General features: G+C 41.6%; 1 protein-coding gene and 1 pseudogene across 1 annotated transcript; one reads left to right on the top strand and one right to left on the bottom strand.

Moving 5' to 3' along the window:
• The window catches only part of LOC132017959 (tubulin alpha-1B chain-like), a 2,535-nt pseudogene extending 1,383 nt beyond the window's left edge, over nt 1-1,152 (top strand).
• A 12,461-nt stretch (nt 1,153-13,613) lies between these two features.
• GCLC (glutamate-cysteine ligase catalytic subunit) lies at nt 13,614-60,399 on the bottom strand. Its single transcript, XM_059400230.1, has 16 exons — nt 59,769-60,399; nt 37,404-37,516; nt 36,382-36,564; nt 33,028-33,141; nt 31,388-31,446; nt 31,145-31,278; nt 27,199-27,273; nt 26,633-26,749; nt 25,447-25,585; nt 24,910-25,022; nt 24,338-24,430; nt 23,943-24,047; nt 17,022-17,103; nt 16,833-16,936; nt 16,636-16,756; nt 13,614-15,206 (listed from the first exon to the last, which is right to left on the bottom strand). Exons 1-16 carry the CDS (start codon nt 59,916-59,918, stop codon nt 14,995-14,997), a joined length of 1,914 nt encoding a protein of 637 aa, XP_059256213.1. The 5' UTR covers nt 59,919-60,399; the 3' UTR covers nt 13,614-14,994.
• Between the last annotated feature and the right edge of the window lie 11,690 nt (nt 60,400-72,089).

Genomic DNA, 72,089 nt, shown 5'->3' with positions numbered 1-72,089 from the left:
GGATCACTGGGGGAGATGACATCTTCAACACCTTCTTCAGTGAGATGGCGCCAGCACGCATGTGTGCAGGGCAGTGTTTGTACACCTGGAACCCACAGTCATTGATGAAGTTCACACTGGCACCTTGTCCATGCTGAGAAGTTCATCACAGGCAAGGAAGATGCTGCTAATATGCCCAAGGAGATCACTGGCCTTGACTTGGACTGAATTCAGAAACTGGCTGACCAATGCACAGTCTTCAGGGCTTCTTGGTTTCCACAGCTTTGGAGGAGGAACTAGTTTTGGGCCCACCTCCCTGCTAATAGAGAGTCTCTCTGTCGATGACGACAAGAAGTCTGAGCTGGAGTTCTCCATTTACTCAGCCCCTGGTTTTTCACAGTGGTGGCTGAGCCCTACAATCCATCCTCATTACCCACACCACCTTGGAACAATCAGATTGTGCCTTCATGGTAGACAATGAGGCCATCTATGACATCTGTCACAGAAACCTCAATATCAAACACCTAACCTACACTAACCTTAACCACCTTATTAGCCAGATTGTGTCCTTGATCACTGCTTCCCTCAGATTTGATGGAGCCCTGAATGTTGATCTGACAGAATTCTAGACCAAGCTGGTGCCCTATCCCTGCATCCACTTCTCTCTGGCCACCTCTGCCCCTGTCATCTCTTCTGAGAAAGCCTACAATGAACAGCTTACTGCAGCAGAGATCACCAACACATGCTTTGAGCCAACCAACCAGATGGTGAAATGTGACCCTCACCATGGTAAATACGTGGCTTGCTATCTGTTGTACTGTGGCAACATGTTCCCAAAGATGTCAATGCTGCCATTGCCACCATCAAGACCAAGCATACCACCCTCTTGGTGGACTTGTGTCCCCCACTGGCTTCAAGGTGGGCATTAATTACCAGCTTCTCACTGCGGTACCGATGGAGACCTGGCCAAACAAAGTACTAAGACCTGGGCTCACCTGGGTCACAAATTTGACCTGATGTAGGCCAAGGGTGCTTTTGTTCACTGTTATGGAGTTGAGGGCATGGAGGAAGGAGAGTTTTCTGAGGTCCATGAGGACATGGCTGCCCTTGAGAAGGGTTGTGAGGACATTGGCGGATTCTGTTAAAGGAGAGGGTAAAGAAGGAGAGGAATAGTAGAGTTAGAAATGTCACAGGGGAGGACACCTGGATGTCTTAGTCAGTTAAGCATCAGCCTTTGGCTCAGGTCATGTTCCTGGCATCCAAGTCAGCTCCTTGCTCAGCAGGGAGCCTGCCTCTCCCTTTGCCCACTGTTCCCCCTGCTTCTGTGTGCATTCGCTCTCCAACAAATACATAAAATCTTAAAAAAAAAAAATTAAAACTTAAAAAAAAAGTCATAGAGGTGCTCTTTTTACCATGAAGCTTATTCTGTGTTAAACCTTGAAAGGTTGTGCTCCAATCAGTTAATTTGTATGTAGCAGCGTATACTCCCATATACAATTACTGACCTGTGCTCAGGGCGCCTGGGGGCTCAGTGGGTTAAGCTTCTGTCTTCGGCTCAGCTCATGATCTCAGGGTCCTGGCATTGAGCACTGCATATGACTCTCTGCTCACTGGGGAGCCTGCTTCCCCGCCCCCCTCTGCCTACTTGTGATCTCTGTGTGTCAAATAAATAAATAAAATCCTCAAAAAATAATAACAATTACCTGTGCTTGAAAACACAATGCTTTGTTACAGACCCAAGCTGTCCATTTCTCTGTTGGGTGTGAATAAGGTATTCCTTGTAGAAAGGGTGGTAAGGAGGAGGTGGGAGAGAGGGCACAGTGAGAGCATAATGGATTCAAAGGTATTAAAAAAATGCTAGTTTTTGCTCAGAAGTTCCTTCTCAATCATTGGTACCCACACCCCCCCCGCCCCCGTTTGAGGTATGACCTACATAAAATGTTTAAAGTAAGCTCATCTTAATTGTACAGCTTAGTCATTTTTGAACATATTTATAACCATGAATCATCTCCCAGATTAAGATGTAGAGTGAGTCTAGCACTGTAGAAGTTTCTTTTATGTCTTTCCAGCTGGGACTAGTCCATTCCCACCTAGAGGCAACCACTGGTGGGGTTGGGTAATTGTCGCTTAGTGCTGTCTGTTCTTGAACTTATAAATTGAATTGCATAGTACATATATATTTTTAAAATCTGGCTTCTCTACTCAACATGACATTTGTGAAATTCATTCATGTTGTAGCAGTTCTTTACAATCCTGGTGTTACAGTACATTGCTCTTCCTTTTTTAAATTGAAGTATAATGGACATGTAACATTTGTTTCATGTGTACTACATAATGATATATATATATATATATATATATATATATATATATATGGCAAAATGATTACCATAAGGAGTCTAGTTAACATCTGTCTCCATACCTAGTTACAAAAGTTTTTTTCTTATAATAAGAACTTTAAAGTTTATTCTCTTAGCAACTTTCGAACATGACATATAGTATTACCAACAGTAACTGTGCTATGTATTACATCTCCATGACCTGCTTATTTTATAACTGGAATTTTGTACCTTTTGACCTTATTCATCCATTTCTCCTCCTACAACTCACCCTGCACTTCCGGCAACCACTAATCTGTTCTCTGTATATGAGTTTGTGGGTATGTGTGTTTTAAGATTTCACTTATAAGTGAGATTATACTGTATTTTGTCTTTCTCGGTTTTACTTCAGTCACTATAATGCCCTCAAGGGCCATCCATGTTGTCACAAATGACAGTATTTCTTTCTTTTTTATGGCTGAATAGTATTCCTTCATGTATATGTACACCATACTTGGTTTATTCATTCATCCACTGATGGACACTGAGGTTGCTCTCCTGTCCTGGCTGTTGTAATAATGCTGCGGTGAACATGGTGGGGAAGGGGTGCAGATAAGTGTTCTAATTTTATTCAGCTCTACACCCATGGAATTTCTGGATTATACGGCAGTACTAGTTCTTATGTTTTGAAGAAGCTCCGTGTACCGTTTTCCATAGTGGCTACACAATTTACACTCCACCAACAGCTCATAAGCAGTCTCTTGTTTCCACATTCTCTCCAATGTTTACTTCTTGCCTTTTTGATCAGAGTCATTCTAACAGGTGTGAAATGCTATCTCACTGTGCGTTTCCCTGACAATGAGTGTTGTTGAATACCTTTTCATGTACCTGCTGTTCATTTGTATATTTCCTTTGGGAAAATGTCTATGCAGACCCTCTGCCCATTTTTAAACCAGACTGCTTTTATTCTATTGAGTTGTATGAGTTCTTCATAGAGTTTGGGTATTAACATTTTATCTGATAGAAGATTTGCAAATATTTTCTCTCATTCAGTAGGTTGCTTTTTCATGTTGTTGATGGTTACTCTCCTGTGCAAAAGGTTTTCAGCTTGACATAGTCCTCGTTGTTTATTTTTGCTTTTTCTGTCTTAGCTTTTGGTGTCGAGTCCAAAGAATCATTGCCAAGATTAATGTCAAGAATCTTACCACCTTTTTTTCTCAGAGTTTTATGGTTTCAAGTTTAACGTTCAAGGCTGTAAGTCATTTTTTAAATTGAAGTAGAGTTAACATACAAATGTTATGTTAGTTTCAAATGTACAGCAGAGTGATTTGATCACTCTCTCTGTTACGCTATGCTGACCTCAAACATAGCTACTGTCTCCACATGATGCTACTACAATATAACTGACTATATTCTCCAAACCTTATATCCCATGATTTATTCATTCTATAACTGGAAGACTGAGCCTCTTGCTTCCCTTCACCCATTTTACCCATCTCCCCATCCCTTCTTCTCTGGAAACTTTTAGTTCCTTCTTTGTATTTATGGTTCTGTTTCTGCTTGTTTGTTGGTTTGATTTTTTTGTTAGGCTCCACATATAAATGAAATTATATGGTATTTGTCTTTTTTTGCTTGATTTATTTCACTTAGAGTAATACCCTCTAGATCCATCCATATTGTTGCAAATGGCAAGATCTCATTCTGAACAATTTGATGTCTGAACAATATTTCTGTGTGTGTGTGTTTCTGTATGAATGGACACATGGGTTACTTCCATATCTTGGCCATTGTAAATAATGCTGCAATAACCATAGAGGTGCATATATCTTCTATCTTTTCAAATTAATGTTTTCATTTTCTCTGAGTAAATACTCAGTAGTGGAATTATTGCATCTTAGGACATTTCTATTTTTAATTTTTTGAGGAGACCCATGCTGTTTTTCACAGTTGCTACACCAATTTACATTCCTACCAACAGTGCGTAAATGGTTCCCTTTTCTACACATTCTCACCAACACTTGTTATTTCTTGTCTTTTTGAGGCGAGCCATTCAAACGGGAGTAAGGTGATGATAGCTCCTTGTGGTGTTGACTTGCATTTGATTTTACTTTAATCATCAGGGAATGATGAGATGTTGAGCCTCTTTCTTGTGTCTGTTGGCCGCCTGTATGTCTTCTTTGGAAAAGTGTCTATTCAGGTCCTCTGCCCATTTTTTAATCAGATTGGTTTTGTTTTTGTTTTTGTTTTGGTGTTGAGTTGTATAAGTTCTTAATATGTTTTAGATATTGACCTCTTGTCAGATACATCATTTGCAAATATCTTCTCCCATTCAGTAGGTTGCCTTTTTGTTTTGTTAATGGTTTCCTTCATTGTGTGAAACTTTTTTATGTTGGTATAGTCCCAACAGTTTATTTTTATTTTTGTTTCCCTTGCTGAAGAGACTTGTCTATGAATATGTTGCCAAGGCTGATGGTAAAGAGATTATTGCTTATGTTTTCTTCTAGGAGTTTTATGGTTTCAAGTCTCACATTTAGTTCTTAATCCATTTTTAGTTGTTTTTGTGTATGGTAAAAGAAAGTGGCCCAGTTTCATTCATTTGCATGTAGGTGTCCAGCTTTCCCTTTCTTTATTGAAGAAATTGGCCTTTTCTCCTTTCTCTCTTGTATATTCTTGCCTCCTTTGTCATAGATTAGCTATAAAAGAATTGATTTATTCCTGGACTTTCCATTCTGCTCCATTGACCTATACTTCTGTATTTGTACCATAATCTTTTGATCACTGGAGCTCTGTAGTATATCTTGAAACCAGGGATTGTGATACCTAAAGCTTATTCTTCTTTATTAAGATTGCTTTGGTTATTTGACATCTTTAGTTATTTGATAAGTATTTTAGTACTTTTGTTCTATTTTTGTGAAAAATGCTATTGGTATTTTGAGAGAGATTGTATTGACTCTATAGATTGCTTTAGGTAGCATGGACATTTAATGATATTGATGAGGGAGCAGGAGGCTGGCTGAGGACAAAGCAGGAGCTGGCGCCTTGCACCCCCTCTTCACCCGCTCCCCTCCAGAAGTGTAGCATCCCTCAGGCAGCCCTGACTGCCATGAACAATAAGCAAATAGTTAACTTGCAGAGCTCACAATCCTGCTAGACAGGAGTCTCCCTTGGCTTACAAATGTTCTAAATCTCAATAACAAAGAGGATTGATAGCAGGATTGTGACACCCCACCAAAAAGTCTCCCAACTATCTTAATGGCTGGTCTAAAGACAACATTGATCCAGCAGCAAGGGCAAGGCCTCCGGCAGGCCTGGAACATCCTGGCACCTTGTAGGCCCTCTTTAGCATATGAAAACTCCACTGAAACCTCCCTTCCCCTCACCTTCCCCCAACAGCAGGGTACATAACCTGCCATCCCTCACAACCCGGGGCAGCAGCTCTTCCTGCCCACGGGTCCTGTCCCCGTGCTTTAATAAACCACCATTTTGCACCAAAGATGTCTCAAGAATTCTTTCTTGGTCATCGGCTCCGGACCTCAGCCCACCAAACCTCACCTAGGTTCTAGAACTTCATCAATATTAATGTTTCCAAGCCATAAGCATGCTCTGTCTTTCCATTTGTTTGTTATCTTCAGTGTCTTTCATCAGTGTTTTGTAGTTCTCAGAGTACAGATTTTTCACCTCCTTGGTTAAGTTTATTCCCAGGTATTTTATTTATTTTGGTGTAACTGTAAATGAAACTGTTTTCTTGATTTCTCTTTCTGCTACTTCATTATTAGTGTATAGAAACAGTCTATTTCTGGGCATTAATTTTGTACCCTGCAACTTTACTGAATTCATTTATCACTTTGAGTAGTTTTTGGGTGGAGTCTTTAGGGTTTTCTATGTATGGTATCTGTCATCTGCAAATAGTGACAGTATTATTTCTTCCTTCCCAGTTTTGATGGTTTTTATTTCTTGTCTGATTGCTGTAGTTAGGACTTCCAGTACTATATTGAATAAAAGTGGTTGTTCCTGATCTTAGAGGAAAAGCTCTCAGTTTCTCCATCATTGAGTATGATGTTAGCTGTGGGTTTTCATATATTGCTTGTATTACATTGAGGTATGTTGCCTCTCAACCTGTTTTGTTAAGAGTTTTCATCATGAACAGATGTTGAATTTTGCCAAATGCTTCTTCAGCATTTGAGATGATCACATGTGTCGTGGCCGGCGCGACAAATCGACCAGGAACGTGAGGGTAAGAGGATGGTGAAAAGAAAGAGACAAAGAGATGGGGGGCAGGAGGAGCACTGAGGAGGATGTCCAACAGTGCCGCTTTTATTCCACATCTACAAACATTTATAAGGCAGATCACAATAGAAGGAGTAATACATCAGCATCTAGTCAGATGACTGCAAGTTCCTATAACAAGTGTACATTAACTACAAGCAAACCTCGTGATGCCAGGTAGTCACGGCTAATGCTATTAGCTACTATTGATGCAAGACAATCAACCAGGGAGTGGGTTATGGGAAGTACAGGAACAACAAGGACCAACTAAGAATTCATGACCCTGATCACATTGTTCCCTTCTGAGCGTGTGGGAAGCCACGTAGGTGAGCGCACGACATATAGCACAGACCCTTTCTCAGTGTTACTCAACTTTCCTGTCCTTAACCCCTTATCAAGGTGTCCGGACTTTAAAGGAGACACAGGTCAGGGCCTGGTTTGATCCACGACTCCAACCGTGCCGTGGCCTCCAACACACATGAATTTTATTCTTCGTTTTGTCAATGTAGTGTATCACTTTAACGGATTTGAAAATACTGAACCATTCTTGCATTCTTGATATAAACCCCACTTGATTGTGCTGAATGATCTTTTTAAGCAGATTGTTGAGTGCAATCTGCTAATATTTTTGTTGAGGGTTTTTGCAACTATATTCATCAGGGATATTGGTCTGTAGTTTTCTTTTTTCTTATAGTGTCTTTGGTGTTTATATCAGGGTAATGCTGGCCTAAAGAATGTATTTAGAGGTTTTCCTTCCTCTTCTTTTTTTTTGAACAGCTTGAGAAGAATAGGTGTTAACTCTTTTTCAAATGTTTGGTAGAATTCACCTATAAAGCCGCCTGGTCCTGGACTTTTGTTTGTTGGGAGTATTTTTATTACCAGCTAAATTTTGTTATTAGTAATTGGTTTGTTTAGATTTTCTATTTTTTCCTGATTCAGTTTTAGAAGATTAAACATTTCTAGGAATTTATCCATTTCTTCTTGGTTGTCCAGTTTGGTGGCATATAATATTTTGAGTATTCTCTTATAATCCTTATATTTCTGTGGTATCAATTGTTATTGCTCTTTAATTCTGTTTTTATTTATATGAATCCTGTTTTTTTCTCAATGAGTCAGCTAAAGATTTATCAATTTTGTTTATCTTTTCAAAGAAGTAGACCTTGGTTTCAGCAGTCTTTTCTATTTCTTTTGAAAGTCTCTATGTCGTTTATTTCCACTCTCTTATTATTTCCTTCCTTCTACTAACATTGGGCTTGTTCTTCTTCTAGTTCCTTTGTGTGTAAGTTTAGACAGTTTGAGATTTTTCTGGTTTCTCAAGGTGTTCCTGTCTCTATAAACTTTCCTCTTAGAACTGCTTTTGCTGGATTCTAAAGATTTTTGGACTCTTGGGTGCTCATTTTCCTTTGTCTCCATGAACTTTTACATTTCCTCATTGATTTCTTGGTTGACTTTTTTATAACATGTTATTTAGCCTCTACATGTTTGTGTTTTTTCTCCAGTTTTTTTCTTCTAATTGGTTTCTAGTTTCATATCCTTGTGCCATGAAAAGATGCTTGATATGATTTTATTCTCCTTAAATATACTTGTTTTGTGACCTGCCATAGGATCTCTCCTGGAGAATATTCCATGTACACTTGAAAAGAATGTATAAGCTATTATTTTTGGATGGAATATTCTGTATATATGTTAAGTCCTTCTGGTCTAATGTGATGTTTAAAAACTTTGTTTCCTTTATTTTCTAGCTGGACGATCTCTTCACTGATATAAGTGGGATGTTAAAGTCCCCTACTATTATTGTACTATTCTCAATTCCTCCCTTTATGTCTGTTAATATTTGGTTTCTGGTTTTAGGTGCTCCCATGTTAGGTGCATAGATATTTATAATTGTTTTATCCTGTTCTCTGACCAATCTCTTTATCATTATATAATGCTCTTTTTTTGTATCTTGCTATAATTACTAGTTTTAAAGTCTATTGCTTCTGTTTTTTCTTTTTTTCTCTTGCATTTGTGTGGAATATCTTTTCCATCCCTTCACTTTCAGTTGCATTTGTCTTTAGGTCTTGAGGCAGCATATAAGTGAGACCTATTTTTTTATATATTTATTCATACCATGTTTTTTGATTGGAGCATTTAGGGCATTTAAAGTAATTACTGATAGGTGCGTATTTATTGCCATTTTGTTCATTGTTTCTGGTTATTTTTGGAGTTCTTCTCTGTTCCTTCCTACTTCTTTCACTCTCTTTCCTTGTGATTGAGGAGCTCCTTTAGTGTTATGCTTTTATTCTTTAAAACTTTTTTTTGTCTATTTAGGTTTTTGGTTAGCATGAAGTTCATATAGAACCTCCTAAGAATATAGCAGTCTATGTTGATTGTCACTTAAGTTCAAACACATTTTAAAATCACTAAATTTTTACTCCCTCTCTTCCATGTTTTATGTATGTTGTCTTATTTTAGCGTCTTTTAAAAATTCCCTTAATTTTTAGATATAACCAATGTCAGTACTTTGTCTTTTAACCTTTATACTATGTTTGTAAGTGGTTAGTCTTAGGTGTATGTTTGCTTTTTACTCATGAAATTTTTTCTTTCATAATTTTCTTCTTATCATCTAATCTTTTTTTTTTTTTTCACTTAAAGAATTCCCTTTAATATTTCTTGTAAGGCTTGTTTCCTAGTGATGAAACTTTTAAAACTTTTACTTTTTAATTTCTTTTTTGGGGGGTGGCCTGGGAAACTCTCTACCCTCTCCTTCAATTCTGAAGTGTAACCTTGTCAGGTGGAGTATGCTTGGTTGTAGATTCTTTTCCTTTAGCACTTTAAATATATTGTACTACTCCTTCCTGTACTCCAAAGTTTCTGCTAAAAATTCAGTTGGTAGCTCTACGGCACTCCCTTATACATATAACCAGTTGCTTTTCTCTTGTTGCTTTTTAAATTTTCTCTTTATCCTTAATCACTGACATCTTAATTATTACATACTAGAGAGTGGACCTGTTGGGTTCACCTTGTTTGGAACTCTCTATGCCTCCTCAGCCTGGATGCCTATTTTCTTCCCCAGATTAAGGAATTCCCAAGCTCTTATTTCTTTAAATAAAGTTTCTGTCCCTTTTCTTCCTCTCTCCTCTTTCTTGGGCCCCTGTAATGTGAATGTTTATGTTTGATGTTCAAGAGATCTTTTTTTTTTTTTTTTTTTTATCAAGAGATCTCTTGACCTGTTTTCATTTAAAAAATTTTTTCTTTTTGGTGTTCATTATGGGTGCTTTCTCTTACTCTCATCTTCCAGTTGGTTGATCCATTCTTCTGCATGCTTTGTACTGACTCCTTGTAGTATATTTTTATTTCAGTTATGGTATTCTTTCTTCAGTTCTGATTTTTTTTTTAAGATTTTATTTATTTATTGACAGAGATCACAAGTAGGCAGAGAGGCAGGCAGAGAGAGGGGTGGGAAAGCAGGCTCCCCACTGAGCAGAGAGCCCATTGTGGGGCTCGATCCCAGAACCCTGAGACCATGACCTGCGCCAAAGGCAGAGGCTTTAACCCACTGAGCTACTCAGGTGCCCCCAAGTTCTGATTCTTTTTAAAAATACTTCCTATCTCTTGTTGACATTCTGAACTCATCCACTCTTCTCTTTAGTCTAGCGAGCATATTTATGATTACTTTGAACTTATCAACTAGATTGGTTATGTTTTATTTACTTCTTTTTCTGAGACTTTTGTCTTGTTCTTTATTTGGAGCATATTCCGGTCTCATTTTGCTTGACTTCTTGTGTTTCTGTGAATTAGGTGGAATAGTTACTTCTAAACTTGAAGGAATGGTCTTGTGCCTGGTTGTCTCCTATGTAGTTGTGTGTGCTTGGTGACTTTGGCTGCTGGAGGTGTGGATAGTGGGAATGGTGGCGGGCATATGAGTAGGGGGTCCCAGGACATTCTATTTTGGTGGTATGGCCAGAGCTGGTGTGGGCACAGGCTGGGAAGTTTCAGGACTCTCTGTACACAGTGTCCCCAATAGCATAGCTGAAGTGGGTGCAAGCTGGGGTATCTCCAGGAGTTCCTCTCAGGAGGCATCTTGGCAAGTGGCTGGAGCCCAGGCAGGGTATAGGCTGGAGGGATCCCAGAGCACTCCACACAGCAGGTGCCCTGGCAGGGTGGCTGGAGGCAAAGTGAGTGCAGGTTAGGTGCACTGGCAAGTTATGGGGAGCTGAGGTGGTATGGACCTGGAATGTTTTAGGATGCCTTGTGCCCACATCACCTTGGTGAGATGGCTAGTGCTGTGTTCTCCGGTAGTGTCCTGATGTGTGCCACCCTGGGGGCCACTTTGGTGGAAGGGCCGGATCTAGTATGGGCTAGGGGCTGGGGCTCTGAGGTGGTGGACTGGCGAGGATGCCTGTCCTGCTCCCATCCATGCTACTGAGGCGGAAGGGGAATGTAAACCATGGTGCTCACCAGTCCCTCCAACCGAGAGAGAGTTCCAGCAGCACCTCCCACCCCGCCCCCACCCACCACCCAGCATTTGGCAGTTTCTAGTTCTGCAGCCTTCCTATTTGCAGTTTCTCTTATAAACTGCAGCTTTTCTGTGCCCCAGAACACCCAGGGCTGCTGGGGGCTAGGGTCCCGGGGCTCACTGAGGCAGCAGGCCAGCTCGGGCACCTGGAACCCTACTCCTATCCACACTATCAAGGTGGAGGAGTAAACTGTGCTACTCACCAGCCTCACTCACCCAGAGAGAGAGAATTCCAGCAGCTCCCCTGCCATTTGGCAGGATTCTATGGCTGATTCGTTTATATTCTAGTTCCCTTTTCAGACCATGACTTCTTTTCTTCCCTAGGGAAGACGACCCGGTCCCTCAGTACTGTCCGTTCCCACCGCAGTTTGCAGCAGCAGGGGTGGGGTTCCTTTATTACTCTGTCTCCGTCACTCTTGTTGTTCTCCATGGGGCCTCCCTAGCTTTTGTGGTGCCGCTGCTCAGTGAGCCCCCAGGTCTCTAGGGAGGTAATGCTCTCTGAAGAAGTGTTGATTTGGTGTGCTCCTGGAGTAGGTGAGTGCAGGGTCTTCCATCACCATGCTGTCTTTGACCAGAAACTGTCTCGTCTTTGATTCGAGTTACTTGTTGTATCTAGCACAAAATAGTAGTCTAGTTTCCCACTTTTGTATGTGGCTGTCCATTATTCCCAGTACCATTTACTGAAGAGACTGTCCTTTCCTCATTGTGTATTCTTGGCTCTTTGGTCATAAAGTAACCATATATGAGGATATTCCTGGGCTAGTCTGTTCCATTAATCTGTTTTTATGCCAATACCATACCGTTTGGATAACCACAGCTTTGTCATATAGTTTGCAATCAGAACAGAGCTGGATACATCATTGCCCTTTCGTAATCCATCTTCCACACTCAGTTTTATAATGTTTCGTATTATAGAACATTAAGAGTGGATGGAGCTTTAGGCATTATCCAGCTAGTTTCAGCTTCCACTTACAACAAAAACATGAATAGTCCAAAGGGTGTATTTCTCCCAGCCAATGCTGCCTTCCCACGTCTCTGCCTTTCCAACTCAGACCTCATCAGCTCCCCTTTTAATTCACGCTTTTCCAAGTATCTCTTGGCCTGTAAGTTCAGTAATGTTTACAAGGAGTGTTAAACATTTATATAAAATCATAATGGAAGAGAGCAGCTGGTAGTACTCAAACAGCTTATACTCAAGGAAGTCTTAAAATAAATGAAAAGCTTATCACAGCAGCACCTATAAAAAACCTTGCAATTAAGCAGGCTATTTATAGCTTTGAAAGGGCCCCTTACCTAAGCCCACACCACATCCTGGATTTCTACACATTTCGTGGCTCGTGTTTGCATAGGTGGTGGTTTAGAAAGAAGTGGTCAAGGCAAGGCTTTCTCCATTTTGAACAGAAAGGCTCACACAGCCTCAGAGCTGAGCCAGACAGCAGGGGCAGAGGCATTCTGGGACCAGAAGCTGACCTCTTCCTCATCCAGGACACCTGACAGGTAATAAATTAACCTTTGGGTTAAGTAACAGTCGGTTTTATTTTAAGTGAGTGTCTGAGAGTCTGGGTTCAGCTGCAACTGTTTCCACCAGGGAGAAGACCCTTTTTGCTCTTCTCAGTGCTCACAGTTCTGTTCCTAAAACCCTGAATTCTCTGTTGTGCTCAAGTGGTAAAGCTCAGGAAAGGCAATGGTCTGGTTTTCAGGCAGAGGAGGACCTGGCTATAAGACATTAGAACTGAAGTGTCATTGAGACATAAATTGCCTTGGCTCTAACAGGTACAGAGTGTGATCTAAGTCCTCATTACTCAAAGTGGCCCGCAGAGTAGCAGCCTCCGCATCTCCTGGGAGCTTCCTAGAAGTGGAGAATGCAGACCCCAAGGCCAGGCCCCCTGAACCAGAATGTGTTCTTCACTAAGATCCTAGCAGATCTCGAAGCAGATTAGTTTGACAAGTCCTGCTCTAAGATCTTTCAGATAAAGAAGAAGTCTGAGCTGAGAAAAGTGGACTGACCCTTACCTTACGTTACAAGGGGCTGGGCAAGGAGGAGAGGGATGTTGATCCAAAGACATGGGTTGGCAAGAGCTCTTGGCTGGGCTTGCTGATTCTCTCGAGCTTAGAGTGCACACAGCACCGCCCCTGCACCCACCGACTCAGCACAGCAGCAGTCTAGAGTCCAAGAAACATTCCCTGCCAGGGTTCCTTTCATCCATCCAAGCAGGTTTCTTCCCTCCCCAGTGGGGTGAACAGCTCCTAAGGAAGATGAGCCACCTGTTTGGAGACCAGGCTTCTTTCTAAAAATATCTGAGGATTGCAATGAAGAAATGTTATTGGGGGTGCCTGGGTGGCTTAGTGGGTTAGGCATCTGCTTGGCTCATGATCCCACGGTCCTGGGATTGAGTCCTGTGTGGGCTCCCTGCTCAGCGGGGAGCCTGCTTCTCCCTTTCCCACTTCCCCCTCCTTGTGCTCTCAAAAAAAATATCAAGGAGGATCTGGGCTAACTACAACAATCCCCTTCACCCTCCATTTAGCTGTGGAACTCACACATCCAAGAGCTGTCAGAATGCTAATTCCATTCTTTTATTTCCTCATACCACAAACATTTTAGTTCATCTGCCTTTTTACAACTTGATTTACACAAGCAAACTGCAAATGAAAAACAGGCATTCTTTAATCTTCCAAAATACATGTATGAAACATCGCACAAAGCCTAGTATTTATACACAAACAGGCTTAGCTGAAGCAGCTTTATCGCAGTTTGTTAAAATTAGCATTACAGTTTAAATATTTATGCCTGTAAAAGTTTGCATAATCTACTATACATAGTTATTTCAGAAGCAGTTAGGACCTAACTAATTGGGGAAAAAAAACCCTTTAACAGAAAGCACTAACAATTATGTAAACTTAATTTACAATTAAACATGTAGGGTCCTGATTCACAGAACTTAGTGCACATCATGATTCATTCATGGTTTTCACAGAGAAGGTAAGCATTATATGGAATACTCCCCAGGTAAAATCTAGAATGGTCTTTAGGAGAATGTCAGTATGTTTACAGGAAACGAGAGAAAATAACAAAACAAAGACTTAAGCAACTGCATTTGATTTGAAAATTATATATATAGCAGCGATCAGAACGAACAGGGGCCACAGGAGAAGGGCTGGTGCTATTTCTGCCATTACTTTTGGTTTGTACAAATCACCCCACTAATCACTACAGGTGAACTCAATAGTCTTTCTTCCTACAGCCTTCTCTTTAAACTTAATGCCTAAATCAGCAAATTTAAACAAAGAAATACCTTTAATAACAGCTTACAGTTCAATGCATTTTATTTAGAGGGGAAAACTTGAGGCAGGATGACCAAGCTGTTAGCTATTCCAATTACAAAAGAAACAGAGACAAGATGCCAGAAACCCAAGGTTACCCTTGAAGCATTTCAATGGATTCAATAGTGATTTTAGAGTACACAACACTGAGAAGGACTCGAAGAAAATTAACATGACCAACTTCTTTAAAGTAAAGGGATAGGTTTCAGTGAATCAGGTCCCAGGTAAAGTCTTAAAAAAAACCCAGAATTTACAGTAAACATCTTGAGCTCTGGAATGCAGGTAGAGTACAGTGAGTACATTACATCTACAAAAGTGCTTGGACAGTAGGTCTTCCAGAGTAAGAACTGAAAAATGTACAAGCCAGTTCACAATAACTTTACAATGTTATTAAAATACATTGTTAATCATAAAAATACTTTACTATGTACATGTACACTGTATAAACTCTAGATTTATCTACCGAAGGAAAGCCTCTAAATCCATCTCTGGCCGACTGGCCCCAGACAGTGCCATTCTAGAATTTGGTCTTCATCCCACACAAAGGGGCTGAGGAGTACTGCCGTTAGTTCTTCAGTAAAATAGTAATGTTTTTCTCCCTCTGCAGAAGGTCTAGGTGGAAGAGTCAGTTTTACTTCCACTATATTTTACTTTCCTAAATGCTGGTCCAAGTAACTCTGGGCATTCACATAATTCATTTGCAATCTGGTTACACTTTAAAATAAGGCTGTAGTTCATTTCGTCAGTTATGACACTGTCTTGCTTGTAGTCAGGATGGTTTGCAATAAACTCTCTCATCCACCTGGCAACTGTCATTAGTTCTCCTGGGGTTGGGGGAGAATTAAGACAACATAAGTTAACAGAAGTTTGTTTTGTTTTAAAGTAAGGTGACATTTAGTGACCAGCACAAATACAATCCTGAAGAAAAATCAGTAGGGTCTCCTGGTATACCCACATGGCAGAGGCTGGGGAAAATGTTTTCCAGGGTGTCGGAAGAATTCCTCCTGGGGAAGAAGTTTAGGTTGCAGGCAGGCAACTAGAACTTCACATCCAAGGTTCGATGTTACCCACACAGGGATGAAGACCAAATTCTGTGGGCTCTTCAGATATGGGGAGCCACTGCAGAGGTCATGTATGCAAGGACTACAGCTAACACTGAAGTGTTACACGGAAGTTGGCCAGAGAGTAGGCCCCACAAGGAGAAGTTTTTCTCTTCTGTCTATATAACTGAGCCGACTGTGGTCATCGCTTCACAATATATGTAAATCAAAAAACCCACCACGCTGTAGGCCTTACACTTGTACTGTGATGTGGGTCAGTTATCCTTCAACAAAACGGGGAAGAAATTCAACACTGGGAGCTAACTTGCGTACTAGAGCCTGGGTCCTCCCGTTTGGCTGAAGAGCTGCACCTGAGTCCAGAACTATAGGGTCTAAAGTTCCCAGAGCCATCTTCCATCAAAGAGGTGGAGAAAACAAGGAATAGTAAGTAGAGTGAAGGAAAAGAGGAACCGGCAGACACACCGTTTGGAGGTGTTCTTTTGTGACTCCAGAAGGTTCATGAAAACCTCAAGGGAAACACTGATGCCATTACTCTTACAGCTGACCACTCCATTGTGCCAGACCTTGGCTAGGCACCATCATGTGATCTCAAAACGAACCAAAAAAGAGGAGTTCTGGGGTGCTTATTGGATGGAAGCAGGCTGAAGAACCAGAAGTCCTAGCCGTTGCTCCTGGAACCTAGAGTTACTTAGACCTAAAGAAAGAGCCTGTGATAATGTACCACAAACACAGCTGCCCCTAAATGACTAACAGGCAGTGTAGTTCATTGTCTAAAATGCTATTTATTTTTTTAAAAAGACTTTTAAAAATTTATTTGATAGAGAGATCACAAGTAGGCAGAGAGGCAGCTCCCCGCGGAGCAGAGAGCCCAAGGCGGGGCTTGATCCCAGCACCCGAAGATCATGGCCAGAGCTGAAGGCAGAGGTGTCAACCCATTGAGCCATCCAGGCACCCCTAAGATGCTATTTAAAGATGCATCACTGCTTTATGAACCAGTAAGAGAAAAAGAACCACTAATCAGTCAATGATTATAAGGTATATCGTACTGCAGGGACATCAAATGTGAGAAAGAATGCACTGATAAAACAGTGTACTCGAGTAGACTACTACTCAAGAAACTAAGATTGTAAGACTGTAAGGTTCTGCCTATGTTAAGACTTAAAACAAGAAAGAGAAGTAAAGGATGCCATACCAGATGCTCTCTTCTTAATTAGCTTTAGGTAGTTCAGAATACTGCATCTGGTGTCCACATCCACTTCCATGTTTTCAAGGTAAGAGTTCAGAATCGGGATCAGCCCGGGAAACACACCTTCCTGTGAGAAGCAGGACACATCATTAGTGCTCCGGCCACGGGCACAGGCGGCGAGGTGAGCAGAGCAGGGCCCCTACCTTCCCATTGATGATGGTGTCTATGCTCATCAGGGCGTACTCCTCAAGCGCCTGCTCCGTGCTGTGCTGGGCCTTGCCGTAGCCGTCCACCATGGTGTTGCCACCTGCCGGAGGACAGGACACAGGTGCTTGAGCAGCCTGCTGGAGCCTCAAGTAAGTGACCCCTAGGAATCTAAGAGAATGTAATACCTTTGCAAATATCTTTCCTGAAATAAAACATTCCCCGCAAGACAGCGTCTCGTTTCTGTGCAACTTTCATGTTTTCGTCAACCTAAGGGAGAAAAATAATCATGGCTATGTCAGAACATTCTCGATCCACCATAGAAGTTGGGGTACCTCCCTTGCTTCTGCAATTAAGACTCCCCCCATAAGAATTCTACTTTCCCCTTCAACGCTTTCTGTTGGAAGAACAGACTTTTGACTTATGTGGGGCCCGTGTCCTCCAACCACAGGTCAGCATGTGCTTTTTTAATAACAGGGGGATTCTAAGTTTACTATAAAAAAAACAACAAAAACTTTTATTCGTACAGGCTGCCTGCAAGCCAAAGCACCTTTGTGACTGAGCCTACTAAGAAATCCGTGGAGGGCAAGGGGTCGGTTCTCCCCACACAGCACAGGGACTCATCCAAGATGCCAGGGTGACCAAAAGCGGAGAACCGAGAGAGAACTTCTGCTTCAGGGCTGTGCCCTCCCTGCCACTGGGGATTTGCTGCCTCACTGTGGTGAGCAGAGAAGAGTGGACAGGTTGTCAGATATGGAATGAGCTTAGCTCTCCAAGAACAGAGGGTCCATCAGGTAGTTCAAGCACATCAACTATAAATGAGCCCAAAAAACCTGTTTAAAAAATATATACCCAGGAGCACCTGGGTGGCTCAGATGGTTAAGCATCCGACTCTGGATCTTGGCTCAGCTCTTGATCTCAAGGTTGTGAGGAGTTCAAGCCCCACACTGGGCTCTATGGTGGCCAGGGAGCCGACTTAAAAAAGAAAAGGAAAAAATACATACTCAGCAGTAAGACTGCTGGATCATGTGGTATGCCCAGGCAGACCAGTTAAATCAGAGCCTGTGATGGTGGGTCCCACCTATCTGTATTTTTACTTTATATCGAAGCTTTGTTGACACACAATGTTATGTTAGTTTCCCATGTACAAAACAGTGATTCAACAACTGTATCCATTATGCTGTGCTTGCAACAAATGTAGCCCCCATCTGTCACCATATGCTACTGCAGTACCACTGACTATATTCCCTTTATGCTTTCTCTTTCCTCCCTGGGACTTAGTCATTGATACCTGGCAGCCTATACAATCTGTTGCCCTTCCCTGTTTTGCTCACTTCCCCATCCCCCCATTCCCTGCAACCATCAGTTTGTTCTCTGTATTTAAGGGTCTAATTCTGTTTTTTATTTTGATTTTTATAGATTCTACATAGAAGGAATCCCAAGGAATTTGTCTTTCTCAGACTTAGAATAATACTCTTTAGGTCCATCCATACTGTCACAAATAGCAAGATCTCATTCTTTTTTATGGCTGAGTACTATTCCATTATATATAGAACCACAGCTATTTTTCTCATGTATTGATGGGACTATTGGATTGCTTCCTATGTCTTGGCTATTGTAAATAATGCTGCAATAAATATAACAGAAGTGTAGATATTTTTGAATTAATTTTTTCATTTTCTCTGGGTAATTATCCAGTAGTAGAATTACTAAATTATCAGTCTCATTTTTTTGCATGTAGCTGTCCAGTTTTCCCAGCACCATTTATTGAAAAGACTTTTCCCCATTGTATATTCTTGCCTCCTTTGTCCCAAGCTGACCACATTAAGAGTAGGTTTATTTTGGGGCTATTCTGTTCCATATAGACCTATGTGTCTATTTCTGAGTCAGTACCTTACTGTTTTAATTACAATAGCTTTGTACTAGATCTTGAAATCTGGGATTGTAATACCTCCAGCTTTGTTCTTTCTCAAGATTGCTTTGGCTACTTGGGGGAGGTGGTGGTTGTTGTTCCCAACAAATTTTAGGATTGTTCTAGTTATATGAAAAATACTACTGGTGTTTTGATAGGCATTGTGCTGAATCTGCAGGTTGCTTTGAGTAGTGGGGACATTTTAACAGTATTCTTCCAATCCAAAAGCATGGTATATCTTTCCATTTGTTAGTTTCATTTTCAATTTCTTCTATCCATGTTTTATAGTTTTCAGAGTAGAGGTTTTTACTGCTTGGTTAAGTTTATTCCTAGGTATTTTATTCTGTTTGGCTTAATTGTATGTAATATTGTTTTCTTTCTGCTTTACTATATATATGTAAATGCAAAAGAGTACTGTCAATTTTATATCCTGCAGCTTTACCGAATTCATTTATTACTTCAAATAGTTTTGGGTTTTTTTTTTTTTGGTGTAGTTTTTAGAATTTTCTATATCATATGTCATCTGCAAATAATGAGTTTTACTTATTCCTTACCAATTTGGATGCTTTTTATTTCTTTTTCTTGTCTGATTGCTGTGACTAAGATGACTTTCAGGACCATGTTGAACAAACCTGGTAAGAGTGAATATCCTTGTATTGTTCCTGATCTTAGAGGAAAAGCTCTGTTTTTCACCATTGAGTATGATGTTAGCTGTGGGTTTTTCATATGACCTTTATTAAGTTGAAGTATGTTCCCTCTAAACCCACTGCGGTGGGAGTAATCCTGAACGGATGTTGAATTTTGCCAATGCTTTTTGTGTGTGTGTGCATCCACTCAAATGATTTTTATCCTTTACTCTGTTAATCTGGTGTAGCACACTGACTGAGACTTACAAATACTGAACCATCCTGACATCCCCAGAATAAATCTCACTTGATCATGGGGAATGATCCTTTTAACATGTTGCTGAATATGATTTGCTTATATCTGTTAAGGATTTTGCATCCATGTTCATGAAAGATATTCACTTATACAGTCTTCATCTGGTTTTGGTAATAGGTAATGCTGGCCTCAGAATGGATTTGAAAGCTCCTTTTCCTCTTCTATTTTTTATTTTATTTTATTTTATTTTTTGCAAAGGTATAAGGGAAATCGATATTAACTCTTCTTTAAATGTTTGGTAGAATTCACCTGTAAATCCCATCTGGTCTGGACTTTTGAGTTTTTGAATCATCAATTCCTCTTCATTACTAATATTGGGTGTCCTCCACCAGATTTTCTATTTCTTCTGGATTCAGTTTTGGAAGATTCTATTTTTAAGAATTTACCCATTTCTTGTTTGTCCAATTTGTTGGCATACAACTTTAGTAGTCTCATAATCCTTTTTCTGTTGGTGTCAACTATTACACTTCCCTATCATTTCTGATTTTACCTGTGTCCATTTTTATTTGAGAAATCTAAAGATATTTCAGTTTCATTGATTTTTCTGAAATTTTTTAGTGTCTATTTCACTTATTTCTGTTCTGAGCTGAATTACCTTCCTCCTACTTACTTTGGGGTTTGTTCTCCTTTCTCTAGTCCCTTTAGGCATAAGGCTCATTGGAATTTTTATTTCTTGTCATAGGTTTGTATCACTGCAAATTTCCCTCTCTAAGCTATTTTTTTACTCTCCCAATTTGGAGCATTGTGTGTTTATTTTCATTTGTCTCCATGTATAAAAAACTCCTCTTGATTGTAATTTCTATAATTTTCCAGTGACTTTTTAAGACCCTTAAAGAGACCTTTTACACTTTTTAGTCTTTTATTTCCCATAATGAAATCTTAGGAGATCTTAACCCCTATAAGATAAAGGGTCATGTTGAACTAGGATGGATGGTGCCAAGTTTTTGATTACTGAGCCTGTCTCCCATACTTAAATTCTATTGTTATGGGTTTTGTTTTGTTTTGTTTTTTTAAAGACACATGACCTCCTGAATAATCTAGACACTTCTAGGAACATATCCAAATAACAGCCTAAAATTCCATCATGGTTATGGACAGGTTTTCATTTCTAATATTTTTTTCTTACTCTTGACAAAAGTTTATAAAGATCATTTTTTTAACTTTTGCTTTTATAAGTTTCTCTTTAGAAATATACTTTACTACTGCATTTCAGATTCTCAGTTTGACTGCTAGCTAAGGTTTACTTTAAATCTCTGAAGTACTTAAAGCTATGGTTTTCCCTTTAGAGACTAGCTTTACCAGCATAACAGTTTTGAGTTCACTTAAAACCTATGAAGAAAGCAATTTTAAACTTCCAACTTAAGTTAAATTTCTCTTTAACATCTTTTTGTTGAATTTTAGTGAGAATGCATCTTGAATGGTGTTTACTCTTGTGAGGAAGATTTTCCTTAATTTTTGTAAAATCTTCCTCAGGGCACTTGGAAAAACATGTGCTGTGGTAGGAGACTTGTGATAAGAACCATATAACCCAGCTAATAAACTGTGCCTTTTAATTCCCCAACAGCCTTTCTCCTCCTTTGGTTATATGGCCTGTTAGCTACTGAGTACAGGCAAGGCACTCTTAAGTGACTTACCTCCATGAATCCCCCATGTTCTTACAATAGCTCAATTATCCCCAATTCTACACATGCAAACCAAGGCACTGGGATGCTAAAAACCTTGTTCAGGTTAAAAAGCCTTTGAGGAATGCAGATGATTTATGAATTTACTGCTCACCATGCAGCCCCGTCAGAGCCACCACACTAGAGTGCCTTTAATTTGCTCCTGCTACACTTTAAGGTACAAAACAAAAATCACAGGTCTACTACCCTGGAAGAATACAGAAAACTGCTTTCTCTGTTTAATATTTTATTCTCACACTTCTGTTACCAGTTGGTCATTTCTGCTATCTCTTCAAAAGGTCATTATCCAGTTGTTTTTCCATAGTTGTCCTTGTTTTAGGGAAGCAAACTTCTACACCATTATGTTGCTCTACTAGATCATCTGTTTTAGCTTTTTAACAGGATAGTTTAGTCTGTTCAAATTTGTTTTCATCTTATTTTCACCATTTTACGTTCTCTGGGCTATATCATCATACCACTCCCTTGCCCTACCCCGACCTTTTGTGGCACTGGAAAGGCTCTCTTTGTTCTTTTCCCACTCCTTTAACCTAGCAGGTTAGAAGCAAAATCTCTTATTTCTATACTGTACCATAAATCTCCTTCAACTATCCCCCTAGTAGGTAAGAGTTCTGACATAATCTATTACGTTTTGATAGGATCACCTGGAATTTCAAGTTTTGGAAGATATTCTGTTTTCTTTACCCCTCAGGATTCTGTAGACTTTTCTCCAGCTCATAGTATTTAATGTTGGAGAGGAGAATTCATTTTTTTTCCTCTTGGAGCTATCTGAATTTTCTCTCCCATTCAAATGGTTGATTTTTCTCTTTAGGATTCAGAAATTCCTAGATCTGGGTTCTTTCAGTATTTCTCTCTCATTCTTGATGGACTCTCACTCTGGAAAAATTCTATTTCTCAGATTACTAGATCTCATTTTTTATATAGACCATTCTCTTTTGATTATAAACATCAAATTTTCCAGAGGAACTCTCTGTTTCAGTTTTTCCATCATTTCCCATTTCCTTCTCATCCTGCTGAGATAAATCTCAATTTGGTCTCTAAATTATTAACTTGGATCTTTAATAATAACATCAGCTCTACTGGTAAAAATAGTTTTAAAAGTGTAGCTTTGGGGCGCCTGGGTGGCTCAGGCGGTTAAAGCCTCTGCCTTCAGCTCAGGTCATGATCCCAGGGTCCTGGGATGGAGCCCCCCATCGGGCTCTCTGCTCTGCAGGGAGCCTGCTTCTCCCCCCACCCTTCAACTGCCTCTCTGCCTACTTGTGATCTCTGTCAAATAAATAAATAAAATCTTAAAAAAAAAAAAAGTGTAGCTTTTCCTAAGAAGTCTTCTCCAAATGCTCTCCTGTTCATAGTGCTTGTTTATTTTGTGATCTTTCCATAGAATATTTTCCAAGGGCACTAATTAGAAATTCTTTAGGAGTTCTTTCCAGTTGCTTGAATTAACTATATTTCACCGAGGGGAATGCATTCTGTAAGCCCAGCTAGGCCCTTCCCTTAAGGCTATTAAAAGTTATCCACTTTCTGCTGGTTTTCAGACATCTATTCAAATTTGTTAACAAAGGCGTAGATGGGGAACTTCCCGGGACTCTTCCTTACAGGGCCTGATCTCACTAGCAGGTATACCCATCTGGGTAAATGGTCCACAGAATCCTATGGGTTATTATTATTATTTTTTTTTCCTATGGGTTACTTTTGGCCAGGGTGTTAAGAGCAGGCAGAGACAGGCTGACAGCCAGACTTCCCTCAGGGTGTGCGGGTAGGGACAGGTACAGGCTGGAGATCCCCCTCAGGGAGATATTAGGGAGTGAGGAAGGGTGGATGCTGAGCTAGGCATTTCTTTTCTTCCTTCTGTGCTTGCTCTGTCAGGGCTGTTCTATTTCTCCCTTCTTTGACACTAAATCCTCAGCAGACCCCTCACTCAGCCCAACAACCTTTTCCAGCCACTTGCTATGCCCAGAGACCCACTGGGCCCGGAACCGAAGGTCTCCAGGTTAGTTAGTTGCTGCCTCACAATCTGCAATTATTCCAGAGCTCCTCTGGGAACTCTCTCTTCCAGAGAGTTCCTTTTCTGGTTGTTACTGGGCTGGAGCGGATGAACTATTAGTTGTTTTTCTGAAAGTCCAATCTACCTTCTCCAGAAACATCTCCAGTTCAGCTCCACTGAGGTGACCCTTCCCACATCCCCCGCAGTTACATTTGCGCCTCTCCTCTTTTCTTTTAATACAGTTACCAAAACGGCATTTGGGGGAAGATGTGGATTCCCTCCAGCCATCAACCTGAATTGAAAGCCTCTATAAATAAAATAGTTATTCAAAAGCAACCCTAAAACTCTTTCAAACAGGCTAAGAAGCCACTGTTAGCACTTTGTTTTCCAGGAATCTCTACTAACGCAGTACTAAAATCTACAGCATAAGCTTTGGCTTAAGAGGAAAAAGAATAGGGTGGAGAAGAAGCATTTTATTCTAAATGGTGAAAATTCTCCATCAGGTCAGATCTAAAATAAATATTACACATAAATAAGCAACAGATAATCTACAGATACCCAAACCCATTGCTATACTGAAACACATTCTTACCTTTGATAGTGGAATGAGAAAATCCAGTTTGTATGAAAGGATCACTCTGGTAAGCAGCACCACAAACACCACATATGCAGAGTTCTCAAAGTCTGTTAACTGAACCTGGACAAGCAAGAGCCCAGAGAAGTTACAGACCAACCACACAAACAAGCTCTTCCCCGACAGGACCCTCCTCAGATCATGTCATTCCCAAGCCAACTCCTACTTCACCAAGAAGGCCTGGGAAGCCCTCTCTCCACAGTCTAGTCTCAGAAATCAATCCTTAGCTTTGGACCTGCTTTTATCATGCACACATATAATCTGTATCTGAAGAGCCTCTGAGAAGAGCATTAGAAGGGTAAGGGGCAGAGGATGGGCGTCACTGAATCACTTTTTGCTGACACACATCTTACCTCCATGGGTCGGAATTCTACTCTCCATCCAATATCTGAGTTTGGAGGAGGGGGCTTAAATCTCATTGTCTGCCAATTTGTAGACTGAATATTCTATAATAAAAAAGCAGAAAACCAATTTTCCACATGTCCAGGAAAATATTAAGATGGTATGATGTTTATAAAGGGAAGATTATGCACTGTTGATCCCAGATACTCTTTAATTAAAAATACAAAAAGGTACAATTTATGATTTCCTTGGTGTGTGACTTGCTAGGAAAAATGTTTAACAAAAGTTGGGTGATATGTTGGTAGCAGAGAAATCTCTGATCCTACTTTTTTTATTGCAGCATATGTGAATTTTTCACCTTTCTGCAAGCAAGAGAAAATAGTGAAAAAATGCAGAATCAGAGATACAACTAGTCAGAATCATAAAATAAGGGTACTTTAAACCACTCTAAAATTTCTTAATTCTTTACTGCACTAGACAATGAAAGGCATCAGAGATTTCTCCTACTACTAACCACTCGCAGGTACAGAAAATGGCCTCCATCTTGGTTAGTGAAGTGAAATGCATTTAAAAGAGGAGATACCTCAAAATGGTCAGATTCATTGGCATCATCCAAGTGTATTTTCTCTTCGAACAGAGTCAGTGGGTCTCTAATGAAGAGATGAGCGACATGCTGGGCCAGGAGATGATCAATGCCTGTCAAGAGAGGTCACACCAGACTCCCGTCAAAGCCTCAGGCTCCACTGTGTCTACATCCAGTAAGAAGACAGAATAGTTCAGCAAGTTTGAAGACAGGGAATCTAGAAACTTAGGAAATGGCTGGTTTTTTCAGTATCCTCATGTCACCCAGGGTTTTATCCTACAGCCCCTCAGGAAGTGTCACAGGTTTATCTGCTGGTGGGGCACTGGTGTGGACTTAGATACAGACTTCCCAAGTAAGTCAAGAAGATCTCACAAGTATTTGGAACTTGAAACTTCAGGAACAAGCAGTCTCATAAGAAAAGTTACGAGACTTCACAATAAAAATAGAAACCAGACCAGAAATCAGCAAAAAGTTCTCAATAGCTTTGAAGAACTATAGGTGTACAATCCAATACAGAGAAAAGGAGGGGCTGCTCACCTTCCTGCAGCAGCTGCTCATAGATTTCTTTATCTATTGTCAAGTCGATGTCATTGTATTTCTCCCCGCACTCAGATAAGTAGCTGTCTATCGAATCATATCGGGACTTACTGATCCTATAGTTATTGTTCTTCAGTGGCTAAAATTGAAAAAAATATGAATGAATGCCATATAAAACACTCTGGAAATAAATTAATGCCCCAAATAGTTCTATTTAAATGCTTTTATGTTTTATATGTAATAATTATATATAACCATCCAAACTTAAGATCCTGCAAAGAAGTTAATCCTAAGAAATTATTAGGGAAAATTATGAATTGTGGAAGTAACTGAAGTAGCTGTTCTCTGATAGGATTTAAGTATACTTTTTTTTTTTTTTTAAGTAGATTGCCTTCATTCTTACTAAGCTAGCAAAATATATGCCAAGGTTGAAAGTCAAGCTATTAGCACAAAAGTTATTAAAACCATTTCTCCTTTACAGTTTTCTTCTGCTCAGGCAACATGTTCAGCAGTTCCTGAGCACTCACACCAAGACCTGAGCAGCGGTACAGGCCTGGCTGGGAACGTCAAGAGGCACTTGAAAGGGCTCATTTAAAACCCCTGTTCAGGTCCCAGTTCTGGAGATCCTTGTTTATTAGATCTAAATGAGCCTGGGTGTCTATTATAAAGATCTCCATAGGTAGTCTTGATGCACACTCCAGGTTGGAGAAGTGCACAGTCACAATTCAACATGCAAACAAGAGGCACTAACTTCCCCTTATTAGGCATACCTAACCCTTTACATGGGGCAAAATAATCTTCGACCCCAGATTCCACAGCAGAAAGCTCATATACAAAGCACTCACGTAGTGCCAAAAAGCCTTTTGGTAACAAAAGCCCATCAGCACTTAGTTTGAAAATGTAGGGAAAAAAAGGCATCACTAAGTTTCAGAAGAAAATGAAACAAATACAGATTTCAGCAAGTCATGAAATCTTCTTGTCCAACCAAATCATGTTTCCCATATACTCACCCCAAAACAAACACTATGACCTCAAATCAAGTTCAAACCTATGAATTTCTTCCCACATGTGACTAGCCCATTCAAGATAACAATTTAAGGGAGACTTCAACATTGTAAGTAGTGACAATAACCCCATTTTACCTGCTTGACTTTTAAAAAAGACTATTAAGGAAAATCACTCCCACCTCCAGTCCTCTCTCCTCCCGAGTTCTGTCATCCACAGATGCAGAAATCACTCCCCAGCGACAATCGATGTCTGACACATAGCCTCGGTAAAAAGGAGATGCCGCACTCAAAGCCATCTAAAAACAAACAAGAGTCAGCACTTGCAGGTTCGAAGTGTCACTTACATGCTGAGAAAAGCACCATGCAGTTATCTCCAGTCTAGAGGAATCCGTTGAGGTGAGCCCTATGGAGTTCTACTCCTTTGTGCCTGCATTTTCATAGCGAAAGACATCAGAAGGGACTCAAATCCTTGGATGGGATTAATTTAAATCACCCCTCTGTCACACTAATGTGAAGGATGGGAGAGGGGAAATGGCTACACTCAAACTTGACACTAACACAGGTGTCTTGCCAGCAATAGTAAACTTCTACAGCTGAGAGTCTTAGTCCATTAGCTCTAAATGCATGCTATTTATGTCCATTTCTGAATAAAGTCTGAACTGGACTTAAATGGCAGAGTAAGCGAATGTTGCACAAGCACTCTCTCTACAAGGAAGTCTTTAAATAAGATGTCGTTTCTACTTACAACAATTGGACAGATAGTGGCCAACTGATCATAAAGGTATCTGGCCTCCGATATGCTGCAGGCTTGGAACGTTACCTGTTTAAGAATTACAAGTTATTAACAACGAAAAATCAACATCTTCCCTGAGGAGTTGAGTCTGAGAAGGGGGATGGCCGGGGAAGACAGTGGGCACGGTGTGCAGTGGTCACTCCACGGCTAACAACACTTATTAACACAGCAATTTTGTTTACATCTTGCCTTGGATGAACTTTGCCCAACAAGGGTATTTGATCACGTTCCCAACTAATACAAATAACCATTTCCTAAGTTAAGTAAGATTAAAATGGCAGGAGCGGAAAGGAAGACACTAGGTAAATGTCAAGTTTTGAAAGGCATCCCCTCTTCTGCTGGCTTGTTTCCTTCACCAGCATCGCAGGCACTTCAGGGAGCTCAAGGGCTAGAGAAATTTTGGCACAAAAGGATAGAGATGCTCATGATGGATTCCCAAGCTCACTGGTGGCAAGTACAAGGACTAGCCTGGGACAGAGTGAGACTGGAGGAAGGGAGAGCAGTTAAAATACTGCAGCTGACAAGGACGTGACCCAGGAGGGATGCAGGAGGCACACCAGAGTCCAAGCAGCAGCCGCTGGGGGCAGGAGGTAGGGTATAGAGAATGAAGGTATGACTTGGGTTTTGGCTTGATGTTCCTGGAATAGCCAGTGAGCAGAGGCACCAAGACACGAGGGGCACATGAAGGAAAGAAGCACATAAAGCAGCCCTTTATTTAAGTGGCTAGGTCTCCAGGACTGATGCCCATCTGAGTTGGAGAAGTATTTAGGGAGTAGGCTCAGATAACATTCTGATGATGGGCAAGATCACCCAGGAAGCCTGCAGAAGAGGGATAAGTAGAACATTTCAGACTTAGGCAGAGAAAAAAAAAAATCCTACTGTTCATTAGTACAAAATGTTCTAGAAACAAGTACCCAAAAGAAGCCAAAAAAATCCTGCCTGCCTTGCGGTGGGGAGCAGTAGAAGGGACAAAGAACACAAATCGTGCTTGTGTTAGTATACCTATATTAACGACAAATGGGGCACACAGTTTTCCTGTCCTCTGTGGTTATTTAATAATGGTATTTTGAATTTAGTGTTGGTGCAGGAAATAATTTAAGGGCTTAATCCTTGAAGGAGCAGCAAAGTGAATATGTTTATTATTATAAGCCCAACCTGTTATTTCCCATAGTTTTAGCCAGGTCTCAATTTTGCTTTTTTAACAATGAACTTGTGTTAGGAGACTTGCCGTCTACCTGGAGAATTATATTCATGTCAGTGTGGTAACTAAATACAGAAAACTGTTTAGATAACTTGCTATAATTTCTGTTAATGATTCAATGCTGTATTTTAATTAGTGTGTACTGGCAATTAACCAGCCATTACAAATTAATACAACATAGAGAATAGCTGTGTCTTAGACCTCAAGGAGTAAGAGTACCAAAGGTTAAAATAAGTGTCGTCAATTAGGTCACTCTTCACCAAAACAATGGAAGTTTCTGCAAAGAGGTGGGAACTCAGAAATCAGCTTGTGCAAGGCTAAGGATAAAATGGCAAGTGAGGAAATGGGAGACAGTAAGCCAAGTATTTACAAACTTCTCTGCTGGGACAGACCGGCTTCTCTTAGATGACCTAGTATATACCAGGCAATTCACAGGCAAATCAGTATGCTTCAGAAAATTTGCACCTGGAATTCCGGTTAAGTTACAACAGTGAAGTGACTTAGTTATTCTAGATATACTCAGTAAATGGCCGCAGCACTCAAGAGCTAATGTATCTATCTCCAAATCAAACAGAACATGACTGTGATTAATGGCCTGGGGCAGGGGGAGTAAAAGAGTCTTTAGTTCTTAAAGTATGAACAGTTTTGGCTTCTGGTGTCCTTTTAAAGTATCACATAAAAGGAGAAGCAGTGTCACTAGGAAACAGAGGGCAAAAAAGAGGAAGTAAGAAAAATAGATGTTAGAAACCTAAATGTCTAAAATTTACTTAGAACCCATTCTTGAAGCCACCCGGTTTTCTTAGAGGTTCCTGGAAAAACCTATTACAACGTGCATGAACTTAAATGATTCTTGAAAACTCCCCAAGAGTCAAGCATCTGAGTGTGGCTATGTGACTTTTGTTTTGTACAGTTAAGTCTTCCATTAAACTTAAAATATTCAAACATTTTCTGCTTTAACAAGCAGTTTCTAGTTTTCCACTTGAAGACACAAAGCAGGGTGTTTTCTGAGGCAATGTGTGGAATTCATCTCATTTCCCAAACACTTTATGTGATTCACGCTAATAATTTAAGTTGAGTCTTCAAAGTGGGGTCTTGGATGTGCAATCAAGAAGAAAACTTCATCCTTAAACCCATGACAATGTGTAAACTTGGATGGAAAATTTTATCTACAAGTAAAAAGGTTAGAACACATTTATTTGAATGGTGTTTCAAGGGAAAGACCATCCCTCTGGAGAGAATTGACTGTGCTGTCCCCCGCAAGGCATGCTGGTTTAATATTAAACCAGAAAAGGCAATCAGTATCCCAACTGCGTGGATACAATTTTAAAGCCATGCTCTTTAAGTTCTAGAGCTTAATGGTTTTCTTTAAAAACATTTATAATTAAGATAGAAGAGCAGATACATGGGTAAAAAAAGTCAAAAGGTCTTTTTTTATGAAATGTAACCCTCTGTAAGGAAACTTACTGGCCTATGTTTGGAAGACCACACACTTTATACTACCTATGTAAGTCAGGGAAATTGGGAAAAAAAAAATTATGGTTATGTAAACACATTCAGCATGGAGAAATCTGACTCTGGCATTCAATTTTCATTTTAAAGAGTTATAAAAATAAGCACATCATAGCTTTATGTGCAAGAAAGCACATGTCTACACTGCAGCTGTCCGAGATGATGGGAATGCTGAGTTTTGGGGCCTCTGGGTGGACAGCAGGCAGACCGGAAGTCCAAGAACTCACATCAGGGCCACACCACTTCAGGCCTCTAAAGATACCACTTCTAATCTTCTGAAGCAATCCGAACTGGATACACTCTCCTTGGACAATAACAAGTGGCCTTTTTATTTGAAATTGTCAATTTTCACTTTATACTTTGTGCAAGTCCTACTCCTGTTCTTATGATTTTAAGCGAAGGAAGGTTAAAACAAGCATTTCCATTGATAAAAAAACAGTGAAGTAAATATTAGCTTAGAGTCAAACCTAGAAGGGAACTTAAAAAAGCCCTCCAGTGAACCAAGGAGAAAACCAAGACGGAAAGAAGTGAGGGGAGCTATCCAAATCCCAAATGAGGGACAGGTGCAGCCCGAACCCACTGCTGCTGGGTGGGTCCTGTGCCCGCCCATGCAGGCCCTCAGTGAGCTTAGGCACAGTCCCTGCCGGGGGCACCAGTCATCTGACTAGATCTGTAGGAAGCTTTAACCGAGGAAACAGAGAAAGGCTGTGCCACCTCCTATGTGACCTTGCCAGGAGCAAGGTAAACACAGGCTGCTCAGTCGTTCTTTTTCTACCACTAGATGGCCTTGACTGGATATGAACAATTACGGTCCAAACAATCCTTCTCTTGGATCACAAGGGCACTGGAGTGCATCCAGAGTTCCCTTTCAGAAACAGATCTGAATGATGTTACAAGCTCCAGGCCCAACCATCACTAGAAAGAACAGAGGCAGGGATCATGGAATAGTTCACAATGGAAGTAACAACCATTTATCTCTGTAGCAAACTGGAGATGCCATGATTTCTCCATCAGAAGGTAGCTACCAATGAATTCAGTAAACATCACTGGTTTTCAGAAAGGCACACTTAGCTTTCATTTCAACTGTTATCACAGTATAACTGAAAACATGCGTATCTATAAAGCAAACAAGTTAGTAAGTAGAAATGGATGAGGGCACTCTGCCTCTCTGTGTATTTGAAACAATACCTGAAGACAGCAATTGCCCATTCCAAATCCCATGGCATCCATGTAAATATGATCAGGCTTAGAAGCCTTGGCTGCCTCCTCATCCTCAGGAAATGTTTCTATAAACGGAGACGGGGTATTCTTGTCCTTAAATACTGTAGGATTAAATTAAACAAACGAAACACGGGACAAGGGTGAGATTCAAGGATTAAACAGCAATTCCCCAGCTGCCCCTCACACCCCACCACCCCTCTGTGGACGTACTTGGTACGTTGATGACAACCTTTTCTCCTCTTCTGTGTCGGATATTTCTTGTTAGGGTACTGAAACAGACAACCAAACATCATAAATCAGCCACCTAAGAACCAACAGGTAAAAGAATTCACTCATATGCAAGTAAACAGAAAGAAATCCTACCTCAAACGAGTGTCTGAGGCAATCCTACAGGATATCCCTGTGAATCAAGCTATTCTAAGGGAATTTTCTGTGAGAAGGCTTTGCATTAATACCACTTCCTCTGCCTCTTGATCAGGAATGCTATTCTCTTCCCTGTTCCACTCCGGACACCCCACTCCTGTAACTTCTCAAATCAAATTCAAGTGTCCGGGGTCTGCCAGTGGTCTGGGCTCACCGTGTACTTCTAACCCTCCCCGTGTTCACACTTAAGACTTCAAGCTTTAATAACTCACTTTCCCTAGGCACCTCTGGAGCCCCCATACCTTGTTACTGTCCCTCCCAATTGGCAGTATTAATACCTATTCTCTAGACCCACAGCATCTAAACCAGAAGCTACCAGGCACATTGTGGCCACTGTGCACTTGAAATGGGGCAAGTCCTACTTAAAATATGCTGTGAAAATAATATACACAACAGATTTTGAAGACTTACTACAAAATACAAAAATAAGACATTTTGCTTTATCAATAATTTAAAAATACTGATTCCACGTTGAAATAATTTTGGATAAACTGGATTAAACAACACAATAAAATTAAGTCCATCTTCTTTTTACTTTTCTCATGTGACTGTTAGAAAATTTATAACATCTCAGGCTGACACAATCGCAGCGGACAGCGGTGATGCAGACTCAGCTTGCAGACCAGCCTCTCCCACACCTGCTGGGATCTCCTCAGGCAGAAGCACCCTCTCCTTTCTCCGAGGAGGTCTCTGATGCATCTACCTTGTAGCATCCAGCATAACCTTATCTTTTCTTGCAACTGAATCTATCTTCCCTTTGGGCACACTCTAACATTTGAAGTTGGGAACTCCGCCTATAATCTGTTCCCCCAAAAGAATCTGCATGTGACAGGTGTGCAGACCTGTCAATGGAATCCACACTGACAAGACCCACGGTCCCCACCTGCAGGTCAGGAGCCTAGGTTGGGGATGATACAGGAGACTCAAGGTACAAAGCAAGATCAGACTGGTACGTGCCCTGAAGCCACTTTAAACCCAGGAATGAAATTACAATACAAGCTAGTAGAGCTTGGAATTAATAGAACACAGAAGGTAAAGAGTTGTACATATTTTGCCCTATTATGAAAGTATATTGACTGGAATGAGACTACTTAGAAAGGGGGGGTAAAGGGGGGGGATAATTAAAACTTCCCCAAATGGTGTTTACAGAACTAGGACAGAAAAATATCTGTACACTGAAGACCACAGTATCTAAGTCAGTGACTTTAAGGGAACTTGTAAGATGGGCAAGTCAGCTATGCTCTAGGAAGCAGATCAAGCAGCCATATGTGCATATCCTGCTGGCTTCCCTGGTTTGTTACAAAAGGAGGCTGAATTCAGTCCGTGCTCCACAAGGATTCTAGGAAGGAGCACCTTACTCTCAGCCGGCAGGATTAAGAGTGAGGGACATCCATTCCGTGTCTTTTTAAAGGCAGAGCCATACTCACCTAAAGCGGGGGTGCTTGTTTATGGCTTCATCAGGAAAGAAGAGGGACTTGGAAGCTCCTCCTTCAACCGGATTGGGCTTGAACTCTGGCAGCGTGAACCCAGGACAGCCTAATCTACAACAAATTGAAGAACTAAGTAGATAGGATTTTGTTTTCAAAAGTTAATAATGTCCCGCCATCACTGCTCCTGTTAGGAACCACCCACGCCTGTCTCGCTTCCCCCCTCTAGGGGCTCTAGTCCACGAATGCTGTGTAAGTACCGTGCTTTACAAACACCCACTTGTACTCGGTCTTCCTCACTGACATCTTCTTTGATGATTGTAGCCTATTAGAGACTTTATCAGAGACCTCCATCCACTCAGGATCTCTAGAGTGCTTCTTCACGTCCTAGCCATCTCTTCATTTAATAGCAAGAGCCAACCGCACAGAAGTCCCTTAGCTAGGTCACACGTCAATTGTCACAGGCTATGCGTTTTCCTTTACCAGCTTTCATCTGATTGTTTTTTGGCCTGTCTTTTGGCCCTGCACACCCCTATGGCCCCCAACCTGTTGCTAAGCTTTGTTCAAATATCAAAGGGCTCTCCTGCTTTTTGCCTCTACAGATCACCTCACGAGTCCCTCAGGATTAGGCAGTGTCTCTACAGGTGTCCCCATGTGCCCCAAGATCTCCCTGATGTCTGAAACCCAACCTAGGTCTCTTACTTGACCTAACCAAGAGCTTTAATTCCAACACAGAAAAAGGAAGCTCTGTCTTTATCCCTAAACGTAAAGCTCAAATTCCACATCCAGCTCTTCAAGTTAAGAATTTTAAGGTCATTGTTAAATGTGCTGTGAGAGAGGACAAAGAACGACAAAGTTTGTGAATGCAAAACAAGGGAGGCTCTTTCTTGTCAGGGCTTTAGATCAGTGCTAGGAAACTTTTTGGGCGTAAGAGCCAAGACTACCCAAGCCTTATGCTCAGCCCCTACCTTTTATAAAATAAAGCACCTGTTGGCTGCCCATATCCGCCTTGTGAACAACAATGGAATCTGCTGATCTTATCTGGAAACCCGCTTCCAGCTATAATGAGGGTTCCTGAGAACTCTTGCAGCTGTGGGCACTATTTACTAGGAGCCTGCAAACTTCAGGAAAGTTCGGTAAGAGCAGCAGACTTTACTCTCGAGGGTTCCAAGGCAAGCAGAACTAGGCTGAATGGAGGGAGAATGAAAATGTGTGTTGGGTGGACAAAGGCAGGCAGCACTCCAGTCCTCAGATCCTCCAGCACTGCTGTTCTCGTAGGCCGGCACCATCCCACAAACCCTTCTGCAGCCCCAGGAGGGCTTCATGTCCGCCCGGGCCATTACCAGCGGGTCCAGTACATGTGCCCAGTGAGCACGTGAACTGAGCCTAGTGTGACTGAGGAACTAAGATTTCTACTTAAGTATCATTAATTTTAATATTCTCTTGGCCATTGTTTTGGATTATAGCTCCACAATAGAGTTTAGCCTCTTTACAAGAGAAAAATCATACAGTTTACACTTAAGAAACCAAGTACTCCTTTCTCTCTTGACACCAAAACAGAACTTTATCATTTACTACTGATAGGTGAAGCTTCTCTAATAACATTCTTCCTTTGTTGATAAGTCAAAAAATAACCTGCCATCAAAAAATATATGAACATACTCTTAAAACAAAAAAAAACCCTAGATTTTCAGAATAAAACATTCTTCTGTCTCAGCTCTCCCTTTATAATAACTCCTACTGCTTTTAGGATAGCAGGGCAAATTCTCAGTAAATAGGATCTGGCCCACTAACTACCTGCCCAGCCTCCCCTTTCCTCTCGGTGTCCTCGCCCCACTGGCCAGCTGCCTTCTGTTCAGCCTGGGACGTCTGCCCACTCTGCTCACTCTCCCTAGGCTGTCCCTCCCCTCCCCACTCCCACTCAACTTCTCCCAGGACACTGGACATCACTCCAATCATCTTCCCCACCTCACAGAACCCACCTGACAACCTTGTCCCCCTCTCTGCTCGGCATCTTGTCCTCAAAGCACTTCCTCAACCTTATATTCCCTGGAGCTGTGGCTACCTGCTCACTCGGTCTCCGCAGAGGCAGAGACTCTGCCTGTGTTCATGACTGCATCCCCACGCCCCATGGGTCTGGCATGGAGCAGGCACTCAAGTATCTGAGTGAAAGGCAGAGAAGGGATTTTTTTTTTTTTTTTTAACCCTCTTCCTTAAAACACTAGGACAAAGGACTAGGCCAACTCCTTTCCCAGCAAACCTGCCCACCCTCAACCAGATGGGGCTCTTCTTCTGGCAGGCAGAGGGAAGTGGCCTACATGACAGAACGAAGCAATCACAGAAAATAAGAGATGTATCTCTAGATGTCCGAGCTGCTTAAGTAGGGTTTCGACCACTGAGGTATTACACTGAGGATTTTTAAAGAGAAAATCCCAAGTGTCTTTCCAAGACCAGCAGTAGGACCCTGCACGCCTGCGTTCATTACAGATATTTATCATTAAAAAAGAGGGAGGGTATAAAAATAGTTCTAAGTGTTTTAGTCTGTGGATACCAATCCCAAAGCTCTTTTGAGCCCTGAGGAGGTAAGCACACTTTGTCACAATCTGACAGCTAGCCAGCACAGATAAGTCAGATTTACAATTCGGTAGAATGGCATTCCGATGCCGAGCTCCTATTATGTGTGTGTGGTGTTTATGTAACTCATTCTAAGCTAAGAGCATAGCTTCACTATTTACATCTTCTTTACTTTTAGGAACTTTTACCCATAACTAGATTTGATGACAACCTCTAAATTTCCTTTTCAACACAAGACACAAACATGGCCTAATGATACACACACCTCCACCCCCGTTCACAGTTAGGATGTGTCAACAGCAGACTGGGCACACTGATGCCAGCCCTCCAGCAGGCGACCCTCCCAACGGCCACCGATACCAGCACTAGCCAGCGGAAGCCACTGTGAGAGTCAAGTGGGGAGAGCACCTGATCGCCATCAGATTCTGCTCCTCCTCACAGGGTCAGAACTGCTTGGCAGACGCGCCTCTCCCTCCACCCCAGCCCGGGATGGGTGTCGCCATGACCCTAGCGGTCACTGTGGTCCTTATGGTCCTGTCCACAGAGGCCAGACGAATGCTCTCATAGAGCAGTGCTCTGGCCCACCACCCACCTGCTGACGCTGGCACACAAGGTCTGCCTGTGGCTCTAATGTGACAGAGTCCATCAAATGCAGCACATAAAGTACGAACTGTCTGTGAAGTATGAGAACTGGACGGTCAAATGCTTGGGTCATGATTGGCTCTTTTAGAACCTAAAGCTCTGAACGATCTGCTGGGGCATGTTCATACAGGAACTAACCTGGGAAATGAAGTGATTGTGCAGAGAGCCTGGTTTTCTCCTAATAAAGAAGTCGCTTCCTTCCGGCGTTTCCTCATGTTGTCTTCGACGGTGTTGAACTCGGACATCGTTCCTCCGTACGGCTGTCCGGGTGTGCCTTCAATCATGTAACTGCCATACTCAGGTCTCCACAGGGTAGGATGGCTACAGAGGAGGGAAAATTCCATTCCCTCATATTTTGCTGCTGTCTACTCAATTTTTAGAAGTTTTTAAAAAGTCACTTCCAAAAATGGAGACATCACTCCATATAAATGAAGCTAAGAACTCCTTTACAGTTCTCAAAGGCTGGTCATTCTCCAGAGCTCCTCAACTAGGCAAGGGTTGGAAGTACAGGGACCAAAATATTTTTAAGTAACTGAAAACCACACACAGTGTGCTTGCTGTCCAAGACAAGCTTGCCCACTTTGTGAGAAAGGAGAGGAGGCCATAGGGGCTTTTTCAGCTCACTGCTGGCCTCCAAACTCAAAGGCAGTCTCCCAAAATTGAGTGAGCAGGAAAATGGAACTGAAAAGCACATGTCCCTTCACCTCTTTGTCTGCTTAAAGAAATATTAAAAGACAATCCTGCCAGCCAAACAAACTCAGTCTAAGTTCTATCTGATCCCACGGTTTGGGATCTCAGTAACACTGAGTCACACTCTGTCCACAGTTTCTGCTACCCCCCTTTTTCTTTCAACATTTAGTAATGGTAAGCAGGCTTCATATTGTGTTTATAGTTCTAAGTACTTAAATACATTAATGTATTTAAAATGTCAACACCCTACACAGGAGGGATTTATCTTCACTCTACAGCTGAGGAAAGAGAGGCACAGAGACATTAAGCATCTTGCCCAAGAGTATACCCAGCTACGAAGCAGGAGAACCAGAGCCTGTGCTCTCATCTACAATGCCATCCTGCCTCCTAGACACCAGAGGAACGATTCCACTTTCGTAGTTCTACCAAGTTCAGAAACACTAAAGCAACCCTTTGGTTTATCTGCTTACTTTGGGTTTGTCCTTTCCCCCTTTTCTTGTAGAGTTTCAAGAACTTCCTCTCCGGATAGGACCAACCGGACTTTCTTATTTTCATGATCAAAAGACACCAACATGTATTCCACCTGTTGAAAGTAAAAGAAAGATTAAGCTTCTTCCAGACTTGTGTTCAGTGTAACCTTTAGGAGGCAGGGAGATAAGAAGGTCAAAAAGGACCCACAGTAATTGGAGACAGTCACATTTGCTTACACTACAAGGCACACAATGAGTGTTCTTTTGCACAGTATGAAAAACTGGAGAAAATCAGTCAATAGTGCCCCTGTTTGAGAACCAGAACTTATTTCTCCATTACTTCTTTTTCCTGCGCTACTTAATATCTCAGAGAAAAGTCAAGATTTTGATAGATCGTACTTCACAAATATTTCAAAGCTAAAATTCGGTCAACTGCAGCTACAAAACGAAGTTGCATTTTTTAATTTATTTCCTCAAGTGGCTCACTGTAAGTTTATGAGAGTGGGTATCTGGACAGATTATCAAGGCAGATAATCTTCATTTACTGGCAGGTTATTAAATCCCATTGTTAAGTTTCACTGTTGGAGAGTTAAATCATAACCATAAACACACCAGTACGGACAAGTTATTTTAGGAGTTACAGCAATGTAGTTTTGGTTCTTCAAGAGTAACTTAAGACAGCTTCCCCACCCTGAAACCATATACGATTTACAATGTAAGGTGCACTAGTGCATTTATAATACCTGGTGGAATTCGGATAAAAATGAGGAGTTTAGTATCAAATAAGACTTTTCTGGGTGGAGTACAAATAAAGCCTGCTTTTATCTTCCCTGAAATCAGATGCTTTAAATCATGATAGTTGGTGTAAACAGTGGAAACTCAGAATCACGATTTACGGCTGAAATAAAACATCCATATGTAAGTGAAAAGGTATGGAATCAGGTCGTTCAGGCAAACACTTGAGAGAACCCTCTGGGCAAAATACCGAGAGAGAAAAAAGGTGATAAACTACTGCCCTAGGAAGCAGACCAGTCTGCAGAAAGAAGTATTTTGTTTGGCTTATCATAAAAGAAAAATAAGGAAAAAAATAAAAAAGAACAATATATCCAGTATCTACCTGACACTTCACATGTAAATCCAGATTTCCAGCCTTGAAAACAACAACCCAGAAGCCCATTCCTACAGGGTGGGGCATGCTCTGGTCTGCAGTGGCCTCTTTCTACTTATGCGTACCTGCCTGGTCTGGGCAGGCACTGCAGTCAGCCACCCATTAACGCAGACACAGCCATGTTCAACAAGAGACAGTTTTGCACCTAAGCTAAGAAATGGAATTATAAAGGGGAAAAATGTCAGGAAACCAAAGAAAATAGCCTGGCAGGTTTAAACAACAAAAACTAAACTTTCAATAAACTTTTCAATAAAACTACCTTTTATTAGTTGTTGCTATGGACTGAATGTGCCCAACTCCCCCCCCCCCCCCCATTCACATGTTGAAACCCTTATTCCCCAATGGGATGAGATTAGTGTTCTTAATGGAAGAAATAAGAAAGATGATCTTTCTACCACGTGAGGACAGAGCTGCTTGTAAGCTAGGAAGAGGGCTCTCACCTGGAAATAAATCTCTTGCCACCTTTCCCCTTGGACTTCGCAACCTCCAGAACCATGAGAAATAAACGTCTGTTGTTTAAGCCACCTAATCTATGGTAAATGTTATAGTAGCCTGAACTAAGACAGCGGTCTTACTGAAGAATTTAAGTTCCCATTATTGCTTTCCTATTAGAATTTTTTAGTTCAAGAAATAGGTAAGATTACTTGCTTTAGCTACATGAACCAGAAATGTGAAATCTGCACTTGTATAATCACTCAATATAAAATGTCTGAAAACCGTGAGCTGCAGAATCCAGAAGTGCTCCCAAATTTAAGTACAGGTTTTCAGATAGCTATTTGGGAGTCCTAGATCTGGATGGAGAAGCTAAGAACTGATGAACAAGAAACTTCATTAAGTCTCAGGATGAATATATAAAAATATCCTAAGTGTAAGAAACAAGTTTACTTTTAAATGAGCATAAGAAAGGGCATGCTGTGAATTTTCATATGTGGATCCTAATCTCCAAATCCATCATTCAAAGAAGGAAAGATCACGTATTTTACAGATATGCAAAGATGCTCAGAGAGGCTGAATAAGCTGCCTAAGGCCACAGGGTCAGGGCAGGGATGTGAACCAAGCCTGCCTGCCCTCAAAGCACAGCACACTTTGCTGCTAGGACTCTAGAGAATGCCAATTTTGGAGAGTGGTAAGAAAGTTTTTGAAAAATCGTTACGGGGGGCCTGAGTGGCTCAGTTGGTTAGGTATCTGCCTTCAGCTCGGGTCATGATCCCAGGGTTTTGGGATCAAGCCCCATGTCTGGCTATCTGCTTCGAGAGGAGCCTGCTTCTCCCTCTCCTCCTGGCTTGTGCTCTATCTCGGTCACTGTCTCTTCTTCTCAAATAAATAAAATCTTTAAGAAATAATCATTATAAGCTATAGGAGGCAGGGGCAGGATATAATGCTGGCTGAAAATCTCACAAACTGATTATGCCTCAATTTTATGAAGTGGGCCTGACATCATAAAAGCTGAGATATTGCAGTTACAGTCTTAGATTTAAGCAGAGGCCTTAGCCCAGCTTTGGCCCAGGTCAGAGCTTCTGGCTCTACAACGCCTTGCTGACTCTGAGGAGGAATCTTCCTACTTCCAAACTTCCTCCTTTGATTGTTGGCTCCAGCACATCTGCAGGCCATCATCAGTTATTTGGGTCCCCTTCTTAACCAGAGAGCATTTCCTGCAAGACAGATGAAGAGATACTTCCTAGCTTACTGGGTTCCCATCATTTATCTGCTAACAAAAGGAGCAAAAATTTTTGCACCCACTTATATAAATAGGCTAAAGTGCAATAACTCTTGTTAGTTTCCAAGTTTTGAAATAATTGAAATCCTTAATTTTCAAAATCACTGTGAGACCACGAGTTTAAAGCATGGGAAGGGCAGAAGAACAAAAAGCTCAACCTCAGCCCGAGTTTTAAATATCAGCCAAACGGATGACATTTAAAATGCTTACAAACCCAACTCTCCCTAATTAAAAAATAATCATCCATGATCTCATTAAGCAAATGAAACAAACACATCAGAATATTTACCCAAGTGAGAAAAAAAAAAACAAAACAGAAATAAACGCACTCACTTTTGGATAAACTGGAAGTTGAGTTAGAAGCCTTAAGAACTCCCTAAACACTTTTCAAACTCAAGTTTAAGGTTCTTGGACGTAATCTCCCCTCCCCCAAGTCGCTTTGATTTTCTGCCTCAGTGCTCAGGACGGTTCTTTCAGCTCTTGCCTTTTTTGTTACCTGTTTAAACCCTTCCCCTACCCACCTCAATACATTTGTGTTTATTTCTAATTCTAGATCACACAAGCATCAAAATAATTAACTCAATCTTTCCTAACAGCCAAGCTAGAGCCAAAATGGAGTTTGGTTCAGTGAGCTAGCTGTTGAGTGGTAATAAAATGACACATTAAGTCAATGCTGTCCCTATGTAGAATACCTAAAGTCACAGTGATTTTTATTATATCTGGATTTTGTCCCCATCTTAAACTTCCTTTTTGCATCCAACAGATGAGAGAAAAGGCAAAATCAAGGAGAAAATAACAAGAGGGCACAGAGTCCCTTCTGAACACACCACATTCCAAGGACTAAACATACTGGCTTCCAAACATGTTTGAAACAGCATGTGGGCTGTGTATTTAGAGTTACAGCAACATCTATGCACGCTGCACACATACACAATCCCAAAGGCATCATAAGCGGCCTGTAGAGTGACTAATTCAAATTTGTGTAATCAACATAGTATTTGGAAGTAGCAAAAATAGCCACTGGGCTCTATTCTTGGTACACAGATCATTAACTCTCTAAATGTAACTTAGGGATGCTGCTACGCAGTACCCATCAGTTATCTTTTTATAGGGGGGGAAGAGACAATAAAAATAACTAGCCACTATGCGAGACAAACATTTTTAAATGTGCACTTTTTCTACAAATGAAAATGAAAATTTAGATTTCATTGCTAAAAAGGTTAAGTTTTATCCCACTACGGCAAAAAGCCACTATATCTCAGAACAGCTGAATCAAAGACAAAGGCCCACTCAAAAGACTATTATGTAGGCTATGCATATACAGTGTTGCTAGGAATGACCTGAACACGATAATCGACTAGTTATTCAGTGCAGGTTTACACAAGCATGAGGTGCTTTATGTTTATCCAAAATTAGGCCAATAAAATAAAGAATCTTAATTGAGATGATGTCAGTACACCAGACAATGCTGGATATATAGTAGACTGTAAAATACTTGTGGCATCAGAGTTCAAGTTAACAAGAGTAACTGTTAATATCAAAATATTCATTTTTTCCCCCTTAGGATTTATGTTGCCTTTAAATGGGATTTACCACCAGTTTAAAATAAATTTCCTTTGTTAAAAAAAAAAACATTTTGAGGGTACTCTACCATGAAGGTAAGGGTTTTTTTGTTTGTTTTTAAGATTTTATTTATTTATTTGACAGAGAAAGAGAGATCACAAGTAGGCAGAGAGGCAGGCAGAGAGAGAGGAAGGGAAGCAGGCTCCCTACCCAGCAGAGTCAGATGTGCAGCTGGATCCCAGGACTCCAGGATCATGACCTGAGCCGAAGGCAGAGGCTTTAACCCACTGAGCCACCCAGGTGCCCCGAAGGTAAGGGTTTTAAGGAGCTTAGAACTTAAGGAAAGGCTAGACATTTTATAAAATGGGAGTGTTTAAATCTCTACTCCCTGGAGGTAAAAATGGTGCTTAATTAGGAAAGCAATCTAGTTCTATATGGCTCAGAAGCAGTTAGAGGAAGTTCCTTGTGTTTAGGGAGGTTCTACTTTGAGAAATTCTTTTGTCTCCAGCCATCCTATCAAAATTCAAAATTTGGGGCTCAGGGCCAGCTCCTCTACTCCACTGTTGGTGTTTTTCCAGTGGCCCAAGCAGTAGTCTTGACTCCTGCTAGAACTACCTGCCACTTCTCAGAGACCCAGTTTTCTCTTTACACTAACTCCAAAACAAGTCCACAGCCACTTTGTGGGTTAAGGATACAGTCAGAGTTCATGACAGATCAGCACCCAAACCCACAGGCTTGCTGTCTGGCCCCCCACCCGTCCTTTCACCCACTCAACAAGGCCCAGTATTGGATAGGTGCTGCCAATACGATGAGTCAGGCTGGTGTAGCTCCTGTTCTCAAACTTCCATTGCTGCTAGATCCAACAGCCAGTAACACAAAAGAAGGAAACGATCTGGGTAAGTGCTCAGGACGACCAAGCGGAACTGTACGTATGTAGAAGAACTAATCCAGTCTAGGGGATCAGAAGGCTTCCTGGAAGAAAGGGACTGGCTAGATGAAGGAGAGGGTCTACTGATGTTTCAATAACCTCCCAGAGGATTCCCAAGCTTTCCCCCACCAACATTCTGACTGCAGCATAATCACAGGTCTGGCTGGTCAGAGATGCAGATAAACTGGGTCCACCCCATAGAGATGATGCCACAACAGTCCTCCTCTACATTAGAAGCAGTTTTTTTTTGTTTTTTTTTTTTAAGATTTTATTTATCTGACAGATGGAGATCACAAGTAGGCAGAGAGACAGGTGGGGAGGGGGAAAACAGGCTCCCTGCTGAACAGAGCCAGATGCGGTGCTCAATCTCAGGACCCTGAGATCATGACCTGAGCCAAAGGCAGAGGCTTTAACCCACTGAGCCACCCAGGCGCCCCAACATTAGAAGCAGTTTTAAAGCTAGCTGCCAAGTCTTCTGTCCAGAAGACCGTTTTCTCACATGGCAAAATACAAATGGCCAGTAGGTTTGAGTGCATGCTCAACTGTCCAGTTGATGGCATTTATTTCCATACCTAGCAAGAGACCCAAACTCAGAGCACCCAAAGAGCAGCCAGCTGCCATGATGCTTAGTTTTAAACACCTGCACTTAAACAGAGACGACCAAAATGAGGAGACCAAAAGAAGAGCTGTGCTTCAAATACTGAATCAACTTGAGTAAAAAATTCTGATATGGATATAATGACATTTGATGGGGCTCAGAATGGGTTTTAAGGCAAACTCCCAGGTGAGGCACATCTAGTGACACTACAAATATCAAAACCACTGTTTTATGTGGTAACTTCTAAGCACTTCTGGGGGACTAGTAACCATGAGGTAGAAACTCCTGACACACGTGCTTTTGTACAGCCTTGTGTACGGTGAGATTTTAAACTGCTGATAGGTTATATTAAACTGCCACATGGGCCCCAAAGAATGCTTTAGTTTAGTCTAAAGACATATCAAATTCTTAAATTATTGGATGTATTTTGACTTTCTCTCCTACTAGAGATGTCCTTTTACAGATGTTAATTTACAGAATTACACAGGGTGTACTCTAGGGAAGTTTACGCTTTTGGAAAACAAAATAAATGTGGCCTCACCCTGACCTGGTCTTCTGTTGGCATCCTAGATTAGGACTAGATTAGGACTTCAGTTTACAGAGTACACGGCTTTTTATTTATAATGTGTTAATCTCAATTTTAACAATACATAACATCAGTGAATTTCCTGTATGGTTCAGTGAAGTAACTTCCTTGAATCATTATCTTGGCCCACACAGAGAAAAATTTTTTCACATGCCAAGATTAGTAATATGAAGCCTAAGTGAAAAAATTGAAGACTTTAAAGGAGGGAAAGAAGGGGTGCCTGGGTGGCTCAGTTGGTTAAGCCGTCAGCCTTTTGCCTGTAGCTCCCCCTGCTTGTGCTCTCTTCTCTGACAAAATCTTAAAAAGAAAAAAAAAAAAAAAAAAGACTATGTAGACTATGTTAAGGAATTCATATGTTCTTTTTTTTTTTAAAGATTTTATTTATTTATCAGAGAGAGAGAGGGGGAGAGAGCAAGCACAGGCAGGCAGAATGGCAGGCAGAGGCAGAGGGAGAAGAAGGCTCCCTACCGAGCAAGGAGCCCGATGTGGGACTCGATCCCAGGACGCTGGGATCATGACCTGAGCCGAAGGCAGCTGCTTAACCAACTGAGCCACCCAGGCATCCCAGGAATTCATATGTTCTAATGAAATCTAGCAGAACCCAACCAGTCTTCTCACACAAACTAACGACACAAAAGGCAGTTCCATCAAGTAAAGTCACCAATGGTGAGGGCACTCAGCAGTTAAAACAACCCTAACCCTAAACCTTAACCTTTCCCGAAGACACAGTATTGTAAATATAGTTTTTATTTACCTAAAAACATCTGTATTTCAGACCTATAGCTTCTGGGTTCCAAGGACAAGTGCAGTACTCAGCTCTTTGCTGTGAACACATTCCTCAGCCAGAGTCCTGGTCACCACATGGCTAACAAGAAGCGAGGTATCTGGGTCCCCACACAGAGGCTGCTCTGGATCGACTGCTCTGCGGCGCTCAGTATTGGGGGCTGTGCACCAAGAACCTGTGAGGTGGCTCCTAGCAGCTGTGGGTGAGCTTAGGGTTTTCGGGGGGGGGGGGGGGCATGCTGCTCCTGGAGAGAGAAAACCCACTCTCCATGGTGGGACCCAGCTCTGCCCAAATGCACGCCTAGTGCTGGGAGAGCAAGAAAACAAGGATACTCCTTTACGGTAGAAGTTAGGTTGGTCTGAATTCAAGGACTGCCCAGAAAATAGAAGTTTGGAGTTTTAGTTTTTAGAACTAGTAGACTAGCCCACCAAACTAAGGTTTGTTTATTAAAAAAAAAAAAAAAAAGCACTTTCTAAAAAGACTAAGTGAGAGCCAATGCTAAAACAGAAATTCCATCTCCAAAGTGAGTGCTGTGCCCAGAAGGGCTCACCTATGCCCCCAGTGACAGAGCAGGGTGTGGGGGTTGTGGGCAGAGATTCAACAACTCCAGTTCTAATGCTATATTTCACCACTGCAAGAATCTGAGCACACTCTTGCATAATTCCATCTCACAAAGGCAGCATCAGGGCCCCCTCCTCAGGAAAGACTCCTGGATGTTTGGGCAGATCCCACTCAGAGCGCAGTTCTATCCTTACATTGGGATGTGGAAGACGGAGACTTCTATGAATACAAACTCCTTTCCTGCCAGATTTCAAGTTCACATTAAAGAGGTAAGTCAAAGCACTTGATTTTGGCCCAGTATCTGCTGCCCCCGGCCGAGGCTGGCACAGGCTGCATAACTATCAATTGAGGTCAGCCTGATGTTCATGTAAAGGGCTCACCCGCCTCTGCCCTTTCCCGGGGCTCCACTGCCAGCAGAAGATTAGCTGGGAAGGCCGCAGCCACATTACTAAACCTGTTAGCATTTGTCCCGCAGACCGAAAAATTTACCAAGCATATTCAATATTACAGTTTTGAAAGGATGTTGGCGTTTCACTAGAAGGGAATCACTGGCCATCTGGTACAAAAAACACTTGAGCATCTGTGGCTCTAAGATATTTAGATGTTCACTCAAACAAAAAAAGCCGACTTCCTTTATCACCACCATCCTTTCCTCTTTCTTTTTCTGTCCACCTTCCGTCTCCTCTTGGGTTGGAGCCCATGAAGACTGTCCGAGCACTCTTCCTCCTGCTTACTTGGGAGCTGGTGTATGGGGGAAGCAGGCTTTGGAGTCCATCCGATACTGGGAAGAGGACAAGCTTTGTGTCAACTGCCTAAAGTAGTAGCAGCAACTACACAGCACCCCGCAGATGCTGGTGGCTATTGTTTTCCAGCTTGTGGGTGAGGCTACGGTTACTGAGGCAGAACAGTGTCTCAGAGGTGTTTTCCAAATGCTGTCGGCTATAATCAACATTACAGAAAGATCTCGAAATAGAGACTATCAGAATAGGTCACTGATGAGAAGGGAAGCACCATCTCACCAGAATATTTCCTTTGGCATTTGTTTCAGGGACCACGGGCTTCAGCTAAAAGTGAAAGCTCATAGTGTAGAACACTGCCTAATTCTACAGTTAAGTAGTCCTGGGTTCCTGCACCAAGCAGATCCAGTCATCCCCCTCCTCTTTGAAACTTTCAAGCGGCTCCCACTGAGCAAAAAACACCACACCTCCCTTTTCAAACCTCCCTTTTCCCCACCATGTTGTGGCCACATTTCTGTTTTTCCAACAACCAAGTCAGGGCCTTGACAGCACTTTTCTCTGCTTGGGAAGATCTTACTTTAGCCCTTCACACAGCTGGCTCCTGTGGGTCTCAAGTTCAGTGCTACCTTTTTAGAGAAATCTTTGTTGATCACCCGGCTCCCCCAGCACGAGCCCCTCCTTGTCCCCACCCCCAAGGGGGCACCACCCTGCTCAGAACAGCCTTAATTTTCCCTCTTCTCTTAGAAATATTACCATGACAGACATTTGGAATTTGTCTTAGACTCTGGGCACCTTAGCTTCATCATTTGAAGAAATAAGCGGGGGCAAGAAAAAAATTCCTTCCAGCTCTAAAGCAATACAAGTGTCCCCCAGCTTTTCAAAAATTTGAGTCAAGCCACTTCGTTTGTTGAAAGCCCTAGAAGAGCACAGGTTTCCCCGTTATTGGAAAGTACAGTGTCCCTGTAAAAACTTTCGCAAACAGAATTAATTAGAATGAAGTGTTCCCCGTTTTCCAAAAGTTCGTGGTGGGCCACTTGCTTTTAAAAAAGACCTTACATTAGCATGGTAACTGCCTTCCCCCAGGCCCCCACAAAAGCAAAAATCCTCTTTGGAGTTCTTTCGGTTAGTGAAAAACATACTAACGTAGGTCTTTCATAAAAGCAAAAAATGCCATAATGCAAAACTTACAGAAAGTGAAAGATAACAGCATCTGTTTTTGCTAACTGAAAGTAATTTGGAGGTTTTTGTTTTTGTTTGCCTTTATGGAAAAAGGCAAAATTAAAGGCCCCCCAGCAAGCCCTTATAGAGACAATTGGCACCCCAAACACCCCTGGGAACCACATCCAGCAGATCAGTCTAAAGTAGGCATAGTTCTGACCTGTGTCAGTGAGCATCTAGACTTTATGTTAGGTTATTTTGTGCACCCGTTAGTAAGATACATCCCAAAGTACCAAGAAAGTCTAAAGTTGGGCACCTGGGTGGCTCAGTTGGGTAAGCAGATGCCTTCAGCTCAGATCATAATCCAGGGGCCTTGGAATTGAGCCCCAAGTCGGGCTCCCTGCTCAGTGGGGAATCTGCATCTCCCTCTGCCTCTGCTGTTCCCTGTGCTTACGCTCTCTCTCAAATAAAAGCTTAGGAAAAAAGGTCTAAGGTTATTTTGGGAGTCTGGAAACACCCAAAATCTTTTCCATATATTAACAGTAATTGCTTCTTCTCTTTACACCATTTTGGGTTATAAAGGGTTTCATAGGGATGCTTTACTTTTGGTTGATGGGGGAAATCTGTATTTCTGTATTTCTATTAAGCTCTTCTAGAAATTCTTAGTGTATGATCAGCCATTTTTCTTTCACTTTCAAATACACTACTCACTCTGCACTGCCAGGAAGGTAATTTTATTCAAATGCATTGTCTTATTGTCCAAAGCTTACCCCTTTTAAGCATATGATATCTTAAAAATTTTTATGTATGTATGAGTGGAAGTCCCTCCTCTGCTATCAATAGGAAGGTCCTAAACACACTTTCGTTTTTTATTAAGGCTTCAGACTTCATCAGCAATTTCATTTAACTAGAATCACAGCAGAGCAAGGTTCTTAGAAGTACAATGGGCTGCCACATCTAGATGTGGTTTTCACAACTGCTCTCTGAATTGGTCTCTCTCGCTTCTGCCTCGATTGATCTGTTTATTATAATTCATCCTGAGCTGAGAAGCCAGATGTCAAGCTTTCAGAATTGTGTATTAAGTGAGTGCTCTAAGGGTAAGGGCTTGAGACGCTTTTAGGAGGAAAGTACATAAACTCTGTCCTTAGAAGCCTTTTGTTTACTTCCTAGTCCTCTGAGTACTAAAGCCCCAGGATCAGGACCCCTAGATACAATTCAGTACAGCAGTAGCAGCCTTGGGGGGGCCAAGAGGAGAGGACTACCATGCTTAACCACAGGCAGGGCTGCTGAAGCATGCTGGCTAAGAAGGTACCTTCCACGTACCCAACTTGTGTAAATAGGTCAACATTTCCAGAAGGAAATGAAGGACATATTCCTAAATAACCTCTTCAGGTTTGTCTGTGGTTTAAAGTGCTCAGAGCATATCCTTTCAAATAATAAAATCTTAAAAAACAAAGTTTTTATTTGACGGAGAGCCAGAGATCGCAAGTAAGCAGAGAGGTGGAAGCAGACTCCCCGCTGAGCAGAGAGCCTGATGCGGGGCTCTATCCCAGGACCCTGAGACCATGACCTGAGTCGAAGGCAGAGGCTTAACCCACTGAGCCACCCAGGCGCCCCCAAAACTTTTTTTTTTAATTTAAAAAATGTTAACTTCCTAGGGTTGCAGGTCTCTGGTGCAACCCTTAACCCTTAAAAAAACTTCAGACAAGTGCCAGCCAGCTTTTATAGGTACTTCAAGATCCTGACTATCTCTCTGGAGCATTAAAATATGTGAAGCCCTGTGCACCCCAGTCCATGACCCCCACAGGTAATCCAAACAGGGCAGAGTCACAGCCCAGAATCTTACTAGCTTCCAGGAAAAGGGTCACGGAGTCTCTTGCCTAACAGTTTTGTTTTAACTCTGCTACATCAGCATCCAGGGAAAAAAAAAAAAAAAAAGGATTAACCAAATCCAAAGGACTAAAAAAAGGACCTCAGGGGAAGGGAGACAAGACCAATGGATGTGTGTGAACATTTATGTAATGAGGAACATCTGGTTTGGGGCCCTTTTGTAATTTTGTTCTGGAAATAAGTTTAACTACCAAATCCCAAATGGTCTGACCATGACAGACACAGAAATCCTAAGCATACAGAAAGCACTCCAGTGTCCAACAGCAGAATTGTGGCCATATAAACTCTCCAAGGATATACCAATCCAGATAACCAAGGTTTCTGAATAGCTAGCAAGTTGTATCCAAAATGAGCTCTTTGGGCTACAAGACTGAGGTTTAATCATGCTTCCCCAATGTCTTAAACCAGGTCTGAGAAACCCAATCTTCGACTGGAGACTCAGGGTTGCCATTCTAAAATACTCAATCCATTACAATCATTTTCAACGTGCTACAGAGACAACTTAACAGCCATGGACGTTATTCCTTACGGGATACCCAAATTCATATACTATCCAGTTCAACTAAAATAGTTCCATTCTGTTTCTTTCTAAAATTATAACCAAGATTTTAAGGACCCTAGGAGCTCTGAAAACATCCATAGGCGTTGTGCCATTTATTTTGGCCAGAAACCAACTTTTGCTTTTCTTGCAAATTTTTAATATGTTCCAGATAGGCTGCTGCCAAAGCCTCCAGTCCCTCCCCAACCAGCAAATACAGTGCTTCACTTCAGTTACCATCCTTCCAAAGCTCTCGAAAGCACGCTCTCCTCCTTCCCGCACAGGACAGCGCTACTACCCGCTATGCGGCTTCCTCTCAGGATGCCACAGATTCATCAAGGTTCTGAGGTGTGGCCAAGGTTTCTTCTCCCTGGGCTAACTGGCTCTCCACTTGGGTTTTAATCACCATCTTTAGGCCTGTGGCTGCTCCACCATACACACAGCTCAGATGTTGCTCCAGCTTTCTTCTGTCTTACCTGGTATTTCCACTGAATGAGTGGAGGGCTCCTTAAATTAAAGGGTTGCAGAAAAGAATATCCAAACCAACAGTTCCCCCAAGGAACCATCCTGCCAGGGAGTCTTATTCATCTGATCATCTTTGCCAGGAATGGGTAGGAGAGACATAACCTAACCGCTCATGTGCCTCGTCCTTTCACTCCCTCTTTAAAGTATCTTATTAGTAGTATTATTTTTAAAGACTATTTGTCACAGAGAAACAGAATGAGAGTAAGCACACAAGCAGGGGGAGAGGCAGGCAGAGGGATAAGCACTTTCCCTGCTGAGCAAGGAGCCCAATGTGGGACATGATCCAAAGACCTTGAGATCATGACCTGAGGGGAAGGCAGACACACAAACTGACTGAGTCACCCAAGTGCCCCTGAAGTATCTCTTTAATATATGCCAATCTTTATCTCCAGATTCCTAGGCTACACTCTCTTCTCTCACTTAGCAATGACATGTCCTCTGTAGTGTGGTCCTGGTCTCTAGTTAATCCTCCTAATCCATTCCATTTCACACTATGATCAAAGGGACCTGGAAGAAATTCCCTTGTACCAGTCTTGGATTTAACAATACTGTATCTCCTGACATGGCCTATTAAAGGACCTTCAACAGCCTGAAGCCAACCTACTTTTCTAGCCTCAATTTCTAGGCATTCCCTTTTCCCTGCTTTAGTCCTGTGTTATGGCAATACTCCCTCAACATCAGGCACCTCCGTAATCTCACATTTGTGCATTCCCGATCCTTGCTTCTCTAACTCACTCTGAGACCTACCAGAAGATTCACTCCCCACCTTCCATTCATAAGACTCCCAGGACCTCTCGACAGACAGCAAACTCTTCCTCTCCTCCCTCCCGCGCATCCACCCATCTGCCTCCTACTCCAGTTCAAGGGTGGAGAGCTTCTCGCTTTTCTTGACTTCTCTCTTCAACCCCATGACCTAGCATAGTTATGTCCTTAATATATAGGAAGTACACAATAAATACTTAATTTAAAAGTTTTCCATCATGGAAATAAAGCCTTTAGTCTTCTGCCATATGTAAGTGAAATTTCAATATCATCTTTTTTCAAGAAAACATTTTCACAATACCATCTTGCTTTTAATAGAAAAATTGTGAAGCTCAAATAGGCTTAAGACATAAAAAAAAAAAAAATTTCTAGAAACCTAGTATTCATGGCTTTATAATTAAATTACTTTGTCAGTAGCCAGTGAACTATATTATCTTAGACCAACGCTAAAACCCAAAAGGTGATAGGGTAAGGAAATAAATTCTACCATTTCTTGTATGCATTTCCTGATTTTTATAAATTGTATGGAATTTAAAGTATTCTCAGTAAATTGTTAAAAAATACCATTAGGAACTATACATATGTAAACACACAATTCAAAAGTAAATGGTAGGGGCACCTGGGTGGCTCAGTGGGTTAAAGCCTCTGCCTTCGGCTCAGGTCATGCATGATCCCAGGGTCCTGGGATCGAGCCCCGCATGCTTCCTCCTCTCTCTCTGCCTGCCTCTCTGCCTCACTGTGATCCCTGTCTGCCAAATAAATAAAATCTTAAAAAAAAAAAAAAAAAAAAAAAAAAAACCACACACAAAACTAAAAGGTAGATTTTTTGTGTGTGTGTTTTTTTTTTATTAGTCTTACAGAGGAGGAAATTGTGGTCTTAAGAGTTTAAATTCTGGGGGCGCATGGGTGGCTCAGTGGGTTAAGCCTCTGCCTTCGGCTCAGGTCATGATCTCAGGGTCCTGGGATAGAGCCCCGCATGCTTCCTCCTCTCTCTCTGCCTGCCTCTCTGCCTACTTGTGATCTCTGTCAAATAAATAAATAAAATCTTAAAAAATATAATAATAATTTAAGTTCTGTGTCTAAGATCACACAATCATTCAGGGGAAGACCCGGGACTTAGATTTGCATCTTCAAATTAAAGTCTATTCACAAAATGTATGCAGACTTTTCAAATAATTGTGTTTTCACCAAATACCCAATCATAGCATGAAAACAGTGATATTAAATGACAAACATTATAGCATAAAGGCATATAGTTCCTATAGTTTTGTTTTGACTTTAAACAAAATTTGCTAGGGGCACCTACCTGGCTGGCTCATTTGAAAGAGCATGAAAGTCAACCTTGGGGTCATGAGTTCAAGCCCCAAGATGGATGTAGAGATTACTTAAATATAAAAATAATAAAAAGAAACTTGGCTAAATGTTGATTGCTGGAGGTATCTTATAACCACGAGGACAGCCAGCCTTTGGACAAAGTTTACAGAGAAAGGAGAACAGAGCCGAAAGGAGAATAGAAAAATTAGGAAAGACTTCTACTTCTGTTCAAGAGGGAATAAAAGCAACCAATTTTACCTTCCCATCTGAAACAGCCAAAATGAGAGAGAGTATATGAAACAGCTTTTTCAAGACACTGGATAGCAGTTAACACAAGGCAGAGATTCCTGATCTATGGGGAAGAAAAGCAAAGCGAGTCCACCAATTGCCCCAACTTACTGCCAGAAGAGAGGAGGCTCTAGATCAGGGGCAGGAAGATAAGGCAAAACCTGGAGTATGCCCTGAATTGAAGAGATAGAGCTGAAGGTCTGAGGAAAACAAATCAATTAGAGTTCACAGGACCAAACATCAGAGAACCCTGAAGATCTGCAGAGGATTCCCCCTTAAGGATTCAGTAGTAAACCAACCCATACAGGAGTACCAAAGTACCAAGTACCCAAAGCTGGGGCTAAGTGTGTTCCCACAAACCAGAATGGATTAACTCCTTATTCAGGGACATTGGGGAAAATATCCATAAAGGTCTTGCCTCAGTAGAGGGAGTAGCCCTAGAGACTTCTCCAGATCTAATTATAAAATCAAGACGGCAAAGGACTGAGCTGCTTCCAAATAACTGTACTGTAGAACAAGGCTTAAAGAACAGAGTTAGGAATATACAATTAACAAGCACCCAACAAGGTAAAATTCACAATAACTGACATCCAGTCAAAGATTACCAGGCGTGCAAAGAAGCAGAGAAACATTCAGAAAATAAAACTGAACTTAATCTTAAATAACAAGGGTGACAGAATTAGCTAAGACATTAGACCAGTTATTAGAACTGTATCCCACATGTTCAAGAAGTTTAGCATGGGTGGCTCAGTGGCAGAATTCTCTCCTGCCAAGAAGTTTAGTAAGGCTGCAGATGTATATGTAAAAATCAATTTTATTTCAATATATTAGCAATGAACAGTCAGAAACTGCAACATAATACCATTTACAATAGGAAAAAAAAAACACGAAACCGTGATACAGGTAACAAAAAAATGTGAGACTTGTATGTTAAAAAACTAAAAAAGCAAAAATAAAAAGGATGGGAGAAGTTAAAGATTTACTTGTCCTTGGGTCAGAAGACTCATTATTAAGATGTCCATTCTTCCCAAATTGATCTACAGACTCAATGCAATTGCTGTCAAAATCCTAGGTTTGTTTTTGGTAGAAATTGCCAAACTGGTTCTAAATATCATGTAGAAATTCAAAGGGCCTAAAAAAGTCAAAACAACTGGAAAAAGAAGAAAGTTGGGAGAGCTAACGCTGCCTGATCTCACAACGTATTATAAAGCTATGGCTATATAAAGAGTATACTACTGGCATAAAGATAGATAGATCAACGGAATAGTACAAAGACTCCAGAAATAAAGATATACACATAGACAACTGGAATTAGACAAGCTGCAAAGGCCATGTACCTCTGGCAGCGAAGAAGGGATAGTCTTTTCAACAAATGGTGCTGGGGCAACCAAAATAAAAAATCCATACTTTACACCAGAGACAAAGCTAACTCAAAATGGATCACAGACCTAAATGTAAAGCCTAAGGTCATAAAACTTCTAGAAGAAAATACAGCAGAAAACTTTTGTGACCTTGAATTAAGGAAAGATTTCTTAGATAACACAGGGAAAGTACAATCCATAAAAGAACAATTGGACAAACTGGACTTCATTAAAATGAACAACTTCTGTCCTCAAAAGACATCCTTACTAAGAGAAGGAAAATAGCCTGGGAGAACATATGTGCAATGTAAATTATCTGGTGAGAATTACATCTAGAATATATAAAGAACTCTCAAAATTAGGGAAATGGCTTTAAGCACATTTCACAAAAAAGTCATACCAATGGCAAACAATCACATGAAAAGATACTCATCATCACTGTTCTTAAGGCAAATGCATATTAAAAATGCAATGAAATACCATCACCCACTTATTAGAATGGCTAAAATTAAAGACTGACTATATCAAGTGAAGACAAGAATGTGGACAAACTGGTATATCCTGCCAATAGGAATATAAAATGGTACCACTACTTTTAAAAAGTTCAGTACTTTCCTTGAAAAGTTCAATCACTCCTAGGGAATAATCAAAGTAGATAAAAATCTAAGTCCATACAAAGACTTACACACTAATATTCATACAAGTTTTATAATAGCTAAAAACTGGATAGCCAAATAATGGATAAGTCCTAGTATATCCATGGAATGGAATATAATGCAGTAATTAAAAGGAATGAGCAACTGATACATGCAATGAAATGAATGAATCCCAAAATATACAAGCAGCCTAAAAAGCCAGACCAGAAAAGTACATGCTTTATGATTTCCTAGATCTAAAACTCTAGGAAATGAGAACTCTACTACGGGGCCAGAAAGCAAAGTAGTGGTTGCCTGTGGAGGTGGGAAGAGAAGTGGGAATTGCAAAGGGGCACAAGGACATTTTTAGAGATGATGTATATTATTTTGATCGTGGTGGCAGCCTCACAGGTGTACACATATACCAAAACTTACCAAACTACATTTTAAGTATGTGCAGTTTACTGCATGTCAACTATAACAATAAAGATGGTAAAATGTTTATGAAAACCCACCGAACTTGGTTAAACCATGAATGTATAAACAGAGAATTAACAAGCTTATCAGCATATCACCCATTCAATACCAGCAACATCATTAATGCCCCAGTTTTCTAAACAACATATTCAGATGCTTTAAGTATATGAAAAGTTCAGACACAAATTTATTTTTCCTTGATTTCACCACTGTGCTTTAGAAACACATGAATACTGTTAAAACAATGTCCACAGTGATAGCAAAGTAACAGAAAAATAAAACTTTGCTTTATGGGTCACAAAATACTCAATGACTTATGTAAGAAACCTGAACATTCCTAATGACTATCAAGAAATATTTGTGCTCAACATCTAATTCTAGTCCATGTCCAGTAATGCATTAAAGGCATTACTGCCTTTAGATTTAAAGATTTAAATTTAGATTTTTTAAGTGCAATTCAGAAATACTGTACTTTCCAAACACTATCAATACCATTAAAAATAACTAAGCCAATGGAATATAATTATATCTGAAAAAAATACAGATAAGTTAACTGGTTAAAAAAATGTCCACGTACACAGAATGCTTCATTCCCCAATGATCACAGCTATTTTTAAAATTATTTTTTTCCTTCACATTTTTATTTAAATTGCAGTTAGCTAACAGTAGTATTAGTTACCGGTGTAGAATTTAGTGATTCATCACCTACACACAAACATCTGGGGGTTCATCACAAGTGCCCTCCTTAATCCCCATCACCTGTTTAATCATCCCTCCACCCCCCCCAACACCCTCCCCCGCCGCCATGCAATCCTCAGTTTATGCTCAATCGTTAAAGAGTCTGCTTGACCATGGTTATTTAAATGAGATATAGCAGATATTTAAAAACATCCAAGTGAACAAGTTACCATTTATGAGCCTTTACTCAAAAGGCAAGACACTTACTTGTAAACCATTTCATCAACATTATCTCATTTAATCTTAACCCTATAAAGCATTATCATTCCTATTTTATAGATTAAAAAAACCGAGGTTGAGATAAAGCAATTTGTCCAAAGCTACACGTTAATTAACACTCAAATAAAAATGTCTTTTGTCTATTCTAGATTTATAGCTCAGAGTTATGTTATTTTTCTATAGGATCATAAGCTTATTAATTAACAATGCATTTTCTAAATAGTCACTTAAAGCATTCTTAACCTACATAGGCAAATTTGTCCTTCAAACTCAATGGGTGACATTTCAGCCCTTAACATACCCCATCCCAGCTTTACTGGCTTTATGCATGGTAAGAATAAACTCAAATATCAAGGACATGTTTTATTTTCCTAAATTCACATGCACTTCTCTGCTAACTAGAGGACAATTTACCTTCTTAACTTTGAGAGCCACTACACTGGGGTAAAAAAATTAGAAAAACTATACATTTGCTTTTAATTTTTATTTATTTATTTATAAAAGATTTTATTTATTTGAGAGAGAGACAGTGAGAGAGAGCAGGAGCAAGGAGAAGGTCAGAGGGAGAAGCAGACTCCCTGTGGAGCTGGGAGCCCGATGCGGGACTCGATCCCAGGACTCTGGGATCATGACCTGAGCCGAAGGTAGTCATCCAACCAACTGAGCCACCCAGGCGTCCCTACATTTGCTTTTAAATGTTGTTTTCTGACACCTCTACAACCTGTACTGTGAACTCTGTAAAAGGAGATTTGATGAAATCTCACACATTGTAAATAATCCAAAACCTAGTATTGCGTGTTTAAGAAATGGACCTGAAGTCAGCCAGATTTCAATTCTGATAATGCCTCTGCTGTTAAGTAGCTGAAAAGGCCTGGCAGGCAGGTAACACTAGAGTGAATTCAAAAGTTGTCCTTACTGCCACGTTTGCAGCCTACGTTTCCTAAGTTTGTCTTTTAATGGGCGAATTCCAGTTATGAACAAAATCTGCACCTGAAAAGTTTGTGTATGCTGTGAAAAGGTAAGTGCTTTTCTTTTTTTTTATATGTAGAGTAGAAATTTTAGCAGGCAAAAAGAATACCCAGGAACATCCATCTTAAATCTCCCCCACAGTACTCCCCCATCCTAGGGCAAAATGAAGTGTTCTCCCCGCAACCCAGGAGTTAGAACTTCTATTTCCTCCAGAAACAATAAATGGTGGCTAGGGTTAGGACCTCTTTCACCAAACGTGAAAGATGCATCTGTAAGCTAATCTGGGAATCTACGCATTCATAAGGTTGTCACAGGATAATACTTCTGATTTCTAAAAAGCCAGCACACACGTTTAGAATACAACCCATTTTTACCTCAGTGATTCGTAGCCTTTGCTTTAAGAGTTTAAAGATTATCTACAGGTGAATTTCAAAAATAACATTCTGGTTGAAATGTGTACATAAAAAAATGTGTACATTAAAAAAATTTTTTTAATTTTTAATGTAAAAAAAAGTTATTGAAACGGTTCTTACTCAAACTACAAAAGCTAGGTGAGTCCAACCCTGTCATTTTCCACAAGAGGAAACTAAGGCTCACAATCATACAGGCAGTTTGGCAGGCTCTGGAATAGGATACAAGTGGCATTACAAATCCAGGGTTCTTTCTGATATACACTACCAGATACAGATACTGTCCTAGGAACTAGGGCTAAGCATTTCCAAAAGGCAGGGTCTTCTAACCATGGTTTTAGGTGGTTTTTTTGGTTTTAGGTGGTTTTTTTGTTTTGTTTTGTTTTGTTTTTTGGCTTCTAAGACTAAAAGTTCCCACAAAAAGCAGTCATTTGGTATCATATCAAGCAGTCCGACATACCACATCTCAAACACCATTTTCTGCCTGGCAAAGCCATCCTCCATCTCCAAGGGCCACACCACCCACCACACCCTTCTCTACTTTATCCATCTACCCAGCTGGTTTCTCAGTGACTTCTCAAGACTTTTGCATACAATGCATGCTTGCTTGCCACCTGACCTTGCCTGCAGACTTCTACTTCAGCAGATGTGATCTGTGAGTTCCTCCGTGTGAGGAACGGCCCTAACACCGAAAAGTAGTTAACGTCTCTCCTCCTCTTTTGCTGAGGCTCATCTCATCAAGGAAGCCTCCCATGATAAATAAGAGACTCTGGTTTTCAAACTCCTTAAGTTGGCAACCATACTAAGAAATAATTTTCATGTGGCTCTATACAGACCTGCTCACATGCACTCTCAAATAACTCAAAAGTTTGACATGCTACGCTGCCTCTTTATGACAAAGTAATCCTCTTCATCTGATTCCATTTCACTTTTTTTTTTTTTTTTAAGTTCTGGAGAGGAAAAAAAAGTCAAGGAGAACCTAAATTTGTCTTTCAACCTGCTCACAGATCATGACCTGCAAAATTCCCTACTCCAAAAGACGCTGGTTTATTAGGGGGAAAAGAAGCAAAGAGATGTGGGACAGAAAAAAAAAAAAAATCCAGGACCTGGGGATAGAGCACAGATCACTAAATGCACACAATACGCAAATGAACACACAATGTCAGATGCTATGAAGCAACAAGGAACTTCAGAATGAAACTGAAGAATTACCGAACACAATACCACACCCCTTTTCTGTCCAAAGTATGACAAACCCCTTCTAGTATAAATGTGAATTGCTATTATACTTTTGAAACTTAAAACACTGCAATTCAACTGTAAAAATCAGAATTATCGTCCAACTTTTGAAACTGACAAACTAATTTTACAAGGAAACAGATATTGCCTCAGCGTAGCACCACCCTGACACCTGGGTCAAGAGTAATAACATCAACTAAGAGAGAAATTTGCACCTGAGCAAGCGATGGAACCCAAATGGTTAAATAAAAAAAAAAAAAATAGCACTTTTCAAAAAAGCATCGGATTATCTGAATGGTTTCTACATGTGTCTTTAAAAAAACGGAAAGAGAGCACAAAAAGCTTTGGCAGAAGAAAACTAAATCTAAAGGGGGGGGGCGCAATGCTTTCCACAGCATTCCAATAAACAATGGTTCAACAAATTGAAAATTCAAAGACATTTCAGCTCTAGGCAGAACACATGTTGAAACTGGCTTGTAAAGAAAGGATCCAGGCCACGGAAAGGCACTAACAAATCCCAGTTGCGAAGCTTGAAGAGTTCCCATGCATGGTGGTACAAGAAGTTTCGTCCTCTTTAGGAAAACCGAGTTGTAATGCCTGTTCTGTGCCTAAAAAGTGGTGGCAAAGCGTGGAGGGCGAGGAAGGGTGTGTGAAGAGAGTGAGAGGGAGCTGATGAGAAGCAGCTGGAGGTTTAAAAAGGAACCTGCAGGAGATGGGGCAGAAGCGAACATCCTGAAGACCTGAATCCTAGCGGCGACGGCCCTTCTAGGACAACCTGGCCCCCTCCTCACTGATCGCAAAAGCGTATTTTGACACCGGACGCGAGACCCCGATACACGGTCGGCAGATACACCAGACTGAAAACTCCCGGAGGCACCAAATGTCACACTTGCTCACGCTCGCGCCCTCCCAGCGCCTAACCCATTTGTTCAACGAAGGGGAAAACCCTAAGAATGAATGAATGGGAGAGGGAAGTCTAGTGAGAAGGCTCGGGCAGGGCCCCACGCTCGGGAGAGCTCCGGCCGCCCGTCGGGGGAGAGCAGGGACAGCGCACCCGGGCGGGGACGCGTCCGGGGACCCTCGGGGCGCACCGCAGGGCGCGGACCGCCTTGGGGGCGCGGGGCGCGTCTCGCCGAACAAAGGAGACGCGAGGTGGCCTGACAGGGGCGCCCGGCGGGGGCGGAGGCCGCGGGCGCTCACCTCGTCGCCCCACTTGAGCACGTCCTTGTGCCGGTCCTTGACGGCGTGGTAGATGTGCAGGAACTGGAGGATCCCGTGCCGCCGCACGTGGTCGGCGTGGCGCTTGGTCTCCTCCCAGCTCAGCGGCGAGCCCTGGGACAGCAGCCCCATGGCTGCCCCCTCCTCCTTCTCCTCGGGGCTGACCGCGGCCGCTGGCTCAGCGCGCGGGGCGCGAGTCCGACACTCAGTTGCCGGCTGAAAGCGGCGGAGGCAGCGGCTGCTGCGCCCCGTGGGGGCGCCCTTGGGCCACAGCTGCCGGAGGGACGGTCCGCTCCGCTCCGCTCCCCCGCGCGGGGTCCTGGCCGCCCAGGTGACCGACTCAGGGGTCCGGCGCGCCGCGCGGACACGGAGGCAGAGGACGGGAGGGCAGGCTGAATGGCTCTCGGCTCGGCGGCCTCGCCCTTCGCCCGCTCCGGCTCCCGTCCCGCTGCTTCTCCGAGGCGGCGGCGACGGACCCTACAGTCACAGTGCGGCAGCGGCTCTCGCTTCTCTTTACCGGTGTCGTGCACTGGCTTCTTCCTACTTGTGACCAAGACCTGCGCCGCCACAGAGCATGCCCAGTCTTCCTATCTGCTCACTCGCAGCTCCAGGGTGCGATCCGTCGCTCCGGGTTTTATAGACTACGGGCGGGGGCGGGGAAAGAAGGCGGTGCAGGAGAGGAGGTGTGGCCGAGCGCCCAAAGAGCCTCAACGAAGGCCTCGGGGGAGGCGTGCGCAGGCGTGGTTGGGGCGGAGTCAAAGGGGCGGGGGTGTGGGGAGCGAAGTCCCGCACGCTTTAAAGCAGAGGAGATAGAGTAAAACATGTGTTCTCTAACCCAAAGAGATAAACTTTGAGCCGGGGAAGAAATTTGGTTATTTGAATTAATGAACAACCCAATGTATTCATTTTGAGGTGAGAAAAGGCCTCACGCTCATTAAAAACAGGTGAGAGCTGCAGGGTACGGTAATAACATCATAGCTTGGGAGTCAGATGAAACACCTGTTCAATTCCAGTTTCCACTATCTACTGACTGTGAGATCTTGATCACGTTATCTCCATACCCGTGTAAAATTATATGAATTCTGTCTTTTATGGCTGTTGTAAGAGTGCACACGATGCAGATGTGCTTAGGGTCGATGGCCAATAAATTACCTGGCTATTAAGAGGAATCAATTTGTCTACAGGGTTTATGTATATACAATGTGTTATTGCAAGTATTTGTGTATTCTCTAAATTAATTATTTGATGACATAAAGTCTTTGGATGGTCAGACACCATTCATGGCAACAAAAGGGATTTTGTCAACATCTTCAGACGGATTTTTTTTTTTTAAAGATTTTATTTATTTATTTGACAGAGATCACAAGAAGGCAGAGAGGCATTCAGAGAGAGGAGGAAGCAGGCTCCCCGCTGAGCAGAGAGCCCGATGCGGGGCTCGATCCCAGGACCCTGGGATCATTACCTGAGCCAAAAGCAGAGGCTTTAACCCACTGAGCCACCCAGGTGCCCCTTCAGATGGATATTTAAAGGAATCATCTCCAACAGCATATCCCCCATCCAAAGCTAATATTCATCCATTATGTGACTAAAATGATGTTTTCATGAGCTTACCAAGGAGAAAATATTAGAAACAACTGGGATTGATCCTGTCATGGTGGGAAAGAGAAAGGCGGTACCTCACCCCCATAAATCTGTGTTGACAGAGTGGTGATGTCAAGGAGGGAAAAAGAGACAGCAACTAGATCACACATGTACTGAGGCCAGAACGTGTGTATTTATTGTGCTCACGTCCATCAACTACAAAGCTAACATTAGTAAGCATTCATTAACTGCTGAATGAATACAGAGTTGTAGGACTCTCTTCTCCCACACCCCTTCATAGTGGATATGTCCTTATCAGGGATTGGAGACATGGATACCCAAGGTCTGGCTGTAATTTCCACAGTGGAGTGTGTGTATGTGTGGCCTGTGGATGGGGGCAGGGCTGTGGGGGTGTTTGAAGCTCAGGTGATGTTTCCATCCAGAGCACACAGCAAGAATAAAAACCAAAACTCATTCTAACTTGTTCATGGCTGACTCAGCAACCTCAGCTACTGCACCCACTCTTCCTTTACCCTCTGCACCAATATCACCAGGCTTGTTCAGTCCTGGCCTTCCACTGTTTTTCCCTGCTTGGAATTGTCCACCTGACACATTCCTGTTTATCTGTTGAGTCCCAGCTATTCCTCTCCCTAATTTGGTTGCATTTGTACATGCATCTGTTTCTACAGTAGGATAAAATCATTTAAAAAAATCTCCACACTAGTGACTTCCTCTAAGGATAAAGATGATTTATATGTTTTGATTTTCTTTAATTTTTTATTTATTTTTTTAAAGATTTTATTTATTTATTTGACAGAGAGAGATCACAAGTAGACAGAGAGGCAGGCAGAGAGAGAGAGAGAAGCAGGCTCCCCGCCGAGCAGAGAGCCGGATGCGGGACTCGATCCCCAGACCCCGAGATCATGACCCGAGCAGAAGGCAGTGGCTCAACCCACTGAGCCACCCAGGCGCCCCTGATTTTTTTTTTTTTTTTTAATAGAAAAGTGCTTGTATAAATCTTGGCTTCCTATGGAAGGCAGGGAGTGTGGGAAGTTGGGGAGGCTGTGTTGCTCATGTTTCATATGCAGGAGAGGGACCTAAAAGATCATTTTTTATTCTCAAAATCTCATCTCACATTTGCATAGGCCTGCATTGTTCAACACAATAGCCATCAACCACATGCGGCTACTGAGTATTTGACACATGGCTAATTTGTAAAACTGAATTTTAGTTTTATTCTAACCCACTTAAATATAAATTTCAAAATTGATATTCCATTTGGTTACTGGAAAACTTTTACATAAATTTGGAGCAGGTCGGGAATGTGAATTTACTTTTGGGTCTGTTAAATTTGTGATATGGAAAGATCCGAGTATTTCCAATGAAAATGTAGTGGCCTAAGAGAGGTACTGTGAGTGTAATGCACATACTAGATTCAAAGACAGTACAAAAATAAAAATGTAAATATTTTATTAATAATCATATACTGACTACATGTTGTAACTGTATTTTGGATATGTTAAGATACAGTATAGTGCTTAAACTAATTCACCTTCTTTTTAGTTTTTAAAGGTGGTTCATGAGAAATTTAAGATTATCTCTGTGGCTCGCATTCCACTTAATTGAAACACAGCAGGTGTAGACATTTACACTTTGCAACGCACACACTTTTCTCCTACACCTGCTGGATTTCCTCACAATACCTGAAGCTGGGCTCTTGGGAGAGTATCCGTTTCGTTTTAATGAAGAATACAGGCACAAGGGTGGTTCAGTAAGAGACTAAGTTCAAGTCTAGCCAAAGCTTTACGAGGTACTGAATGTAGTGACAGTTAATACTGTAATTTGAGTCATTCAGCCCCAGATTCCGGTTGACACAAAAGGGGGCCTCTCCCACCCGAATTCAGGCAGCACTCTGAAGGGCCCCCGCGCTCTGTTCAATCTCAAATCGGGTGCGGCACGGTGGCACTATTGGGCAGTTAAGTCAAAGTTAAACCATGGTCGCCGCAGTGCCTTTACCAATTACTGTTACAGGAGGAGGGAGGGGTGGGGGTGAACCCACCACAGATCAACTGAAGTCACATTCAACAACAATCAATCCCCTCTATTTGACAGCGTTTTTCATTTTTAAGTTTACTTCTCCTTCTGTACTCCTACGACTAAGTTTTCAGAGACCAGCCCCGGACAGATCTTTTAGGGTTTTCATGGTCGCTAAGCGGAAAAGGCGCTCGTAGACAGCAGAATCAGCTCTTCTCCAGGCCTGCCCAACTGCGGATGCCTGTTCACATACTTCGCGGAAAAATCCCGGACTCAGTCCCCCTGAATCAACCACCGCCAGCTGCGAACGCGACAAGGGTTCCCCGCCTCCTACACGGGGTACAGCCGCAAGCCCCGCCTCCAGGACTGCCCGGAAAACCCGGACCGTGGAGCCGGGAGGCTGGCGACGCGGCGCAACCGCGGGGTCGAGCTGAGCATGCTCGAAGAGCGGCTCAGTCGCGGGAGGAAGCGGCGCGGGCCGCGGGCGCTGCACGCCGCGTCGTTGTTGTGATAGAGCCCCCGCCACGTGACTGCGCCAGGCCCGCCTCCAGGAGCGCGGTGCCGCCTCCCAGTGACTCAGCACTTTGTGCGGTTTCCGTGCTAGAGGTCAATGCCGGGGATGTTGCTCGGGGGCAAAGTCTCGGCGCTCCAATCTTCTCACTCCCCCACGGCTGCTGAGAGTGTTGCAGCAGCCATTTCAGACGTGTTGGTTTTCGGGCCTCTCAGCAAGGAGAAAAAAATACATTTCCCGATGGTCACGCCGGTTCCAATTTTCCATGAGTCAGCAGCTCCGCTGAGATCGCGGAGATCAAAGGAGGAGAGCAGAGGGCCTGTGCCTAAGGGTCTCTGCGGTGCGGTGCGGTGGGGTGGGGTGGGGTGGGGGTGGGGGTTTACAGGTTCAGGCCGCTTGGGTTACCTGCTTCAACCCTACTGTTGTGTTTGGTTTCAACATCCCTTAGATACTCTCCCGGGGGTCTCAGTAATTTATTCTTCGTGGCGCACCTGTTTTATGCTAAGCACTTTGATCTAGAATTCATAGAACAATCTTGGTTGTTGGCTATAATTTTATAGATAAGGCAACTGAGATCTACTAATAGTAACTAACAGGCAGTGGCCAGGGATCTGAACTCCGTTTTACTTTCTACTATACCTCATGGCTGGGGTGAAGCTGAGGGTATCTTTCTGCTTCCTGGCTCTTGATTTTGCCTCCACTAAGACCTCCTTTCCTTTGACACTCCCTTACCCCCAAAAGATCTCTGTTCAGATAGGTGTTTAAGATTTTCTTGCTTTGTATTTTAATTCATTGGTAGAAACAAACTGCTGTCTCTTAACTCAGGTGTACACAGTACAAAATGCTTAAGATGCATAAAGCATTTTTCCCCTACCACTGCATTATACTTGGAATTTGATTTCAGTACATTGAAGTACCCCAGGCCTTTTATCATAGAAGTGCAGCACCCAAAAGACTGTGGTCTTCACTCTAGCTCAGGGTAACCTGCCCAATCTAAGTAAAGTTGTGTTCCTTATCATCAGGGACCCTTCCTTCTTCACCTGTTCAAATGAGGTTTCCCTTCCAACCTAAACATTCTCTGATGTAATGCTACTAAATTAGTTGAAAAAGTACAAATCTTTTTGTATTATGTGGTATTTCTAACACATGTTGAGCTGCGCAACTGTCCATTCCAAGTCAACCAAACACAGACCCCCAGTCAACTTGGTTTTCAAAGCCCACTTTTAGTTCACAGGGAGTGAAGTATAAACGTGCTTATTTTCATGTAGAGTTGCCAAAGGTCTGCTCTGTCAAGTGAAGGCCTTTGTGAAGTTGGGGAAACTTGAGTGCGTAAAGAAGATGAGTAGGAGTCCGTGGGGTGAGATTAGAGCTATGGGAATGAGAGAGGATGCTTTTAAAAGCAAGATCTCTCAGGAGGAGTGATGGAATCCAGAACACATGTCCAGTATCTTGGCCTTCTTATGAGATGATAGGCAAGAAGATGAGGATGCCAAGACTGATGTGTTGGGACAGGAAAGGTAATGGCTGAGTCCAGGAGACTTCCTCTTTTTCACTGGAGCATGGTTAAAGAAACACAACTTTTTATTACAGACATTTGCAAACAAGCAGAAAAGTACATGTAATATACCTATTGTTACTATTACCCATCTTCAGTGTCACCACATGACTAATCTCCTTTCAAGTATTCACTCCCTCCCCATAATTTAAAGCACATCTCACTGGGGCATGATCTCAGGTAGTTTGCTCTAAGTCAGGAATGTAAAAGACAATTGGAGCAATTGGTATGAGGGATGATTCAAAAAAGTGAAAAGGAGTAGCAACAGGCTAATCCCTTGCTGGAAATCAGTTTCCTTTCTCCTGAAATTGGAGACAGTTGGTGTTAACCAGTTTTTATTCCAAGGTTTTTAGCTACATTCTACCTTAGGTGACCTTGCATTTAAAAACTAGAACTAAAAATCCGTCCTTGTCACATGTAGTATAAACTGTGTCACGATGGCTGGCAGGGAGAATGATTTTTGTCAGAGGAGGCCTTTTGTCAAATCTGAGTACGGTCTTTAAGGCATGTGTTTTACATTTGTTAAGATCTTAATTTTAGTTGCTACCTTTTTCCTCCCATTTCACTTACCTTCGTTCACATAAATATATGTGAACTTGATTCTAGATTAGATAACACCAAATAATTGAACTGTGGCACACAGCACCCCATCATTTGTGGCCGAGGAAATGTGAAAAAGGACTCATCATAATCACATCATTTAGAAAAGCAGTGGTACTGGATATCAAGCAATTTTGCTTTGTTAAGACTAGTTCCTGGAAGCAAAGACAAAAACAAAAGAGTAACACAGTTGTACTTCTGGAAAGTGTTTTTCCACACACGATACCTTCTACAGCCTATTTTAGTCCCATCTAAACTATGGTCCCATCTCAACCTTGGTTTACATGTATCAGAATTAACTCTAAATATTAGATGGGTGTCTTTATTTTTTTTAATTCTTTTTAATTTCTTGTATTTTTTATTTATTTGTCAGACAAAGAGCAAATGAGCACGAGCAGTGCTCCCCACTGAGCAAGGAGCCGAATACAGGACTTGATCCCTGGATCCTGGGATCCTGATTTGAGCCAAAGGCAGATGCTTAATGGACTGAGCCACCCAGGCACCTAGAATGCATCATTATTGCTTCAGCCTTGCCAGCACTTGGCAGTGGACACTGATTAGTGAATATTTCATCACAAACTGAGGTCCTCAGGAGTTGAAATTTAGCAGATCGTTTTCCCCCTGCTTTTCCCTATGAAAATATCCCCAGTCAATCTTCTTCTAAGAAGACAGTACAAAAGGAAGGCTAGCCCAGGAAATGTCTTTCTTCTCTGGGTAGAGGAGCCCCTGGTTTGAGACAGGTGGTGAGGTCCCTCCTCATCAGGGTGATGGCTTGAGCCCTCACATTCACATCATTTCCTCCTCACTAAGTCTTTCCTGGCAGTACCCTCATCTGATCTCCTGCCTTCGAGAGGTTTTAATATACAGGCTATCTTAATATAGCATATAATGTAACATATAATAGGCTGCCTTACTGTATATGTCCCACTCTCACACCTTACAGAATTTTTTTTTTTAAAGATTTTATTTAATTATCAGAGAGAGAGAGAGAGAGAGAGAGCGAGCACAGGCAGACAGAATGGCAGGCAGAGGCAGAGGGAGAAGCAGGCTCCCTGCCAAGCAAGGAGCCTGATGCAGGACTCGATCCCAGGACACCGGGATCATGACCTGAGCCGAAGGCAGCTGCTTAACCAACTGAGCCACCCAGTCATCCCACATCTTACAGAATTATAATGTGAGTTCATTTTAGATATGAAAAAAAACTGAGCTAAAGGAAAGTTGAATGCTAGAACCTGTACTTAAATCCAGGACTTTTGACTACAAATTCAGGACCCACTTTGGCCCAAGAGTGATGGTGTAATTTCATTCAGCAGCGACTTTCAAAATGTTGTCGTCTTTACTTTGTTGGGACTATACAAAAGAAACTCTTAAATTTGATATTTTAAGGTTTGTTTTTTTTTAAAATATACATTTCTCTTTCTCTTTCTATGCCCTTTGACTTCTTTGTTCATGATTTCTGGATTATAGAGTCAGAGATTTGTCTTGTGCTCATGGAGGAAGATATAGAGAAAAATAAAAAAGCGGATGAGGGGTGGAATCACCAATCACTCAAAGAATAGCCTTAAGAGGTGAGAGTACCATAAGAGCTACTATAGCCACCTTCAAGATATGGTTTGTTTGTTTGTTTCTTTCTTTCTTTCTTTTTTTAAGATTTTATTTATTTATTTGATAGAAAGAGACACAGTGAGAGAGGGAACGTAAGCAGGGAGAGTGGGAAAGGGAGAAGCAGGCCTCCTGCTGAGCAGGGAGCCCATGCGGGCTCGATTACAGAACCCCAGGATCATGACCCGAGCCGAAGGCAGATGCCCAATGACTCAGCCACCTAGGCACTCCCAGAAATGGTTTCTTTTTAAAGGAAAATCCTAAGAATGATCCATTAAGTAAATCCTTTAAGTAGATCCATTAAGTAGATTCAGTAAGTAAAAGACCCTACCTTTATAGTACCATGTAATCATATCATCCACTAAAATCCATGGTATTGAAAATGAAAATTCTCTGCCCAGAAATGCATGCACATATCATAGCTCTTTTTCTTGTCCAGGAAACCAAACAACTTATGCGAGACATCATGAACCACCTTTACATGCAGGGAACTGATCAGGATTCACCTTGCCCATCCTGATCAGTATGGTCAGGGGACTAGTCCTGTGGTTGTGGGCATGCATGGTAGGGAAATTCACTAGGTTTTTTTGAGTCATAATTGGATTGCAATGTTTATTAAAATAGCTAAAAACTTGAATGTGAGGATTTGTCCACGAAGATAACATTATTATTAGAGTTAAGCCACTATCTTCTTGTTTTCACTATGCAAAACAAATAACGAAGAAATATTTTTTACAGATGTCTTTTAATATTTATAAACATGGATTAAGTATGTCCATAAACTAGCTACGAAATTAGTACCAATGTTGATCTCGGCTACAAAGAACGTCTGGGAGTTTGGACAATATATAAACTTCCATGATTATGTAACTAAGGCAATTCTCTGCCAGCTGGATTAAATTTGTGTTTGTTTATTTAACAAATATGCACTAGGTACCCACCCTGCACGGGTCCTGTTCTTGATGCTGAAGATCCTGGGTGAATGGGAAAGGCAACAATTCTGTTCTCATGGATCTTTCCTTCTGGAGGGAGAAGACAGCAAGAAAATAAACTCAATAATTTTAGATGCCCTTTTGAAGAAAATAATAGCACTCATTGTTTTCATGAAAATTTATGTATATCAGACTGTCTTCTGGTTAGTTTTGCTAATGAGTTAGCTACTAGCTGTTATATTGCACACAGAAAAAGCCACCAGCTCTGGAAAATTTCCCTTTGCTCCAGCTCACGACAAAAATCTCTCAGTTGAAGAATTTCCCCCCACTCCCTTTTTTCTTCAGGTAGGACATATAGCTTCCTTCTTAGATTTCTTCAAAATGAGAATCAGTAGGAAATGTTATGGAAAGATTGATGCTTTGGTTACCTTGGACAGTCCTTGGTTTCTGTTATGGATCTATAGGCCTTAGAAGCATAATATTTAAACAGTATTTAAACAGTATCTAAAGCCTGAGGGGTTTACAGGAGATTTATGATGGAACTTATTTATGATAAGAAAGTATTTATGATGGAACTTATTCAGGAAGTCAAAATAGTGTCAAAATGTCAATGAATATCTGATTTGATGTTAATTACATTGACTGGACTTGTTACATGATTAAGGTTTTTGGTTGTTTTTTTTTTTTTTTTTCCGAACATTACTCGGGATGAAAACGGTAAGTAATAGCATGCCTTTGCTAACATTACACTATACTATTCTGCAGGTAGACTGTATTGATAAAAAATTCCTAGCACAGATGGTGGAAGGCATCTAGAATGTAAAACTAGAGAGGAAAAGTACACAGAATCACATTTTTCAGAAATCTGGTACATTTCATGATGTCAAGTTTGTAAGGTATAAATAAGCTAATCGATACTCATTATATTACTCGCAAGGTTGCTTATAAACCCTTTTTTTTCCTTGTAAGAAAACAACATAAATTCTGCTTGAAGATGGAATCTTCAATAAGAGTTTCTCTCTCTTATCTATTTAAAAATTTTCTAGATGGGGCACCTGGCTGGCTCAGTTGGTAGAACATGAGACTCTTGATCTCAGGGTTGTATGTTCGGGCCCCACATTGGGTGTAGAGATTTTTTTTTTTTAAATCTTATAAAAAATTTCTAGATGTAAAAAAGGCAACTCAGGGTCATCACTCTTTAACTAAAGTAATATGCCTTGAGGTTTCCAAGTTTCAGTTTTCAAGTTAAGACTAGTTTAGACAGTTTCAGGCTGTTTGTTTTATATTCAGATGATTATATGGTAGTTTATTTAAAGGCAGAAACATGCCAACGTAGGCCGGCAAATATTTACTTCAATATTTAAAGTCTGTTAACAGCCCAGTTCAGTTAACGTGTCGTTGCATGACTCATGAATACTGGATTTCTTGAAACTGTGCTTAGCCCACTGCTGAAATAATTAAAAAAACAATGGCTATTATGTTTTGTTTTCTCTGAGGCTTGTAGTTTAGGGATCACGTTAGTACTGCATTCCAGAGTCCCAGGGGAAGGACATAAAAACTGGTGCAGATTATGAGACGTTACCAGAAACTAGAGAGAGGAAGAAAGAACAGAAGGAAAAATGAAAGAAAGAAGAGAGGATAGGAAGAGAGAAAGAAAGGAAAGAGGATAGGAATAGTGTCTTAGATTCCTGACCTCCAAGCTCGATATAATTCACCCATTCATTCAGACTCTTAAGCATCCTCTCATTTGATTCCCAACAATACAAGCTGGGCAACAGTATCTGTATTTGCCAGTTGAATAAAGCAACGCTTTATAGATTTAGGCCTCCTTGTAAAGTTACATATCTAGTAAAGGACAGAATCCAATTTCAAATCCAGTGTTCACCGCCTTGCTTCTCCACTTCCGGTTCTCCAGGCATACCTCTGCCATGGGCTCTTTCCCAATACGATAGGAGAACAAAGGTCCCAGGCCCAGGGCTCTCCTGCCAAGTCAGCTTTTGGCTCCAAGGACACTGAGATCAGTGGCCTTTCTTTCCCTGATGTTGCCTGATTTTCTGTAGCATTTCTGGGGAAATGGGCATTTCTTCTTTACTTCATGTGGTGGCAGCACCATCTTGGAGGGCAGCTCTCCATCTGGTTGCACGGGTTCATCTCCTGCTTCTCAGTGATATTCTTTGAATTCCAGTAGTCAGTAAACACTTTGCAGGGGTTAATGGAGGAGCTGGGAAGGGTATGGGTTAATAAAGAGAGGTAGGTAGAGGAGTAAAGTTAGCGTACTGGGGAAAATATGAATAAATCTAATGCATATTTTTTAAGCCTCCTAGGTGCCAGGTATGTGCTAGATGGTGAGACAAAAAAGTGAGCAAAAGACCTGGTAGTTCTCTCACAGTTTATAGCTAAGCTGGGTAGGAAAAGACTGGTGTTAAATAAAGAGCCGTATGTCATGTAGACGTAACATTGATTGATGTTTATGCTCAGTTAGAATAAAGAGTTCTGTTTTTAAAAAATAAATAACCATATCAATTAATGCATAATTTAAATTGTTATGCTTTATGACAGTAAAAGAAGGGGGGTAGGAGAATATAGTTTAGATGGGACAGGGGGTGACTGTTCCAGGTCTCAGGAAAGGACTCTCTGGGAAATGATGTTCCAAACAACATGTTTATCAACAGTTTGAATCCTGAAATCCTGTATTATTGAGGATTCCAGAATACTAACATCGTTAACCTTTGATGAAAATTATAGGTAATAGTAAAAAATACATTTGTTTTTATTACATACACATGCTTTTCCTACAGCTTTTAAAAGTAAATCGTAGCTGGAGGCAAATATTTCTACATATGCTATTATAATTATACATTTTAAGAAACTATTGTATTTCCTGGAGTAAACCAGGAACACCAATTTTTACAGGTAGAATAACTATTAGGGCACCTGGGTGGCTTAGTCGGTTAAGCGTCTGCCTCTGGCTCAGGTCATGATCCCAGAGTCCTGGGACCCTGGGATGGAGCAGGGAGCCTGTTATCTCTTTCCCTCTGCCTCTCCCTCTGCTCTCTCTCTCTCTCACTCTGTCTCTCAAAAATAAATAAATAAATAAATAAACAAAATCTTAGGGGGAAAAAAAACTATTATGTTGTGAAGGGATTTCTTTTTTCCTCATATCCCCCAACTAACCAAAGTTGACTTCTTCTTATACATATAGATTCTCTTCTCACCATTTAATGTCTGTTTTAATGTTAATATTCTATGGTATGTGGGCTACATCTCATTTTTAAGTCTTATGTAAGCCCATAGTGTTTTGTACCCGGTAAAATGTTACTTAAATACTTATTTAGGACACACCTACATTTTCATAAAGAATAAACTGATGAAATTTTAGCAGCACCGAATGTTGCTAAAGATGAAACATGCTGAAAGCTTTTTTAGAAAGTATTTAATAAAATATGTACTTACCCCCTTTTGGGGGGTTATAAATCATCACCTTGTTT

This window comes from Mustela nigripes, chromosome 5, assembly GCF_022355385.1.
Source record: "Mustela nigripes isolate SB6536 chromosome 5, MUSNIG.SB6536, whole genome shotgun sequence".
NCBI lineage: Eukaryota > Metazoa > Chordata > Mammalia > Carnivora > Mustelidae > Mustela > Mustela nigripes.
The sequence above is the reverse complement of the archived record's forward strand: the minus strand, read 5'-3'. Positions and strand labels throughout refer to the sequence as shown.

Bases quoted from the DNA above. Each gene is read 5' to 3' on its own strand.
- GCLC (XM_059400230.1), bottom strand. From the start codon at position 59,918: ATGGGGCTGCTGTCCCAGGGCTCGCCGCTGAGCTGGGAGGAGACCAAG. The intron at 25,023-25,446 runs GTGAGCAGCCCC...CTCTCTTGACAG, and splicing joins TGAGCAGCTGCTGCAGGAAG to GCATTGATCATCTCCTGGCC. The intron at 15,207-16,635 runs GTATGGCATCCT...CCCCAACCCCAG, and splicing joins AATTAAGAAGAGAGCATCTG to GAGAACTAATGACAGTTGCC.